Consider the following 67800-nt stretch of genomic DNA (forward strand, 5'->3'; position numbering starts at 1 on the left):
CCCTCTCTATCCCATTCCCGTGGTGGGATCTGAAGCCGGGGCTCTTTGAACTTTTCGACATTGCTACCAACTATTCCCCCACCCCCGTGCACACACCGGCGCACGCACTCATACACTACGGACAATTTGGAGTAATCGATTCCCCTAAATCGCATGTTTTTGTAGGTGGGCGGAAACAGGAGAACCCCGACGCAGACACGATTTGAACCCAGTACCATCTGGCTGTGAGGCCAGCATAAACTCAACCAGCTGATAACCAGCCATTAACAAATTCTCAACACCAATGATGACATCACAGACAATCTGAATGCAAATATACATGCTTTAATCTCATGTCCACAAATAATCAACAACAAACCTAACTGCAGACACAAATTGTATTGATCCAAATATAGACATCTTGCCAGCTGAAATATATTACATTTTAAAAAGGTCCAAATATTTTAGATCTCCAGTACTCATTCAGTACTGCCCCAGTACTAATAGAGTACTACAATAGAGTATTGATGTTAACAAACCTCTTGAAAATATAAGCTGCCCGTTATGGGCTTTTCTTCCGATCAGCAATACGAAGAAAATGTACATTTATATTTCTATCCATCTGGTTCACGTTTCACATCTAACACTGTAAAAAATAAAACAGCAAATACACTGCAAAGAAAACCCATGTGTTCATTTGGCCTTTGGTTTGCTGACGGGATGTGATGTCACAGATCACACATCCAAGCCTCGTATCAGAAAGTCTTCGAGAGCACTGAGTCGCTCCACCAGCATCACATCCACGTCCGACTCGTCTCCATGAGGGACGCTGCCATTGCACTGACGGAGAGATGCTTTCCGCTTCCTGGGGACCATGGTAACAGGAAGTCCCGCCCCTGAAGTCGACAAACATTTTGAAAAAAGAAGTGTGAAGAACAAGATGATGAAAAGAGAAGTGCTACCTCTACGTAGTAATAATGAATACAACTGCGTAGTTAGAAATAAAATACAAAATAACACGAAGGAGGGACATAAATAAGGAGACTACCGTCGCTTTATCATGCTCTCAATACATTTCCCAACCCACCTTGCAGTCCCTTCCTTTTCCGGGGCTGAGTGAAGTCAGGAAACTCCTGAAGGACAACAAAAAGGCAGCGAGTTCCCTCGCTCAGCTGGTCTGCGTGGAAACAGAAGTTCTCAAACGGACTTTCCATCCATCAAAACGAACCCGTTTCATCGTCAGCCGAAGGCCGAGCTGGATGCGGCGTCGCCGTCGCCGCCCCCAAGCCCTGCCGCCTGCCATCGCTGTCCTTCAGGGTCAGAGGTCGACTCAGCATTTTTGAGGACTGTGAGAGAGACAGAATAACATCTAATGACAAAAACAACAACAAAAAGAGTTCTGGGCCTCCAGCCGAGGAAGGTTGAAGTCACCTGAAAGTTGTTTGTGCCATTTGCTCCACGCACACACGCACACGCACACACACACACACACACGCACGCTTAAAGAGGAGTTAAAGAAGCCATTTCTGGAGAAACCATCTCTGAACAGAGGAGAAGGATTAAGACACCGTATATTATTATTGTAGAATCTTCCTAACACCAAATCTGTGTACGTAACAAGTGTAAAATCTTTTTAACCTGAATATTTGTCTCGTAATTGCACTTCCGGTTAGATGCTAAACTGCATCTCATTACCCCCCCCAGCCACACCTGGGTGCAGCTCAACAAAAGAGCTCACCTGAGGGTGTCTAATTTCTCTCGCGGCTCAGAATCCCATAAACATTCCTACAAGTTAATTCATCGTCATTTGACGAACAGGAGCTCCTTTTTTTTTTTGGGCCTTATTACTTTCTCACATCGGTCTTTTTTATGTGACATGAAACAAAGGGACACTCACAGAAAACGAGCGGTATTTAGGATCGGCGTGAGAACAAAACAGAAAAAAGGGACTTGGAGAAAATACAAAAGCTGCTCGAGCTAGCTGCGCCTAGCTACCGTTAGCATATTATATTGCGCGTGAATCGGTTAAAATATCATAAATCGGGAAATTCATTTTACCTTTTCAAAGCCTTCGGATTCGTTTGGTCTCCTTTAACTCCTCTTATCTCATTTTAAGCGCTTTCGACGCTAGAAAATGCCAAACCTGGCCGTGCGGTCCGGTGCAAGACACACTTCTGACGTCACTAATGCCCGGCGTTAAATAGCGGAAGTCACAATCACAATGATGGAACTTCCGCTGAAAGTTTCAAAATAAAAGTGTTAGTCTAGCGCAGTGTTTCCCAACCTTTTTTGAGCCGCGGCACATTTTTTACATTTCCAAAATCCTGCGGCACACCCCCAACCAAAATGACACAAAATTACACTCTAACAGTACATATTAGATTAGATGACCTTTATTATAATACATATAATTAATAATATAGTTTTTTTTATGTATTTATACTTAGTGGGAAACCTGGGGCTGTTTCGATGAACACAAAATGAAGACACACACGAAGCTCTTCCTCATCAGCTCTCAGTCTCTCTCTGCTTGTAGTTTTTATCGCCGTCGAGCTTGAGAAGCTCAGCTCACACAGATATGTGGTTGAAAATGGGAGCAATGTCAGAATAGCTTTGTTGGCTAGAACGGGGAACTCCTTGGCAACAGATAACCAGAAACTGTCCAAAGGAAGATCAGCAAAGTTTAGCTTTAAACCACCATCTTGTTTCAGTTCGGTGTAGTGATGGGAATTCCAGCTCTTTTAAGCGAGCCGGTTCTTTTGGCTCCCAAGTGGCTCCTCAGATTTTTTTGTTGTTGACAAAATTAATTTAATACCAAATCATGTGCAGTGTAAAATTAGCCACTAATGTAAAAACATGCAATATATCAAATGTTTATTAAATGTCTTTATTTAAATCCTCTTTGCACTGCTAGCTACAATAAACATATTATATAATATAAAATACAAAACCAAACCAAACACACAGCTCACAGAGAACAAGGTCAAAGCTCTGCATGTAAATCTCTAAAAACACAACAAGAAAACAAATAAATTAAAAAGTGCAAAAGATAAAGCAGCATCAGGCAACAGTTCTGCTGTTTTACTAAAGATTGGCATCAAAGGAAACCAAGTGGCTCAGCTTGGAGCATGTGCGTCACCCCCCCCCCCCCCCCCCCCCCCGGCTCTCCGTTCGTTGTGGACACACACACGCCCACACACACATCTTGACCAATCACGTTAAACTTTTAACAGAAAAATCTTTTTGGCTCCCAATCGGCTCCCAATGACGGGAACCGGCTCTTGTCCGTTTACTTCAAAGAGCCGGTTCTTAGAACCGGATCGGTCGCGACCGACACATCACTAGCCGACATTAAAATCCACTGTCGGCCTAACCCTCCACAACAGTTCTAAAAGTTCCTCACAAAATTGAGTTATCCCTCCACCCATCCATCCATGGAAGAAATAGACGACACATGCAAGTTATGAAATACTTCAAACTGGAATGTTCTTTTTTTTATTCATTATTAAAAAACAAGATACAGTCTACAAACATTGAAAATATGCTGCATTCAATTTATGGCTGTACTACAGACGGGTCTAAAAGGAATCGTGTGTATTAGACGAGTTAGTTGGTTTTATGTGTACAAGTTGATTTTCTAGCAGATATTTTAGTCAAGCGTGTACAGGTACACGTACTATATCAACAGTGTTCCTCTGCAGGGTGTGTCCCAGAAATAATTGAAACCTGCAGGACGCCTTGTTTTTTTCCAGGACGTCTTGGCAAATTACCGACAATCAGCAGGGGAATATTTCAGCCCATTAAGGGGTGCAGAATATTCTGATTCAAGATCTTTTTTTTTTTTAATCTGGGATTGTTCGGGGGCCGGGCCAAATATGGAGGTGGGCTGTATCTGGCCCGCGGGCCGTAGTTTGGGGACCACTTGTCAAGGGGGTTATATTTCGTGTTGCATGTTTGTTTGTTGTCTTGTCAGCAGGTCTAGTGGAAAAGTTAGAAAGGAAGAGAGAGAAGAGTGGAAATTTTTACGACAACATTTTTACCTGCAAGTAGGAGGAAGTGTTTGTCAGGCCAAAACTTGTAATTTTCCATCTGTAGTTTTTAAAGCCACCTCTTCTGTGTAAAAATCCTGAGGTGTGTGTGTGTGTGTGTGTGTGTGTGTGTGTGTGTCTGTGTGTAGCTGTATTGGGTGTGTGTTTGTTGTTGTATTTTAGTGTGAAGGGATTGACCATCAGAGACAGGTATAATTACAAAATTAGAATCAATGAGATTAAGACTATTAAAATTCAGAGATTAAGATTATATGTTACAATTACAATCTTTATTTGGAAGAGGAGGGATTTGATAAGAAGGAAAAAGTCACATTTTAAAATACAAATTAGGCAAGATTTAGATATAACGTATGTCATGATTGTCTCAGAGAGTAGAAATGCACGCTGTGCCGTAAAACACAAAGACACGATGACAGTTTGTCGTCATTAAATTCTAAAATCTGATGAGAGGACAATGAATGTTAGTTGCTATACCAACGAGTCCCAGGTGGTGGAGCAGCATTAAGCACCGCCTGTAAAACTGTATTATGCATAATCCAAGGGGGTGTGGCCTAAAAATAAATCTCATTTATCCAAACAGGAAGCAACTGATTCAGTTAGGTCGGATTTATTCCCACACCCGCTCCTGTTTGTTCCAAGAGAAGAATATTTTATTTAGTAATGAATTATTGCTTCATTTTCATCGCTAAACTTCTGGCACTTTCTTCTGTCGACGCAGGTATTGTGAAAGACTTTAAATGCATTGCTAAACAGGGGGAAACATAAATGAACTTAAATGACAGTCTTTTTTTACGTCAATCAAGGAGGCTATATTTCAATCCAAATTTGTTTTATGTGTTTTTTGATTGTTTGTTTCGGACTATTGGAAAAGTGAGAAAGCAAGGAAGCAAAAGTGGAAATTTTTATGAGTCATTTTTCGCTGCAAGTATGAGGAAATGTTTGCAATTATCGGGCTGCGTTCTTTGAAGCCACGCCTTCTAGTCTGGTCGTGAGGCAATGCGTTGAGTCATTCTGTGAGTGGAACTTAGTCTCGGTTGAGGCTTTCTTGGCTGTAAACACCAAAATCCGTTTTGTCTTAAATAATCCCTTTGTCTTTCGTCGGTGAAATGCATTTATATTACAGTAATGTATTATTAATAATGTTATTCATGCATGAATTGATGGTTTCTTCTGATAGCCAGACCGTGTTGGTCAAATATTTAAATAATATTCCACAATATCATTTCTAAACCAAGGTGTGGATACTAATACACACTCCCTATGATCTCAATACCTGTATATAATATCCATCTCCCAGGAAACAGCATACACCGTGAATATATGTATTTTTTATCCCAGACAATTCCTCGACGCAGCATCCATCTGAAACAGTCTTGGCCTTTGCCGGTGGGACCGTTATTCTTCCCTGCAGCTTCGACATCACTCCAGATGATGATTTCCCCACGGTGGAGTGGTCCAAAGAAGGTCTGGAGCCAAATGTCGTCTTCCTGTACCGCGACGGCTGTGAGACGCACGAGATGAAGCATCCATCGTACCGGTACAGGACAAGTTTTATCACCACTGAGCTGAAAAAAGGCAACATCTCACTGAGGATCAGCGACGTGCAGCTGTCTGACGCAGGGACGTACCGGTGCCTGAAGCTCCCACCCAACGGCCCCCGGAGCATCTCCATCGTGGAGCTTGTTGTGGGTCGGTGCTGTTTTCTTGCTTTATGGTGGAGGTGGTGCAGCACAATCGCCTAAAAGCTCTGGTTCTGTCACAGAGGTCACAGAAATGGCAAGTCATAATTTCACTGGGGGCTACCTTTCCCAAAATGAAAGAACATCTAGCTGACTTTATAGAATAAAAGAGTGCCGAGTATGAAAGATTTGCTGGCCTGGAAAACAGGTTGAATCGGGTGCTTATTGGCCTGTGTGGGTGGAACTTGTTTTTCCTCTTTCGCGTCTCTGAATGACGTTTTCATGGTTGCTTAACAGTTGCAGTTACAGAGCCGAGGCTGTCAGCGGTTTCAGAGGAGCGTGGAGCTACGACTGTGCTGTGTGAGGCTGTTTGCTGGCTGCCAGAGCCCGAAATCACGTTTCTGGATGAGCAAGGAAAGCAAATCTCCTCAGACGAGCCCCGAAATCAACGAGAAGCCAGCGGGTGTTACAGCGTGTCACGGACAGCGACTCCTCGGGATGGGGCGAGGAGGTTAAAAGTTTCACTCGTTATTCAGTCGACCTTGAATGAGGCCTGGTTTGGTTTTCATAGTTGAAACTAAAATGGCACAAATCCCATCTGATTACTTCTTATGTTTTATAAATCTCTGATGTCTTTTTGTCCAAGGGTGACCTGCATCGTTTACCAGCCAGAGACAAACGAGACCAGGGTGGCAGATATTATCTTACAAGGTATTCACCGGCACCGGCATGCTTACGTAAACCTGGAGTCACAAATCAAGTGCCTGACAGAAACAGAATACATTGTGACTGCAAAAAAAAAAAAAACACATTTCTTTCAAATATGTGTAAATGTTTTGAACGTTTTTTTGGGGTTTCCTCATTTTTTTGTTTTTTTTGGGGGGGTTTCCTCATGCTTTCAGTTTGAGTTGCTACTGTTGCTAGACTTGGTCCAGTATTGAGCGATAACCCACATAATTTACTCGCCTTTACGAGGTTCTGTTTTTTTTTGGGTGGGGGGGGGGGGGGGTTTGGGCGATTGGCTCTCAATCTTTGCTACAGATCTGGACAAAGGGATGAATACAGGAAGTTGCTGTAATTTACCTTCACATTTCTAAAGCGAACCCATTTCTATTGCTTGTTGGATAATGAAGACATTGTGAGCTCCGGTTGATCCATTCTAACCACAGACGGCCTCCATCACCCTCATCTACACCACCAAACTCCCTTTACACGGACTTGGTTGTTTTAAAGCACAACTCGTTTAATTATTATTTTATTTTTTTCTTATCATGGGCATTGATCACTGTTCGCCCTCCAGTATCATCACTGAATAATATTCTTTCAGCATCCTGCTACATGCAGTGAAAACCATATTGGTACGGTATTGGTACACTGTGTGTTTGTGGTGAGAGCCATGGTGTCTGGTTCTTGCTCTTTTGTTGAAGGTGAAGGCTGCAGCCGTGGCTTGTCGTCTTCCTTATTTGCCGAAACACAGAAAGGTGAGGGGGGGGGGTTCAAGCTGAAAAGTGCCCAATGCTGAAAGCTTTCATGTTTGAATATTAAAATGCTTTCTAAAGACATTTTATTTTAGTGACCTGATGCCACCGACGTCTGATCATGGATCATTTGTAATATAATCGCATCGTGTCCTTGTTGTTTCAGTCGACTCCACCATGTCCTACGCTATGAGCTTTGCCATCGTAGAGGGGATTGTCATACTTGTATTAGCCTGTGCATTGTGCATCCTGTTATGGAAGATGTGGTGTAAGAGAGCTGGTCAATCAGGTAAGCCCCCCCAACGCTGATCTGAAAACCCCTATTTGGCAGGGAACGTCAGATTATAAGAAAAAGCAATATGGGAGCGTTTAACCGGATTTTTTAAAAGCAACCAGGCGATTAGTACCACGTCAGCATTCTCTTCGGTGAAAGTCGAATGTGAAACTAAGGGTGCTTTCTTTGTTTTCACGCTGCAGAAGTTCAAATACGGTTGCAGAAGAATCCTTCCGGTTCCAGAGCCAGCGGCACGCGTGAAAATTGTTCACTTCTAGGCATTCTGTCTAACGTTGACCTCATTTCAAAGCTCAGTGAGAAAATGGAGCCCCGTTGATCAACTCCAGACCAAGCTCACGTCTCTGCTACGGCCTGCCAGCCTGACCGGCTGACTGTCCTCTGCGGCCCTGCCCACAACAGTCCTCCAAAATCTCACAACTTGTCCTTGAGTCAAGGTCAAAGTCCCGGTGTCTTCGACACACAGTCCATCAAGCGATAGGTGGGTCTGTAAACAGCACACAGCAACCCTAAACGATACGGTGATGATGATGATGATGATGATGCAGAAGACAGACATAAAAAGATAAGCTGTCTGCCACTGCGGTTACATGGGTTATTCTGTGATAATTCATTAAATGGGGGGGCACTCACAAAAACTCAAAACTCCCTTGTGAATCTTTTTTTGTCAATAAATAAATGTATTTATTAATGGGAATTATTTTTTTGCACATCAGGGTGAAAGTATTCAGAACTCTGCATCACCTCTTTATTAGAGGCAGAACCCGCTGGCAGAATGTGAATATGGAAAAGCAGTGCAATGCTGGATTTAAAAGGACTTCATACCTTTATTTTATTTTTTATTTGCACTGCTCATAAGATACTTATACATATATATATATATATATATATATATATGTGATGTGAGGACATTGGCTGTATTTATGTTCTGTATGGCATGTACATGTAATCTATCCTGTGTAAATAATGTCAGCAGGTTTTTATGTGGCACTGAAATAAAGCACTTCATTCACAGATACGCATCTTATCGCTTACAAGTAGAACATTACCCTGATTAATGAGGTTTGTTCCTGACGACACCAAAGACGCCGTACGTTGTGTTCCTTATTACAGCAACTGGTTTTCAATCCGTAGAACACACCTCGGCTCCAAACCCTGGAGGCTGAGCATTTGTCAGTGTTTTATTTCAGGCTCTAAACAAGTTCTTTGAAATCACCTCCTGCATGCTTAGAAATGATTTTATGCTGAGATAGCTGCCCCCCCCCCCCCCCCCCCCCCCCCAAAACCCAACGGCGAACGTTGAGGTTTGTCATGCAGGAAGTTCCAAAATCAGTCTGTTAGTTGTTGGTGGGACAGGATGCAGTTCTCACCTCTTTGCCTGATGCTGTGTGAGTACTAATATTTGGCTGCTTAGGAGAAGATTGTCTCACAGTTTAGCTGATGAATAATATTTCATGTCTTTTTGAGTGAATGTTTATTTTGTCTCTGGGTTTCATTGGTTTGTTGCTTTCTCTCGATGCTTTCCTCCTGTTCACTTTTTCACGCCGCTGCTTAAATCATGACTTTTTGTGTTATTTTCCATGTCCTTTCACAACTTGGTTTATATTTCATTAATCTGTCATCTTTTCCTGTCTTTCCACTTACTATTTTCATTTCATCCTTTCTTCTATCTATCATCTTTTTTATACATTCCTTTTTTTGTTTTTCCATTTCCATTCTTTTTCATCAATATCCTTTTACTTCTCATTGTCTGTCGCTTCCGTCTTTGCTTTTTCTTCTCTACAATTTCTTTCCTCATCTGTTCTGGCTGACTGTTCTGTCCTGAATCTGTGCCTCCCTTCTCTTTCCCACTTTCCTTCCGTTCTTCCGTCCTCCCCTCCCTTGCTGCAGCCTGTCTTCGGGTCAGCCCTGACCAGTCTCAGTTCTTCAGGTATGGCTCCATCTCTCTTAGCTGTGACAGTAAACTGAACTCCACCCATTGGAAAGTTAAGAGGAACACCACGGAGGGAGGGGTCCGACCCTGCTCCTTCGGCTGGGGCGTTGCCTCCTCTTACTCCACCTGCCAAATTGGACAGACCTACCCTACGGACACTGGGACATACTGGTGTCAGTCTGAAGATGGGGATACCAGCAACAGCATCACCATCACCATCACTGGTACTCTATCCTCTGTCCAGCATAGAATTCCTTGCGTGTCCGACTGGTGATGTCATTTTTATACTCAGTGCCAACATTGTTTAAGTTTTAACTGTGCTTAGAAATGCATCCCCGGGAGGACAAGATAAAAATGGTGTCCAGCATGTAGATAGGATAATTTATGCCCCTCTTATTTCTGCATCCACCCAGCTGGCTCTGATTTAGAGATTCCATCCTCATGGACATTTAGCTAAGTTAAAACAAGCCCTATGAATTAAGAGCCTAAACACAACGTCTTTATTTCCACCTTGCTCTGATTGTGCACTTTTTTAATTTATTCAAGAGCTCCAGATATTTAAAACAGGGTCCTTATAATTAACTAAAAGCTACACTTTAAAAATACAGTTTCTGAACCTCAAAGTACAATTAAGGGTAGAAATTAAGAATTTATTTGACAAAAAAAAAAAAAAAACTCGCACCTGTTTCTCTTTTAAAGATCGGGATGTGATCCTGCAGAGTCCTGTTCTCCCTGTACCGACGGGCGCTGCTGCAAGTTTACGCTGCAAAGCTGAAACCAGGTCCGCTGAACAAAGGTTTAACTTCTACAAAGATGGCCGCTCCATCATCAGCAACACCACTGGAGAGATGACCATTCACAGTGTTTCCAAGTCTGATGAAGGACTCTACATGTGCGGCATCTCTGGAGGCGGAGACTCGATCAGCAGCTGGCTGCTTGTTGAAGGTGAGACAGAAGGAAAGCCCACAAAATCTGTGCTTATATTCATCTAATTTTATTTGTCACGGACCCTGATTCCAGTGTGTTATGTTACTCTAATTCCACGCCAATTTATCTTTTGGACTTGTTGCAATAAACATTTACAGAAGTTCCAAACAATGAGCAAATTTTGTGCATATTTGTGTCTTTGGTTCATGGAGATTCTCAGCACATTGGAGTTCGTCTATCTCCACACAGCTTCACCTTCAGCTTCCGGGTCATGTTCTTTCACCAGTCTGCTCCATCTCTTGGTGGTTGGAACTCCTTACCTGCTGTCCACCATCATGCTCGGACTCATTTGCAGAGCCAGGAGGCGAGGTGGGTGAAGGGAACCGCTTCTACGAGTGAACGTTCACCAATCCGATAGCATCGCCCCCCCCCCCCCAAAAAAAACTGAGCCTCTGATCTCTGTGTCCGCAGCAGCTCGGATGGACAGGAGAGGCGTTAATGACGTCATCATGGAATTAGTCATCTAGTCAAGCAAACTGGCGAAAGGGGACAAAACATTCTGCATCACTGGACGTCCCGGAGATAGTTCAGTGGCATGAACCTCGGGGCTGGACTCAAAGCCGCGTGACCACGTAGACATACTGTTACATCATTTCTGCTGATCCAGGCTAAATGTATCCTGTTATGTTTAGAATTAAAATCTCTCATCAAACTCCGACTTTGAGCGTTTGCTTGTGTGTAAGAAAGACTGGATAAAGATGCCAATCAGCATCAGCTGCGTGTAACTCAACCTGAAAATCCTCAAAGTCCACTGAAGCAGAAGAGTCAGATCCAAAAATTAGAGGTGTTATTTTTATTATATTAAAGAAGTTGACGACCATTTTATGTCTGTAAAGTTAGATATGTGAATGTTACGGACATTTTTATTTATTGTTTACAATTTATTTTAAAAGACAAAGCACACCATTCCTGAACAGTCCACATGTTGTAATGTATTCTTTTGCATATGTGTTGACAAAGCTATCAAAACAGTAGCTCGGTGTAAAGTGTATGGAGTTCACAATAATCAGTGACCTATATGATATGATTTCCTCATCAGACATGAACAGGCAACGCTCAAACGTTCTAGTAGAGCGGCTGTTTCTGTGCGTGAGGGGTCGGAAAATGTTGAGGTTATCGGTGGTGAAACAGGACAAGACATTGTGCCACTTTAAGACCCCCCCACACACACAGTAAAGACTTAAAATGAAGCGATGGTTAACTCGCTGCCCTACTTTTTGCGTGAGTGGAAACTGTTGTGGTTAGTCTGCTGAGTGAAGCTGGGCTCTGTTTTCATGCTGTGGCTAAAGCACAAAAGATGGAATTCTATAATGTGCAAATGGAACACGATAGCAATGTGACCAGTTACAGGATCGAGATACACATGCTGAATAACAAACGCTCGTGAGTTTTTTTTTGTTTTTTTTTCTATCATTGCCAGTTGATCGTTTTCGTTTTGCAAACTGCAAATTAATTATTCTCTTAATTACCCAAAAATGTAATTGATAAAATTCTCCAGTGATAACAGGAGGTCTGCTCTGGGCTCCAGCTCATCACTTCAGTTTGACACACAGGTACAGCACAATGTCTCCTCCGTTATACCGTCAAGAATCATGAATGTTTGAACTTTTATCGTGCCATTTAATCCACTGGTTCTTGTGAACCTCATGGTTGAATCGGATAAAGCCGTGAATCATTACAGTTCATGAGAGTAAAAAAAAACCCAACCTGCTTAAATGAAATTATTTTTGCCCCTATTCCTATCCATCCGATCTACTCTCACAATAAAAGCAATAAAAAGTCTGTTTTGCTTTTCTTGAGGACAAGCAAAAAAACCCCAAAAAACAGGGAGATCATTCATATCTCCCTTTGGCTGAGGTCACTAGCCACTCACTACTACTCCACGTGTCTATAGCCTCAGGTACGTTCGGGGTTGCCAGGTGACAGGCGTAGTGAAATGAGGACGTACCTGTTCCTCCGGCTATAAATAGAACGCAGAAACTACTCGGATTTCCATTATGCCCAGTCAGCGTGACTCTGATTCTAGTAACAGTTTGGGATTATATTGATGGCCCCTAGATACTTATGACATTATGTAGCCACTTGACATTCTTTTATTTATTTGATGGTTTATTAGCAGGATTAAGCCCAACCAGACATGTGGGATTGTTCAATCTCAGTGGACAAACATCCGATAGATCCACTCTGGGCTGCATTTTCGCTGCTGTAGCCTGGATCTCTGGATGCTTTATGTCTTTCAACATCACCCCCCCCCCCCCCCAACCCCAATCAGTTGATCCAGGTTGATCAGAGCTAAGACCTGATATTAGAACTCAATCCTCAAAGTATTAAAATAGATGTCACAACACACACATCTTTCATAAAATTGTAAAATATACATTTCCACAATGTCGAACTGTTCCTTAGCAGGTGTCTCCAGGTTTGGCTGCGGAGTAGATGGTCTGTACAGCGTCCACATCTGTGGAGGAAGTACACAAACTGTTAACATCCGATGTCACTCCGGGCCCTTTTCCGAAACGCAGTTCCTCAGTTGTGCCACCGCACCGCTGCTCAGGTATCTTTTCACGATAGCTTAATGCATAGGGGTCATACATTTTATCCCACATATTTCTGAAGGTCAAACCCAAAGGAGCTTTCTGCTGCGAGAGCAAACACGACTAAAGTTCAGTGACGCTGCCGCCATAGAGAGATGCCCTTGAGTTCTCTGCAGCAGGAGAATGCAGACGTGTTATGGTGTGCAAAAGAAGGAGTGAAATATGACGCAAAAAAAGTGATTATAATTTAATGTATGAAGAGTAGTTGTTGCGTTGCATGTCTTCTCTGAGTTTGTTTCGTTTCAAACATAAAACACATAAATGTTTTATTTGTTTTTAACGTTCCTATTTTGTATGTTCATATCTGTAATGGACACATTCACGATTCAGCGCTGGAAGCTAAAGTATCGGGGTGAATCTGCTGCGTAATGCTCTACTTGCTTTATTTATTTATTATTGTAACCGTGGCGACGTGGCTGGACCAATGACAATGGGGTAGTAGGCTGTCGCACGTGGAGGAGAGAATGACTCAGAGTTTGGGATAGGCGCCTGCACCAATCAGACGAGCGTTTACCTTTCACCCTATTTGGCGGCACTTCCTGCATGATGGTGACATCAGTGTACAGGACATCAGGGTCCACATCACCTGCGGCACAACTGACCGTTACACAAATCTCACATTTTAAATCCAGCTTTCAAATTCTAATAAAATCCCGTCTTTTTTTTGTGTTAGATGTGTACGAAATCAAACATAGTAGTTTAAGGCTTTCCTGGACTCGTCTTTTGATCCCTGCAAAAATATTTTTGTGCATAGCATATTTCACAAGTTCTTCAATCTATTTTACACAAATTAAATCAAGGTAATTTGAATATTTTTCTAGAACTTATATCTGTTAAGATGCTAGCCCACACAGAATCAGGAAGTAAGTGACCAGAGACTTTCCCTCATATGGCAGGATAGTGACGAGTCAACAGTTTGTACAATGTCATGCTGTTGACGTGAAAACAGGCTGACCTTTGAGGCTTCTGCGGAGGCAGAGCGACGTCACGGAGGCCAGCAAGAGCAGCGAGGCCAGTGGGAGGCACACGGCCACCACAGGATGTGAAACGCGCGTGAAGCAAGAGTTTTGTGGAGCAGGATGCCCTGTTTAAAAAACAGAAATGCTGCACGCTAACCTCCATGCAATAATAATCAGCTCACGGCTAATTGTTCTCAAAGTCATAAGTCATTCTGATTTATATCAAATTCTTCTTATGTTAATCTGCTCTCAATTATAATTTCTCGTTTCACCCTAAAGCGTTCAAATAATAGATCAAAAGATTTCCTGATGTCACTCTCAGGACGGGACACTCTCGTGTCGTCAGCCGATGGTGCAAACGTGAATACATTAGCGACGGAGTAGTAAACAAAAACATGAGACCAGCGTTGATTGCACAAATGAGTTTTCTGAATAAACAGCATTTTTATTTCATTTTCCTGTTCGCAAAATCTCTCCTGTGAAATAATCAAAACTGTCTGAACGTTGGCAGAATGTTTGAGAGAAACTGATCATTCATAAGATGCTTTTTAAAAGTTTTTTTTTTCTTTAAGGCTACGCTCACCTGTGACTGCCAGATAACTGGGTGAAGATTTCTCACTTCCAGAGAAGTTGCACATATAGAGGCCTTCGTCGGATTTAGAAACACTGACGATGGTCATGCTGCCTGTGGAGCCGCTCCTGATGAGTAGCCCATCTTTGTAGAAATCTGCTGTGCGATTAGACAAGGTCTCCTTCGCTCTGCATGTCAGCGTTACATTATCCCCCTCCGTCACCGGACGAAAAGGACTCTCCAGGATCACGGGGCCACCTGAGGGACACGTCATCATGAATTTAAACCCAAGAGAGTTACGGAGTTTTCAACCCACCGGTCACTGTGATCCTGAAGGCATCGCTGCACTCTCCTGCTGCAGACTCGCACCAGTAGACCCCAGTGTCGAACGGGTAAAGGACATTAATGACGCAGTCGGATGTATTCTTATGATCGTCGCAGAAACCCTCCTGATTTTTGTGGTTGGATGTGTTCCTTTTGATGCTCCATTCAGACAAGTTTTCCTGCTGCCCACAGCTCAGAGTAGCAGAATCATACTGGAAGAATTGGGATTTGTTGGGACAGACGCTGAGCACCGCTGCAAGGAACAAACAGAAGTGAACTGGAGTGACGAGTATAACGCATACCTCTGAGGCAAAACAATACTACAAAAAACACCCCCCCAAAAAAAACACAAGGTTAACAAAACTTTTTGAAAGAATCCCATGATCCATCCCTCTATCCAGATCTGAATTAACGTTGGGTATTAGGTTAAAAAAAAATTTTTTTAAGGCTGTACAAAACATGTGTCAGATGCCTGCTATGACTAATTAGTAACTGGGTTTAAACTTTCAAATTAAATACATGAATTTGTACATTTCCTCTGAAATGTTTAGAAATATATCATATCACTGCATTTATTAAGGTTAAAGCAGTAAGTTGACATTTTCAAGTCATGCTCACCAACAACAGTGCAGAGTGTCGCCATCTCCATGCTGCTCAGCTGAAGGACCGACTGGTTGAATGGCTTGATTGCTGCAACTGTTTGTTTCTTTCAGGGGCTACAGCTTCCTGCGTCGTTTTTCAGTTTAGCATCTTCTTATGTTCATCTTAACATATTTCAAATCGGAATCTGAGCGCACACGCTAAAGAAGGGAAAGCGCATTTATCACATATTATTATTTGCTGTTATGTGATTTTTATTTTCAGCATTGTACTTTCAACCAAAGACGTTTGTCTGTCAGTCTAGTAGGAATATGCGTTACTGTACCGATGTCACAATTGTAATATAAAGTCACTAACCTAATGGTTAGTAATTATGAGCTAGATTTTGTAGACTTGATTAAAAAAAAAAAAAAAAAAAGAACTTTAGTAAGTTTTTTTCTCAAATACATTTTAATTATTATTCATCGTTATTCATAGTCTCTAAACAAAAATATTCAGTTTACCTAAACATGTTTGTTTTGGGTCAATTATGAACTTGTCACAAAAGAAATTCCGAACCTTGCCCTCGTTCCGACGCGTCATAAAACACGTCGTGGAAATTGCGCGTCACTGAGGCCAGGTGACACCTGACGTCTTACGTATAAAACGTGCTCGTAAGTCAGCAGCGTCAGGTCTTCTTGAGCGCGGTTGGTTGATGGTTACTTCCGGGATCTTCGTGGTTTCCACATTTTGGGTTTTGGCCCTTCGCGTTTGCGCGGAAGCCTTGACGTCCGATCTGGGTAAGTTATTACAATTCAAATTAAGCTACGATTCAAATTAGCCGGAGTTAATTAAGTGTGACGTCTCTGAACATGTCTGCCTATGCCGGAATTTATCGATACACTGACGTTTTAATCGATATAAATCCTTCACACGCATTCAGCTGTATTTTCTAGCTTTAAGAGGGGGTACTGAGAGTTAGGTCCGTGAAACGGAAGATAAAATATTTAATATTACAAGATGTTCAAGTCTGAAACGGCATTTAGTAGCCACCATAGTGGCAAATGTAGTGTGACCTGTTTTCGTCACGCTATTGTTTTATTGTGAAAGGTTAACCGGATGTTCCGGAACGCGACAGCAGCTTGGCGCCATCTGTATTGTATATTGCTCACTGTGATTGGCTAGTACTCGTCTTGCTTGCAGCCTAGTTACCATTGATTGTTTTGCGGCTTGGTTAACCTTACTATTACCTTCAAATATTACTAACACACATTTTATTATTAGAATTAATTTATCTTGAAAAGAAAAAGAAAAATCTAAGCTTATGATGTACCGGTAGAATCATGAAGGGAAACATGGCATAAAACAAGAGGTTGACCGACAGCGGAAGGCCTTGAGCCAATCAGGGGTAGGTGGGGGCGGGACTTGATGTTGTCATCCTGTTAAACCAGACGACTGAGTGATGGGGGAGAGCGACACCTAGTGGCGTTAGAATAGAATAGAAAGCCTTTATTGTCATTGCGTAGTGGATATACAACAGGATTAAGAACATTGATGGAGTAATATATTGAGTTATTCTATTTTTTTTATATTTCAATCTTTACATCATTGACGTCCGATCTGTAGAGATGTCCTATAACATTTAAAATATTAATGAACAACAATTTATTTCTACATTATTTATCGCAAAGATGAAATCAAGGTTTCATTGTTCTTAAAAACAATGTACATATTGGTGGTGTGTAGTTTTCTCGCTTTATTTCAAAATCCAATCAAACACATCATACTTTATAAACTAAACACGCATAAATATACATCAATTTTCTGGGCGGCGAGACGACCACAATTGTCTACAGTCGATCCGGCGAGTCAGACTCCACTCACACCTATGGACAACAGTTAAGCTAACTTGCATGCTGTCCATATACATAAATATAACTTATTTTATTTAAAGATTTTGAAATTATATTTCTGATTTTTTTTTTTTTTTTATCCTGAGGCAAACTAACACATTATTAATATATAATAGTCACATTAATTGGGTTCTTTAATTCATTAAAAATTTTAATTTTACACTCTATTTTAATCAATCCACAAACTAAGCTAACCATTGCACAAAATGTTCATAATTTTGTTCATAATTCCGGAGTATGGATGTGCGATTTCAGAATAATTTAGATTTGATGGATGGTGTTTTACTTGTTGATTTAAAAATAAATAAATATATATATATATATATATATCTTCATGTTCCAGGGCAAGTTCATGTGATTGGGTCATCTCTGCCGATCATCGCTGCCGTGGGCGACGACGTCATCCTTCCTTGCTGCCTGGAGCCTTCCATAAATGTGGAGGCGCTGACCATAGAGTGGTCCAACCCCGATCTGAAGCCCGACCCCTCGGATCCGCTGAGCAGAGTCGAGTATGTGCACCTGTACAGGGGCCGACGCGAAGTCACAGACGTGAAGATCCCGTCGTACGTCAGCAGGACGGCGCTGTTCACAAGCGAGCTGAAACGCGGAAACATTTCCCTGAAGATCACGAATGTTACGCGGTCTGATGAAGGCAGATATAAATGCTTCATCCCGAAGTTGAAGAGCAAAGTGTATTCAATTGTTCATCTTATCGTTGGTGAGTATTTACGCGAGCGTGTTCCAGTTTGCTTTAGTTCTGCCTTAATTCTTTATCAAAATCTTTTTTTTTTTCTTTTTTCAAGGACCAACCATTAAGATGACAGGGACTCCTCTGCATCCCACAAATCTCCAAACCCCAGATCCAAAGAACGACGGGACCATTAAAGGTGAGACGACGTTCCAACTTGAGATGACAAAAGGATTTGGATTTTAGAATTTCACTTGCTAACGTTTGTTGTTTGCTTTTATTCCATCAGGTTATCGGTCCCATCTGGTCTTACTGGTCCCACCCCTTATCTTTCTAATCCTCTGTGGTGGATTCTTGTTTCCAAAACCAAATAAGCGTCTGACTGGTCATTGACCCTTTGATCATCCCTTCACCTTCTGAAGAATTCCCCGCATAGCAATCCACTTCCAAACCTTGCTCACTAGCACACTGCTAGTTCATGCTAACGGAGAGGGTTGCTCCAGCTTCCATCTTTTGGATCTATCTCATCGTTTTTGATGACATCCGGAGCTCCAGTTGACCAACGGGGATGAGTAGGATTGAGATCGTCGCGGTGAATCCAGATCATCATGAAAGCGTGGAACCCAAGTCCAACTTTGATCCTGAGCCTCTGCTGACGAACCAGCTGAAGATATTTTACAGAATGCGACAGAAGAGATCCGGTATGAGAACGTAACCGATGCAGAGTATCCTAATGTGGATTCTGGAGCGGACAAAAGGAGAGGACTTCCTTGTGAACCAAAACAGACTTTTTAAGACTCCTCTTCAAATGTTGGACTGTTTTCTAGTGTACTACTGTCGTGGACCCTTCGAAAAGGCGAGGACGAAGGTGTTCAAAAAGGTGAGACTGTTCTCATTTAATCAATAGTAAGAAAAATTATCAAATAAACAGACGCGTCAAAACGAATCCAAATTCTACATGACAAAGATTTGGGCCCAACCCGACTGAGGTCAAAGTAACAAGAACTGAAGTGAAAACCAAACTCTGGTTCCTTCAGCTCCCTAGAAAGAAACCAGCGTACGTACGTGATCCAGTCAAATACGAACCAAAGTGTGCACCCTCTTCGAAAATATAAAAATAATAATCTGTATTGTAATAACCCTACCCTGCCGTGGGAATAGACCGAGCCACCACAACTACGTAATAGTAGTTTGAGCGCCGCTACTATGACAAACTTTTGCAGATATGCCAGCTGGGTTCTGGCAGAAAGGTGCTGATTTTTATCACAAGGGAAAATACGCAGGTATAGAGGAGAACAAGGTGAATGCATGTTATTTATTTATCTGATATTATTAGTTTTACATGACAAAATCTGTCTCAAACCACAAATCAATGAGCGTATGTGGTTGAGTTAGGTTTGAGTGCACAATGTGCATACGGGGAATGAATTTAACCCTCTATTTATATATATTGTTTCTATATAAGGAATATTTTAGGTCAAGTATTCTGTAATTTATAATTAGCATGCCACCATGTTGAATTGAGACGGCAACAAGGCGAGCAGCATTTTAGCGGCTGTCCTCTTCAGCGTCTTTGCTCAGTTCCACTTGAATACAGATTTATCGACTGCTGTGATGTCACTTCCTGCTGCGTGTTGTAGTGTGGGGCTTCCCCCCCCCCACCCCACGCAACACAAATAATATTTATTGTAAACGAATAAAAGATAATGTACAAAACGATTTGCTGGTGCGTGATCTTTTTCCCAGCAGCCTGAACGCACCGTTGTCCCCCTGCCCTCCCCACTCGTAGCTGTCCGTGGTGCTGAAAACGACAAAACCCTAAGGAGTGTCCATTTCTCCGCCATTACGTGTCCCCAGGGGGGTCTTCACCTCTGATGACGTCACCGTTTCGTTGTAGTTGCGTTATTGTATGCTGTAGGGACGATAGAAGCGTCGTGAAAGCGTAGTTCCGTAGTTCGTGAGGTTGACGTCGGACGTCATTGAACGTGACTCCCGCCCAGCCAGAGATCGTTTCTGCACCGCGAGCTGAGCCGCCGTTAATCGGAATCGTTTCCACCGCGACGCATCTGAAGCAGGAGAAGAGAGATATACATGCAGTTATGGGTTAACTTCAAACCGACCTTTTCCAAGTAACTTTTGTCGGAGAGACTTAAATATCTCGCCTGTTTTTAACGAATTAAAGTCGACTTCTAATCGAGGAGGAGCACAAAGAGGAGGTATCACTCTGAGTCGATTTTGGAACTACAACTGGTCTAGACAGGAGACTAATGTAAATATTTCTGTATGGATGTGTTCTGAAGAAAATTAAATGTTGGATCAATGTGATGCTGTTCTGTTGGCATTTATAGCTCGATATTACCAAACGTGGGAGCAATGCAGTTACTTAAATTCGTTTTTTAGTATTTTACAGTATTACCAAACCTGTTTGACATATTGCGTGAATAAAGGCAGCAAATCATCACATGACACATGTCATGGTGTTCTCTCATTATTAAAAAAAAAAAAAAAAAAAGGAAATGATACCCATTAAAAATAACATGGATTATAATGGAAAATGGAAACTCACTAAAAAACAAAGTTTTAGTTTTGATTTTAAGCAGCGTTCAAATAAATTCTACGTGTGAGGAAATAATTTTCCCCATTTATTTCGTCCCTACTTTATAAAGGCAGCATTAATTCTGGGCAATGCATTTTCTTGCCACGTGGGTGAGCCATCTCATCATTAGACGATCTTTCCCGTTGTTGTTTTTTTCTCTCCTCTGTCCTCTCTCTCTCTCTCTCTCTCTCTCCAGCTGGGGTTTGCTCCCAATAATCACCGCTACCGATAAACGCACATTAACCGGAGGATTTACCACCGTTTTTTCTCGGTGTCGTCTCCACATACACACACACGCATATATATTTTTTTTATTCTCACATTGTGCGTATTTGGCGCTTTCCTCCGCAGTGATGTCCGTCGCGGGGTTGAAGAAGCAGTTCCATAAAGCCACGCAGGTGAGCAGAGCGCCCCCCCCCCCCCAGTCTGTTTCCATCATCTCTCCTTTTTTACCATTAATTGAGGCCAAAAAAAAACAAACAATTTAATTAAATTTTCTGTCGATGAAACAAACGGGCCATTTGAGATCGTGAATATATCTTGAAAATGGCTTAAATTCTGCTTTTGTGCTTTTTAATAAAAAATCCCTCTGAAATCAAGGAGATGTTTTAAAAACGCGATTCATCACAGGCCGTTTCCTCGCGCTGCTTTTTTATGTGGGTATACCCCTCTCACGCGCGCACGCGCGCGCGCGCGTCGGAGATATTACGTAAGAGAACATGAATTGAAAGTGAGGCTGCTCCTGGGAATCCCCTCCATCGCGCTTTGGATACTGTATAATCTGAACGCCGGTGTGTCCGTGTCCCCCTTTCTGTTTCCTCTGTCCTCTCTGAAACTCCCATCCCTCCATTTCTGCCGTCAGTTATCCACCTTTTTATTCATCTCCTAATCACTCTCATCACCGGTTCCTCTTCTCCTTTTCCACCTGTAGTCATCCCTCCATCATCGAGCCCTTTCTCTAACTATCCTCCATCATCCCTTTATTACGTTTCTTTTCTTGTTTGAGTTATTCTCGCTCCCCAAGCCTTATCCATCCTTTTTCCGTATTCTCTCTGATAATCTCCTCTTCTGTTATTTCTCCATCCTCCCATCTCTAATTTGCTTCAGATCGGTAAATCTCTTGTGCCTGATTTTTATTTTCTATTCCTCCTTTCCTTTGAATATGCGTTTAATAATCCTTTTTTTTTTTACATCTTTTGATTCTTTCCATCACCCCTACACATCCGGTAAATCCTTCCATCGTGCAGCTTTCTCTTTCTGACTGTTTCAGGTTGACCGCTGCTTTGCATAAACGGACATTTACGCTGAAACGTGTCACGAATTCACATCAAACAGCCCAGCTACTCTTAAATTCCATAGAAACGTGCAAATTAGTCACTAAAACAGTTTGTAAGAGTTTGTGGTATTTCTGAAACCTGAGGATGAGACCGATATCTTCTTTTAACTATTACAGTATTAAAGTATTCAACCACTGTGGGGGTGATATCACCTGGAGGGATCGGGCTACTATGGGATGTGGCTGTTTATCCTCCTCTGCGTTAGAATCAATGCGATCTATTTTACGCTCCGGTACAGAAACTTGAGCCTCAGAGTCTCTGTTAAATCATAAACTGGAAACGACAGAGCCAGAGGAATCCAGCCCCCCCCCCAAATGTCTGCACATTTGTCCACCTATAACAAATGCTGGAGAGAACCCGCGCAGACACAGGGAGAAGAACAAATTTCATGAGGAGGTAATAAAATGTATGTTTAATCAAGTGTTGAAGGTGCATTGGTTTTAAATGGAATGTGATGTGTTTGTTTTAGGTGTGTGTGTGCGTGGGGGTGGGGGGGGTGTAATATCGGTGTCTATTTGTAGTGGAGAGGCTTTGACCTTAACAAGTGGTTCAACTCCCTGGAAAAATTGTGCGTCAGACAGGAGCTAAAAAAAAAAAAAAACAGTTATCATGTTTTCACTGAAGTGGCAACAGTGAGATGAAGAGGAGGCGGGAGACGGGCCCAAAATAGATCCGTGACTCAACGGCAGATGTTAATGGAGACAGAGGGAACGGGATGCATCAATGGGTGGGGGGGGGGGGGTCAGAGACTGGTAACATCAGGGGAGTCAGACACGGGTGACTCTGGACATCAGGAGAGGGAATCTGTTCCTTGAATTGAAATTTGAACCAGCCTGGTCATCCCTCTGGTGTTGGTAAACCACAGAGCCCTGAGATCCAGTTCATTAACATGCTTTATTCATGGCCATACAAAGCAAGCAGGGCTGCTGTAACCGGGGCGGCAGTGTGACGTTTGGCAAAAGAGATGAATAATTCCAGGCAAGAGCTCAAAAATGTACAGGTTGAAACCTCGGAAGTTGGTAAAAACAAATTCAGTGTATATCGTGATAAAATTCAGACTTTTCAGAATATCTTTTTGTGAAATGGGCTCATGCTGTCTGCCCTTCACTTGCTCAATCGTACTTTCCCTCCTTCAGCATCTCCACCCTCTCTTTCTTAATTCACATTTTGTAAAAGATAAATACTGAAGTATTCATATCAGAATTTACAGCCAATGGGATCCCTGGCCTCCGTTTGTTCAGTGTTATCCAATGCTTGAGCCCGTCTTACGCGTTGATGGGTCAAAGTTTATTATCAGTCCGACTCTCATTCCCAGCAGCTCTCGGGCTCTATCGGTGAACTGTCGTTGACCCCTGAAGTGTTTTTATTCCTGAAGGATGAAACCCGAGGGGAGCATTCCTGCGTTCCAGTCGGAGCCGTGTGTGTGTGTGTGTGTGTGTGTGTGCTTATTGGCCGGTGACACAGCCAATCAGATGTAAGGAGAGGACGGGACGCATCTCAGCACGTGTAGCATTTTACATGCGGCGTTTTTAAAAGCTGAGCCCACGACCAGCTGGGGCTGGAAATGGGACACCTCCGTCCAACGTGCTGAATAAAACATGAGAGAAATAAAGAAATGAGAAACGACAATAAGACAAAAGTGACTCAACAGTTCAAAACGGAGCACATGGTGTCGTCTGCGCAATCCTGGCTGAGGCAATATGTCTGCCACAGTCTCACTGATAAGGTGTCTGCATGAGCCCTGCAGCCAATCAGAGCTAAGCGTTCGCAAACGTTACGCCATTGTACTGTGAATTTGCTAAGTTCATGACCCTTCACTTCTTCTCCTGCGATTACATCATGATTTTGTCCGCGTGGACACGAGGCTGAGGCTCAGCACCGTCTTATTGTCGTGTTTATATTTTAAGGAACACACTGGGGATTAATAATTAAATTAGATGTGCGGAAGCACAACAGTGAATCACACAAGTTATCGGATTTAAGTTAGGCCCGCCCCTTTTTCACCTACAAGACTGTCTTTTACTGTCGATTTAGGACAAGAAACTCATAATTTTTATTTATTTATGCACAAAAAGTGTAGAATTTAACATTGACCATGTAGGAAATATGCTTCTTTCCACCTGTAGTCCCTATGAGGGGGCGCAAAGAGGGGAGGGTGCAAAGGAATCGGGGGGGAATTAAGAAACGTGAAGAAAAAGAGAGGAAGGTGAAGGGGATGGAAGCGGTGCAAAGGAATGGGGAATGAAAAGAGACTGACGTGCAAGAAATACAAATTGTGTGGAAAGGCCCGTTCTTCTTTTTCTATGTTGCTTCCTGATCTAGCACACCCCTCTCCTTTTCAGGAGATTGTTGTCGTGACAACCACACACACACACACGCGTGCGAAGGGAAAGCGCAGTCGCAAAAAGTCAGAGCTCTGGTTGGCGCACTAAATAATTGATCGACCTTGAGGGCATCGTGTGTGATAGAGAGGCAGGGAAAGGCACATTCCTCTTCTGCACGGGAGTGCGGGTGTGTTTCTCTCCTCCTCTTCCTCCTGTTGACCTTTGACCTCGTCACTGTCAGCTGCTACCATCAGCCGGTTCGGGGATTCTCACCCCTCCTTTAAGCTCAGCGAAAGAAGGGAAAAGTTAACGACGGTGGAAACCCCCCCCCCCCCCCCCATTCATTATAAAACACCTCATTTAAATAATCAATAACAACCAGCAGTGGAGTTTATGCTTCTAACACGTCGTGATAATTTATGTACATGGTGATGAGTAAACACAATGCACATACACACACACCAGTACATAGACTGCAGTTGCTACAAATGATGTTTTCTGGTAGTTTCCATGGAAACGTGTTTCTTTAGGTGAGTCTGAAGGGTGGTTGGTTCGTCCAGAGCAACGCTCCAAAACTTTACATCCTTACCTTCATATACGTTCATTAGCCGGGATAAGAATCCGCGCCTTTCGATGGTCGGATTTTTCTGCCAGTCCTTTTTTTATTTTGACCTTTGCATGTAAAGATCATTTTAATGCAACCTCAATCGTCTCGTCTTTCGGTGTCTCGGAGCCTGTCCCAGCTGTGCGTGAGACCAGAGTACACCCCGGACGCGTCGCCAGTGCATCTTGGGGCCGCACACAGACAGACTGTACATCACGCTTTCATGTTTTACTTCCTTTCCTTGCTCCATCCTTCCTCTTCACATATAGGCTGGTGTATGAAGACGTAGTCGACATATTGCTCCCATGCACGCATGTTCTCTGTCCTCCCACATCCTCTCTGACTGTCTCTAACGGATGATTGCAGTTTCCCGTTTGAGTTATTGCGGTATTTATCAGAGCTTTTGACTCTCGGCTGCAGCAGCTCATGAATCTCTTGGTGGCCTCGGGGAGCCGGAACATTGTTCTGTTTTCTAATATCTTATATCTGAGGACAGAATGTCTCAATCGCTCTCTTTTAATTTTGTTTTTTATCAAGGCTCGGATGTTTCCCTGCTCTTCATCCGAGCAGCTCATCTCCAGGTTTCCTGCCAGTGCCTCTTTAGTTTGACACATTTTATTGCACATTTTCTCCACCATTGCGTTTCTGCCAGTGACGTGACCTCGTCTTTATATAGCAGCGTTCCGGCCCAACGAAGCCTTGTTATATAACCAACTGTTTCACACATGAGGGGGGAAAAGCTACTGGAGCTGGCGAGTATGAGCAAGCTGGGCTCAGACTACAGCAGTTTTACATTTTGAGGAGTTTAATGTTCAAATCCAGAGACGGATGGGCAGGAACGGGATCTGGCAGAAGCATGTTTAATACAGATTCACAACGTTGTGTTGTTGCTTTTGATCCTCCATGTTGGACTTGTGTATGGTCCACTCCATCGTGAGCGGTTATGGAAGCGCGTAGACCAACTCTTTGCTGCACATCTGATTTCATCTTTCAGATGTTACATATTATGGTCTTGCAGATGAGCATCGTGCTGTAGATCAGTCTTCTTCTGCTGTCGTTAATAATTCAGGACTGTTTGTGAGCTGCTGCGCCGTCACCGGTCCTCTTTGCTGCAATCGAACCTCCAGAGGATTAGAGCGCATCGTCAGATCACCGAGGAGAGCTCCACACTCGTCGTCCTGTTGTTTTCTTCTCCTCCTCGTCTCTTTATCTTCTTTTTATAATTTCCTGTCGACCATCAACCCTCAGACCACAACATCCTTTTTTCTTTTTCTTCATCCCCTTTCTTCCTCACATGAATTTTTCTGCACTCATCTGCTTCTACTTTTATATTTTTGTCGTTTATTTCCATCATCTGTCTTCTCATTATTCTTCTCACTGTCAAAACTCCCGATGTCGTCTTTCCTGCCCCGGAGTGAAGCACATATTTAACACAAGATATCTGGCAAAATTCAAAAGGAAAGATTAGCCTACACTTGCTATTGTGCTAAGTTCATCTATTATAGGTGCTGGGGAGTTTCATGTTAAAACTTGATCAAGATGTGCCACAGTTGTCTCGATGACCTCATCTGTGGGTTCGATGCGAGTGGATCAAAGTTGATACTCTGACTCGGTTTGAAAATGTCTTTTTAAAATGCAGGAAAATCACTGGGGATGTCTGGCTAATTAAGAAGCGAATATTGATAGAATTTGGAATATTGGTCACACATTCCTTGTCCATGATGGCGTCTGGGTGTTTTGGCAGCAGTTCAGACCGACAGATGAAGCGACTTCCAGAGTCTCCTACCTGGTTCGCGTTTCTGATTCTCCTCCATACGATGCAGCAAAAGCAGGAGGATGGAAAACGAGTGATCACGAGATGAAAACATGTCTGGAGAGAGAGATGTAGAGCAGATGGGGGGGGGTTGTTAATGCCTCGGTGGTTTAAATGGTTGTTAGTTCCACTTAATGATCTTTTGTGGGTGTGAACCATTTACCGCAACCACGGTCCCATTGTGAGAGTTTTTCTCTGTGATTAATTTTATTATTAATTTTCTGTGGCTTTCAATTGGAAAAAGAAGCCAATACAGGAAACGGGATATGTCTCCGCAGTGCCCTCTGCAGGACAGTGTTGGAATGTTGAATTTATTGCATGCAGGTATAATAATGAGAGAATAGTCACTGAACACAGCAATATCTGCACCTCTTCTGTATGGTGGATGCATAAAAAATTACAGTCCCTAAAGTAACTTTTAAAAATGGCAGCATATGTTTGTGCTTTGCGGGATATTCTATCACTAATCAGTGGTCTACAGTGTTTCCCCATCTCCTGTTACTACCCGTTGCAAGGTACCAGGTGATACCGAAACACTAGGTACCAATTATAGTAACCTGATAAATTTTCCCAAATGTTTATGATAACAGAAAACCTCATTATCCATCATTTCAAGATGGAGGTGAGGCACTACGTTTAAAACTCTACACGGGCAGGACATCAGACAGATGGCTCAGTAAGCATTTACAATAGAAGATTATCAGATTTAAGAGTGTTTAGTGTGTGGAAGGTCATTTCCGTAGCGTGTTTGTGGATGATACGTCATGTAGGAGGTAAGTAGCGCTACAGAGAGACAAAGTTATGTGTGTGGGACCAGTCAGATCCCTGTCTCCATGACGACTGCATCTTCTTCCTAATCTGTTTGTCCGTCTCACTCTCGTCCTGCTGTGGTTTTGTATCTTTAACTTACTAGTGCATCTTTTTTTTTTATTTCCATTCTAACCACATGTCGACATGCGACCTTTGCAACTAGCGACTGTTCGACTTTGCCGCCGCAATCGTCTGTTGTTGTTTTTTTGTCTGTTTACGAGGTGTTTTTATGAAATATCGGAAAGCAAGCGGGAGGCAGAGTTACACCCCGGATGAGACGCCAGGTCATTGTGGGCCACAAACAACACACACACACACACACACCTCTGTTGCATGTTTTTGGTGGTGGGAGGGAAAAGGAGAATCCTGAGAGAATCCAGACGGACACGGGGACAACATGCAAACTCTGCACACGAAGAGCTGTAACCCGTGAACCTTCTTGCTGTGAGGCAGCAGCTCTACACACTGCGCCACCGTGCCGCCCTCACTGGGCATTATATCATAATTATATTAGACAGATATTACATTATTAGACATCTCTGTGAACTCTTCCTCCTCTGCAGTCCTCTGCTGCTGCTGCCGTTTGTAGCCTAGATGAATACATTCCTATATGGGTAGCGGTACAGCATGCCTAAACGTGTGTAGCATACTAATGCGTGGGTGGCTGATGTGAGTCACGACTGTGGAAATCCCACTCTCCTCCTGAGACAAACGGAAAGCGAGGTGTCACTCTGTGGCATTTCCTGCTGTACACCATCAGAAAGATGCATTTTGGCTCGAAACACAGGATTCTGCAGGTTTTAGTTTTCCCCAATTGTCTAGTTCATAGAGGAAAAAGGACATTGCTATGAAACATCGGGGTTTCTATGTAACCAAAGTTAGAGTTGTTCCACAAAGTCAAACTCTTTGCAGGCCATGTGTGATGCATTCATTATAAGAGTCTAATCCAACATACTTCCTCCGTATTTCAAATAAATTCCAGCCAGTAGTTTTCAAGTAATTCTGCTGACAAATGAACAGACATTAGGAAGAAAGCCAAAATCTGCAACAAACAACAACAAAAGCCGAGTCCAAACTGGTATTGGGTTGATCTCTGTTATTGTCTTTCCTGCTACAGAAAGTCAGTGAGAAAGTTGGAGGTGCAGAAGGAACCAAACTTGACGATGATTTCAAAGAAATGGAAAAGGTAAAAATCTATTTCCCATGTTAATGTTGGATTTTTAAAACAGGCGTGGTCATTGCTATCTTAACATTAGCTCCTGTCAGAGATTTATATCATTAATGAAGTTCAAATGTCTCAGGAGTTAACAGATATGAAAGGATCTGTTGTTTATGTTGCTGCAGGTCATGGCACCAGTTAATTAATCCCCATTAATAATGATTGTTTAATCACTTGTATCCATCAGCTTTGTCAGAATGGTATTTTTTTCTGCTGGATCTGCATTCTTCCTCCCCCTCACTGTGGATAGCTAACTTTTTTTTTCTTCATCATCACTATTTTGAGACTGTAGTAGTCGTTGAAACCACCGGTTGTGGATAAAAAAAAGGTTGTGTTGATCCATTTAAACCGTTCTTTGTGATTTGATTGACTGTGAACACCTAATCAATAGTAGATTTTGCCGTGATTTGATTTCCAGCTGTTCTCATGTGCATCCACATTCAGATAAGTAAGATTTAGCTCTCAAAGTCTTCCTGGTGTTGTTATCTGTAGAAGGTGGACATCACCAGCAGAGCAGTGTTGGACATCATGACCAAAACTACAGAATACCTCCAACCGAATCCAGGTAGGACTCACGGCAACAAGAGCAATGAAACCACCTCAACCTGAAGCCTCAAACGCAACCATTAACCCTGCAGCATCCCGAGCCAAGCTGAGTATGATCAACACTATGTCAAAGATCCGTGGCCAGGAAAAGGGACCCGGCTACCCGCAGGCTGAGTCTGTCCTGGGCGACGCCATGTCGAAGTTTGGAAGGGAGTTGGGGGAGGAGTCTAGTTTTGGTGAGTGGGAAAGCATATCTGACCTGCAAGGTTTACTGCCACCGTCCAAAGAAACGCCGCCCCGGGCTTTTAACAACAATGAAGAATTTGTATTCTGTATTGTATTCATGGTTTAAAATAAATATGTTGTGAATTTGATATGCTTTATTTAGGCTTTAAATATTATAGTCCAATATATTGTTGCCTGCAATAACAGTGTGTGCAAATAAATAATCATCCACTTTTTAAATTGGTAAAAAAAAAAGAAAAAATATAGCTATAGAGAAATGAATGAAACACAATCTGGAAAAAGTTATACAACAAAAAAATGTATGTCCAATTCTGATCAACAGCCTGACCTGTTTGGAATTCAGTTATATTTAGTGGGTTGAACACATCGATGATGGACTCTGCAGTCACTCCTACTCAGTATAAAGGATGTTAAAACTGGTGTGGGCTGCAGGCAAAGAGCCCACTGAGTGTTCTCTACTGCACGTGTGTTTCTTGTAAAACAGTTTAAACAATGAAATAGCCCTTTTATCTACCAGTATAGGAAAATGTCACCATTTACCGCCCTATTTTGCCTTCATCTCACCCGTCTAGGCTTGGCACTGATTGATGCCAGTGAATCAATGAAGGAGCTCGGTGAGGTAAAGGATGCTCTGGACATGGAGGTGAAACAGAATTTCATCGACCCGCTGCAGAACCTCCACGACAAAGACCTCAAAGAGATACAGGTGAGTAAACGTCAGTCATGGGTTGCATTGCTGTGGAATAACTGCTGTGCAGGAACTCATAAATGTCTCCCTCCAACTTGCAGCACCATCTGAAGAAGATGGAGGGCCGACGTCTGGACTTTGACTACAAAAAAAAGCGTCAGGGTAAAGTCCAGGATGAGGAGATAAAACAGGCACTGGAGAAGTTTGACGAGAGCAAAGAGATCGCAGAGCAGAGCATGTTTAACCTGCTGGAGAGTGATGTAAGGACTGCTGGGATGCAACTATCACTTATTTGCACGATCGTTTCAGGTCTGGTAGCCTGATATACTCGAGTAAAAGTACCGATCAAAAGACTTCAGTACAACTGATTCCTGCTTCTCCTTTAATCAATAAAGGCTACATTTCAGTACCAAGTACTGAAAAGAACCCTACCAAGAGGATATACCTTAGTGTTCATATTTTAATTACATTTTACACGGACTTGAAATGAGGTCGATTTGATTTTGGATTGAATTTGTCAGTTCCTCCATGATATTTTTTGCGGCCTTTGCAAAACACGACACGCTCAAAGTGCATTTCTAGTCGATAACATTAATATGAAAAAGCAGTGGAAAAACAAAGTAATCCAGTACTAGACCAGACATGGATACTCATGTATCGTACTATAGAACAAAGGTGTCTGTGTGTGTGGGGTTTTTTTTTTTTGCAGATAGAGCAGGTGAGCCAGCTGGCAGCGTTGGTTCAAGCTCAGTTGGAATACCACAGCCGCTCTGCTGAAATCCTCCAACAGCTCACCAGCAAGATGGAGGACAGGTATCGATCGCTCAGCTCGGCTGCGTATCGAAATAAACCGAGTAAAAAAAAAAAAAGAAAGATGGATGAATAAAATCTGATCTGTGTCCAGGATAAAAGAAGTGTCAAGTAAACCGAGGAAGGAGTACAGTCCTAAACCCCGAATGACCCTGGAGCTTCTGCCTCCCAGCGAGAGCCACAACGGAGGGATACACTCTGCCAAATCGCCCGGAAGATCACCAGGTGGGGAACTCGTCAGCACTTCTCTTCTGTACTAAACACTGTAAAAAATTCATTCATTCAAAATGTGTCCCGAAATTCACATTTTTTTTCTAGGAGAGCAGGCCAGATTGAGGGAAACACCTGAATGTATCTAAAAAATGAAGGGTAGACGTGTTTGCTTGCGTGAAAGATTATAGTTCCCCCCCCCCCCCCCTGCAAGCTGCAGCTACTGTTAGCACATCTAAAGCAAGCGCTGCTCTCGTTCTTGAGGGATTTAATCATCCATGAAAACTTGATGTGAGGCACTGACAAGTTCATGATGTCATCATTTCATTAATTAGCTAGTTGGATCAGCTTTCGTTCGGAGATATCATTGCTTTTTTTTCACAAATGGCATAATCTTAGTAACATGCTATTTAGTAGTCAAAAGAAAGATGAGACCACGAATTGTGTCCTATAGTATCCGATCACTGTGGTTCAAACAGGTGATGGTGCCGTTTCTTCTTCTTCGGAAAAGGCAGAGTCGATGCTGCAGCGGCGAATTGCTGCCCTCTGCTGGCTGTCATCAGTGGTCCTTCTGAGATGTTTATTTTTTTTTTACTTTGTCTCGTGCTGCACCGTGTCTTCGTTCTAGTCCATTTATCAGGTTGACTTCAGTGTTCAGACTGACAACAGTTTCTGCAGCATCTCCCGATCTATGAGCAGCTGCTGGTTCAGCAGATTTGGTGACCGACTCGAATGGAAGTTCTCGACAGACGGACCCTAGAGATTTAGTGCTTTATTTATGTCTTTATTTTTTTGTTAGATTTTTGACTTGGCCCGTCTTTCCATTCTCTCACAGCTCCCATCGATCAGCCCTGTTGCAGAGCCCTGTATGACTTTGAACCGGAGAACGAAGGTGAGCTGGGCTTCAAAGAAGGTGACGTCATCACCCTGACCAACCAGATCGACGACAACTGGTACGAGGGCATGATCAACGGCCAGTCAGGCTTCTTCCCCATCAACTATGTGGATATCCTGGTGCCACTCCCTCATTAGGTCCCGCCAATGACCTGAGCCCCACCTTGACCGATCCTGACACCCCCCCAGAATATAGCCTGTGTTTTGACACATTCTTCTTCTTCTGTGCTTCTGTGCAATTCTGCTTTCATGAAACGGACTGGGATGTAGGTGTGGAGAATCGGGCGAGGCAGTAAGGACAGTGATTCTGGGAGACGAGGATTTTTTTTAGCAAAGACAGGAACTGAGGAGAAGACGAAGAGATGTTAAGCTTTTTCCGGCACAGTCGTGTCCCGCTCAGCCGGGCAGCCTGGATACCGATGAGATTTGGAAACTTCCTAATAAGGCTCGGTGTATATGTGTGTGCATGTTTGTGTCTTTAAGTGCGTTTAGATCTGTTCTTACTTATAAATCAGCCAGCATCAATTTCTGCTTGTTAGTCAAAGACAGTTTTTATTTTTTGTGTGTGTGCGTGCGATACTGTCTTTCTCTCTTCTTGCCATCTTTCTCTCAAAGTACTTTTGTCTTCTCTACCTTGACTTGTGCTTTTCTTCAGTCCTGCTTTTCTGACCGCCTTCCCATTATTGGCTAGTACTACCTTTTAGCATGGCTCCATAGTGGTATACAAACCTTTACCACACGATCCAGAGCTGCAGGAGGTCATCAGACCCTCCTGTTTTTTGTTTGACTGTACCGCGTACATCCTCTGCATCAAATCTCAGTGCCGTGGCTGCATGCATGAACCAAAAGTTCAAGTGTTGAGATCCATTCATTTTCAGGAGAGAGTCCTTGTTCCAGAATAAAGAAGAACTCAATTTTTCTAATAATGGCAATTTTAGAGGGTCTTACAGGTTTTAGGACCATGAAACAAATTCAACACACAAAGGAAATGCTATCTGACGTGATTTTGCAGAGAACCGCGATATGAATGACGCAGGGCAGGCCAGGTTGGCACACAGACATGACAGACAAAGAGGAAAAGCTGCTTTTTGTGTGTGTGTTAGTGAACCGTATGGTGTAGATACGTCTTGATTTGTTCTATTTGTGGCTTTTGCATGTTGGAAACAGTGGTAGCTTTTTATTTAATTCCCGTTTTAATGTGAACGATGCTCAGTGTGTCCTCAGTACAACATCCTACATTTATGAAAGCCTCAGATTACAGGGAAAATGTCAACTGTAATGTTCAGACCAGATTGCCTGAGTTAATTTACATATCCAGTCTTAAACCTCCTGATCTGCTCACAGTCGTCATGGCCACCTCAATAACATAAAACGTGCTTCTTATTTTTGGATTTAAAATCGCCACGGTATCTTGGAGCTGCTAAGGAATAGCAGACATTCCCGCCATGGACGCTAGCATCAGCCAGCACGCTTATGCTCACCCTGTCTCGTCAAAGGGATAGGAAAGTTGAATTAGGAAAGGGAAGTTATGTGAAGCGAGGAAATCGTGTGTGTGCGATGCAACACTTGATTTTAAAATTGGTTAGGATTTTAAAACTCATCTCGCTGCATCCATCACATACTATACACTGCTTTTCCTTGGTCGTATCATAATGAAGGAATCTTTCCCTCATTCTAAGAGCCTCTCTCTTTATTGGATCCATACAGCCAGAACTTGAAATCACTGCAGGTCTCGGAACTCGGGTTTTAAAAACTTCTCACTGGTCAATTGGACATTGATTTTGTTGTGCACATGAGCCGATGCAATGTAAAAAAAAAATTAAAAACAAGTGATGTGAAACTGCACAAACAGCTTTTAATATTAGCCTTAGCCTTTTTTTTTGGCCGGGGGGGGGGGGTCACTCTAAATTCCGTTGTGATCGAGATTTTCAGGCTTACAAAACTGCTGCCTCTGTTCCTGGATCTCATCCTTCAGTGTAACATGTTCACTGAGAATCGAACATTCCAGAAGACATCAGTATCTGTGGAAGCTGTTAGCCGTGCTCGTTCCTTGGAGTAGCGGGACCTGTCCGTGGCTGCAACTGTTACTCCACCAAAGTGCTACCTATACCTGTGTGCTCATGTATCAGCAGTATTCTTCAGAAAGTATTAATAATGAATCTACTCTGACAAAGACCTTATGAAAACGGTTGATGTTATTTATTGTTAAATAATCACACTCTTTATGGCTCTCGTTAGATTATTCACAGTCCTTAATATCCACTGACAATTATCAGTTTGCGATATGCTAAATTGAGCCAGACCATTATCGAATCAAATCCGAAGGCGGACGTTCTGCCGTCCATTCTTGACTTGTTAGTTGACATAATTAATCATTTGATGGGATCACAGCAGTGGAACAAATACTTGAGTGTTAGGATCTGAAGGTTATAAACACAAATGATAATTTTGTGAGATAAAAAAAATTAAAGTTTGACCCAGAGGTTCAATAAACAAATAAACAATAAAGATTGGGGAGGCAAATAAGTGACGCAACAGTAATATCTATCAGTATGAGTTCACTATCTACGTCTCCATCTGTCTACTTTAGAAGCTTCTTCCCATAACTGTTGTCAGCTTTTTGTAAAAGTTGTTGGTTTGGAGCACAAATATGAGATTTGTTTTATATTTTATTCCATCTGTTGTGAGTCTGCCAGAGAAATGCAGCTCAACTCAATGTTAGGACGGATCCTGCCAGCAGCGCCTCACGCTACATTTAGCCTCATTCGTTTTGTGTTTTTTTTATCTCTTGACTTGATGCTATATCTTTGTATAGCACCCTTTGTCAAAAAATTATGAAGTGCTTTAAAACTTCTTTGATATGTTTACGGTATTTTGTTACTCAGCTGTTATTTGTCGTTATCTTTTGCTCTGGTTTGCCCTCTATGGCGAGATGTATTCTAACCTCAGTGAGGGACTTGTACAGTGTTGGCTCCATTACCCTTTGTCACCGGACCTGAACTTTGTTACCTGTTTTGATATTAATTTCACTATCTCTCTTGACCTGGGTCAAGCAAAGTACTCCAAACCAAACACTGCCATCTGTCCTTGGAGACACAGCAGCTCTGAAAGCCGATCAATTCTCTTTGGTTTGGCTGAACTTGAGAAGTATCAGTTTCTCTGACTGGCTTTATTTATTTTTTTGGACCCAACCACTGAGGTAGAAAGTGAGCCAATCAGATGAACTGTGCTCTCAGGGCTGCTTTGCCTTAATGAAACACGCTGACCTGTGGCTGTGCTGTGTTCTGTCTGCCTTGTGGCTGTGTAAAATGGCCCTTTATGAAACCTTGGAGAGCGAAATGTGTGCACCTTGTTGATGATTTATGTATTGTACTTATTCATTTGATTATTTATTTGTTCCTGTGTCCTATTTATTAATTTGGCACCCGTAAAAAATGAGTGTGTAGTGGGGCGGGGGTGTTGAATGTGGTCAACGGACAAACATAGCTGTGATACTAACTCTTTACTGTTGCTCTCCTCGTATTGGATGATGATATAATCTAAGACCACCGTATGTATAACTGCTTGTCGTGAAGATGAACTACAATGTAATGACAATAAAGAATTAACGCTGACACACTACAGAAAACAAGGCTCTGGTCTGTTCCCCTTATAGATGGAGGAAGGAGATCCTCCTATTTTCCGTAATGCTGCTTACGTCATTAAGATAACAGTCGTATCAGGTGTAGCGCCACGCCAAACAACTTTGAACTTGAACATCTAACGCTGAATTAGCAGCGAACTGCTTTCGAGATCTCCCATTTGTTGGTATTTGTCTTGTGATGTGCGGACTAATTTGTATCACTGGAAAGCGCTTCTTGGTGAACGGCGCAGGAGGCTTGGACGAGTGGCTGCCCCACGGACGTTCAGGTTTGGGCTGGGCGGAGAAACCGTGAGATAAGCGCCATTTCAGTTTGTTTGAGTTTTGTTTTTGATGCCGCAGAGACGAACTTTGTGGATGGCCCTTAAGAACATATAAAGGAACACTGACTTTCACGTTTTGTCTCCTGCCCCGTTCTTCTTGCGTTCTTCTCTGTGGCTTGATCCGTAAGTCTCTACCTCCATAACTTTAAAATAGAACGGCGAGGCGTAATAAAGTTGCAGTAGTTGTCTGAATGGGGACTATTATGCTAAAAATAAATAAAAATTGTGCGATAAAAATCGAGATCAACCTGATTGTTTTTTTCCACAGGGAGTTGTCTGCCCTGTGAAAAATGAAAATGGTTAGAGAGACAAGAATTTGATTTTGGATAATGCTTGACTGAATTAAAAGATGCTGTTTGTTGGGTATTGGCAGATATATGTGCCATTCTAGCTTTAAATGTTAACATCTTACATCCTTTTGGCACCACCTTATCTTTGACTTGAATTTACTGGAAGTTATAACTGGGTAGTTGGACGAAAATGACCCTGGCGTTGACTCAGAATCTGCTGGAAAAGGATGGGAGCCCTGTCTGTGTGGATGAATGAAAGTGTGCGTATTGTATTATAAGTTATGTACTGGAATATTAGCCAGGTTAATTTGAATGAATTGAATTGAAATTGCTGAGATGATTTTGTCACCTTTATTTTATTTTCCAAAAAAACAATTTAAGCTATACTTGTGCTTTTCTCATTGTAAACTAGGAACAAAAAATACTGCATGTTTGGATGATTTCAAGGTACTATGGTAAGTTTGATGAAAGGCCAGTAAGAGAGAACAAGCATATGAAATCAGTTTTACAATTACATTAACGGATTTTAAAGGAACAAGAAAAAATCCTCTGTATTTCATGATTAATCCTCAATACATTTATTACATCTAACCTGCTAAATTCATGTGATTAAATTCATATTCCCTTTTCCCCCCTACATGTCCAGGCACCGTGGAAGGTGTGATGACTATAATGCTTGTTCCTCTAGTCTAGTGATCTATTAAAGCACCTCTGATGGATCCCAGCAGCATCTCTCACCCCTGTCTAAAGCCGACAGTCTGTCCATGTCAGAATCACTCAGGGAGAAATCAAAAATCTTGGCATTGTCCTTTACTCTGTCTGGATTTGACGATTTGGGGATGACTGGAACGCCCTGCTGCACAGCCCAGCGCAACAGGACCTGGAGAGAAACAAAAGACCTCATTTTACAGCCTGAGCCAAAAAGGTTATTAATAAGTTGGTATGCTTTGTGTGTATGTTTACCTGTGAAGTTGTACGGTCATACTTCTTTGCCACCTCCATGACCACATGATCTGTGACCAGCTTTCCTTTCTCTAAGGAGGAGTAGGCTTGAAAACACACTCCATACTCCTCACACACACTCCTTAGCTCTTTTTGGCACAGCCTGGGGTGAAACTCGACCTGGAAAAATAAATAAATAACTATATCTATATGGACTCTGTCACCAAACAAGTGTCTAAAGCTTGTTTCCTGATTGCAGGAGAACAGTGGCATAATGATTAGCGCTGTTGCCTCACAGCAAGGAGGTCCATGGGTTCAAACTCTAGTACTCCCAATATGGCCTTTCTGTGGAGAGTTTGCATGTTCTCGCCCCGTCTGAAAGGGTTTTCTCTGGCTCATAGTAGCAGCGGCTCAGGACCGACTCCCACACCGACCATGTTATGTTGTTCTAAGCTTCTTCTCCATATCCTACTAAATACGGTCTATCCATGCATTATACCTGCAGCACTGCAGGACGGACTTTGCAGCTTTGCATCAGTTCTCTCAGGTGTGCTTCGGTGTAGTTGGACACTCCGATGGCCTTAAGCTTCCCCTGAGCATGCAGCTCCTCCAGCGTGGCCCAACTCTGAGCTCGGTTGCCTGGAATTTAATGTGTTTATTAATGATGACGTCATCGTCAGCGTTAAATGTCAGAAGATTCATCTCTAAATTAGGAGATCATTCATTCATAAATCACTTTAGACATCTGCCCAAAGAATGATTTTGTTATAGTTGCTGCTACAGCAAAGAAAACTAAGACACCTTTACCTGGGTTGCGTTGGTCAGACTCTGGCAGACCCTGTGTGCCAGGCCAGTGGATCAGGTAGAGATCAATGTAGCCCAAATCCAGCTGAGAGAGGCTGTGCAGAGCCGCTTCCATCGCTCTCTCGCCCTGATTGTTGGAAAATAACTTACTGCAGAGAGAAACAATCAAGAAAAGGGTAAAGTTTTCATCCAGTCAAACTGGATTTAGCTTCAGTGCCTTGATATGGTCGAGGGAAAAAAATAATATTTTGAATGCTGTTTATATGGGTGGCACGGGGGCGTAGTGGGTAGCGCTGTCGCCTCACAGCAAGAAGTTTCTCCGGCTTCCTCCCAAATCCAAAAAACATGCATTTTAGGTGAAGTGATCAATCCAAATCGTCCGTAGGTGTGAGCGATTGTGTGTGTGGCCCCAAGAAGCGTCTGGTGGGTACCACACCTCTCGCCTGTAGTTTGCTGGGATAGGCTCTAGCAACACCCGTGACCCGCAAGGCGGACAAAGCGGCTGGAGACAAGACGACTGAGGTCGTCTAATCCAGTGGTCCCCAACCACCAGGCCGTGAGGCATTTGTTACCGGACCACACAGAAAGTTTTTTTTTTTATTGATTATCAGTCTGAAGACGTTTTATTTTGCAATTTTGCAACTACAGACTGGACATACGGAACACACTTCGGATGTCTTTGTCTCGCATTACCCCTCGACGGGACCGGCTCGTTGTAGAGAAACAAGCTCAGGGCTCCCACTAATTTGATTGACTTGTTCACCTTGATATATAAATGATCGGGTATTTCTCCTACGTTGAATGCGCTGATTGTGAGTCGCAATATTTCAAAATATACATCGTCAGCGGAGTCACTTGAATCTAGTTTTTTGAAACATTTATTCTAAAATAAATACTTTTGTTTACAGAGATGTTGGTTAATAATTTATGAAAAAAAAATTGTTTATTGTCTGTTGATGTTTGCATTTGACATGAGACCACTGCGGATGATTTATTATTAGACTACGCCAGGACAGCTGCGTCATTAACCATTATCGAGCAAATGTAGGCCGGTCTGTGAAAATATTGTCTTAGATAAAACCGGTCCGTGGCGCAAAAAAAGGTTGGGGACCGCTGGTCTAATCGACAAGAAAATAGATGGATGGTGTTTATATTCCAGCCAGTTTATATTTCACCTGGTTATGAACACATCCTCTCTGGTTAAGCCATGTTTAGGTAGGAGTTCTTTCAGAGCTCGACCCAATTGAGCTTCATTCTCGTACAGAGCGGCACTGTCAAAGGCCCGATAACCAGAATCCAGCGCTGCGTCCACAGCCCGATAAACCTCTTCAGGATCCTCCAGCTTGTAGGTCCCCAAACCCACGATGGGCATGGATGCTCCAGTGTTTAGGAGGACAGGGGAAGCAGGAGAGGAGGACATCTTCATTGGAACCTGTTTGGACAATTCGACCTGTTAAAAAGGTAGAGAGAGGAGAGAGACATGTTAACTAAGGAGAGTGAGAACGTCACACAAACGTCGCGAGAAATAATGATGGTCAACTTGTCAAATGGCAGTTTAAAACAATAGCAGCAAAGTTAGTTGAAATAAATACAACGGCGCTGCTTTGTATTGACATCATTGATAATATTTGCATCAACGTGGATAAGCCATTACAGTGTGTAACAATTACATCTATTTTCTCCATATCCAGAAATACAACTTTCAGTGTCAGTTCCTGTTTCATCTCAGGTCTCTGGGGTGCAGTAACTGGACAATAACCCCTATTTCTGATATCTTAATGCCTGAGCAGAACAACACAATCACTCAAGTCTAGCAAGTATAATGTGATAAAGATATTTGATCTCACCTTTTTGGGTACAGCGTGTTGTCTATACACAAAGTAAAAACACAGAGTTGATGAAAATAAATGATATGTGGATAGAAAACACAAAGAACAACAACTTATGAGTTATAAGGGGTTCCCGCTAACTGTTGTCAGCTGCAGCGCAAACCATGTGACCGGGCAGGTTCATCTTTTTATACTTCCTCTGCCTCTTCTTCTTCTTCTGGTGTTTAATGGCAGCTGGTCACCTTTGCTAAGGGGCGTTTCTGCCTCCTACTGATCCGGGGTGTGGATCAGGCTCCTTTCCTCAACTTACCAGACTGTAGTGCCTAAATAAATAAAGGAAGGGAATATTATCTTTATATGTAATAGTAAATTGCGCCCATAGACATCCCATAATACAATGATGTTGTTTGTCTCGGAAGGAATCTGTTTATGGATTTGCTTTGATCGCCATAAACTTTGTCTTATGCAGAGTAAAGAATCCATTGTTTCTGCATTTCGGTCGCTGGGATAGGCTCCAACAACACTGTTAAACAAATCTGTGCATGTGTTTATCATTAATTCACCAATCAGTAGCATTAGTGTTATGTCATGGTTCTTTCAATGCCATTTATAATCATTTCCTTCATAATCATACTCAATATTCTCATAAAATGTGTGGCAATCGTATATCTGTTACATGCTGTCTAGACTGAACACTCTTGTATCTGGGTGAATTACGCATGTACACATTCTTATCTGCAAATAAAACCAGCTGGGGGAGAGATGTCTCTCTGAGAATCCAGGACGCGGCTGGAGAGCAGCGTCCATTCTCCCTTGCTGAAAGAAAGAATGCTAGTTTCGTTTCTTACCGCAAGTCAAGTAAATGTTATTGGTGTTGAATCTTTGGGCTTGGTTCTGATTTTCTCTCTGTTACAGTGTCACAAACCGGACATTAATTGGTCCTACGAATCGGCAAGTGTGCCGGTGGGCTGGCGGGGGAGAATTGGATAGAGCGTGCACGCCAGAAACAAGATCCTATTCACCGGGGCGATCCTCCAGTGCAAGTCCCCGGACACAGGTTGACGGGAACCGGACCAGAGAGCAAACCAGCCTGAAGGTAAGAAAACACCTGTGTTTTTTCTCAAGAGGCGGGTAGGGATAAACAGAAGTCCTATCGCGCAGGCTCCAAAGTCAGTTGGAGGCCTAAACGCGACACCATTAAAGTAAAGGCCTAAAAATAAAAATACTAATAAGATAAAAAATAAAGTACAGATCTGATCATTGGTAAAGTATAGACTTAAAACTGTGCGCATGTGTCTGTGAGTAAATGTTTCATGTGGATGAACGGAATGAGTCAACGTCGTAACAGTAAAACAGCCTGAGACCTCATGGGATCACTGCACGGCTGGACGGTCTGAAACCTCACGGTGTCAACGTAAAAAAGAGGCCGAGGTCGGGGTGGCGCGGAGGAAGGGGGTGGAAGGAAGGCTGAACAGCCGGCAGGCAACGAGTGTTGCAACTGTGGCGAATAAAAGGTGTTTTGTTAAGACAGAGGTCGAGAGGGTACTTTACGCGTTACTGCAGGGCGTCAAGATAAGAAAAACACACAATTCGGCATGACTAGATATGAAGGAACAAGCAGATAATCATGGGGTGAAGGACAGAAATGCAAGCGCTGATAGGAAAAAAAATCTCTAAAAATTTTAAAAGGTACATAAACGAACAGATCATTGATGGCAATGACACCGTCTTCGTTTGATGTTTATTATTTCCTGTTTGTTCATCCTGTCTCAATTTCACAAGTGCATTTGTTTGTTTACACCTTACCTTGCTCATCTACCTCAGAGATCAGCATCTGATGACGGACTTGGCGCAACGCTCACCTTGCTTTTGGATTTGGTTCGAAGCACAAAGAAACAAAAAGTGCTTCAGCGATGGAGAAAATTGATTCTCTCTGACAATGGTTCAACAACGATTCATGTGTTGCTAACAAAATGCTTTCAGAACTTAGTGACAGACTCCAGGTCGACCTGAAGACAAACTGCAGTTACCAGCCACAACTCTGGCGGGGCTGTAAAACGAAACACCCGTGACCCGCAAGGCTGTAAACAAGACGACTTAGGTCGTCTAATGATGAGACAACCTCAATCGTCTTGTCTACAAGATAGATTAGACTCTAATCTTCAAGAAAATACAGTCTTTCTACTGATCTAGGTTATTGATAAGGTCTGGTCTACTTGCAAGTTCACTGTTACAATCACAAGTAGGGGGAATGTTGAGGGCGACAGTTAATGGTTAAGTTCGCCTTTGTAGTTTACTCTTAAGGGGAGGAGGGATGTGGTGTATTGAATTACATGCTTCACCGCACCCCACACCACCAGGGGGCGCGGTGGACCTAGAGGAGCAGTGAGACAATGCAGAGAGAAGAAGACATGACGTTGTCTGTGACTGGTATGTGAAGAACGGAGATGGAATAAAGCTAACAGACCTAAATGTCTGTCATTTAAGACGTTATTACATAACGGCTTCCCGCTATCCGTGGTCAGCCGCAGTGTAAACGACGTGACTGGGCAGGTTCTTCTTCTTCGTTTGCTTCATCTTCTTCTGGTGTTTAATGGCGGCTGGCCACCTTTGCTAAGGCGCGTTATCGCCTCCTACTGATCCGGGTTAATTAATATATTTGACGAGGAATACTGGATTGTATTTCTCATTGCTGCAGAATTTATTTATTTTTTGCATTTTGCAATAAAAATTAACTTAATGTGGCTTCTGGTGAATTTTTACAACTTATGTATTTGGATATTAGCCAGGCTAATTTGAAAGAATTGAACAAGTGCTGCTGAGATGTTTTTGTCACCTTTATTTTATTTTCCAAAGAACAATTTAAGCTATAATTGTACTTTTGACATTGTAAACTAAGAACACAAAGTACAATTGTATGATTTGATTTCAAAGTAATATGGTAAGTTTAATGAAAGGCCAGTAAGAGAAAACAAGCATATGAAATCAGTTTTAAAATGATAGACATTGATTTCAAAAGGAACAAGCAAATAGGAAACGGTTATTTACAAAAGAAAATTCTCTCCATTTCATGATTAATCATCAATACATTTATTACATCAAACCTGCTGTCTAAATTTACTAAGATGTCTGTGATTAAATTCATATTCTGCATGTCCATCAAATCTATAACAGCATGATTGCCAAGGCACCGTGGAAGGTGTGATGACTATAATGCTTGTTCCTCTAGTGATCTATTAAAGCACCTCTGATGGATCCCAGCAGCATCTCTCACCCCTGTCTAAAGCCGACAGTCTGTCCATGTCAGAATCACTCAAGGAGAAATCAAAAATCTTGGCATTTTCCTTTATTCTGTCTGGATTTGACGATTTGGGGATGACTGGAACGCCCTGCTGCACAGCCCAGCGCAACAGGACCTGGAGAGAAACAAAAGACCTCATTTTACAGCCTGAGCCAAAAAGGTTATTAATAAGTTGGTATGCTTTGTGTGTATGTTTACCTGTGCAGGTGTACGGTCATACTTCTTTGCCACCTCCATGACCACAGGATCTGTGACCAGCGTTCCTTTCTTTAAGGAGGAGTGGGCTTGGAAACACACTCCATACTCCTCACACACACTCCTCAGCTCTTTTTGGCACATCCTCGGGTGAAATTCTTCCTGGAGCAAAGAAATGTATGCATGTTCTTTCCCCGTCTGAAAGGGTTTTTCTCTGGGTATCGTTGGCTCATAGTAGCAGCGGCTCAGGACCGACTCCCAACCATGTTATTTTGTTGTACAATTGTATAATGAACGCTTCTTCTCCATATCCTACTAAATACGGTCTATCCATGCATTATACCTGCAGCACTGCAGGACGGACTTTGCAGCTTTGCATCAGTTCTCTCATGTGTGCTTCGGTGTAGTTGGACACTCCGATGGCCTTAAGCTTCCCCTGAGCATGCAGCTCCTCCAGTGCGGCCCAACTCTGAGCTCGGTTGCCTGGAATTTAATGTGTTTATTAATGATGACGTCATCGTCAGCGTTAAATGTCAGAAGTTCCATCTCTAAATTAGGAGAGCATTCATTCATAAATCACTTTACACATCTGCCCAAAGAATGATTTTGTTATATTTGCTGCTACAGCAAAGAAAACTAAGACACCTTTACCTGGGTTGCGTTGGTCAGAAACTGGCAGACCCTGTGTGCCAGGCCAGTGGATCAGGTAGAGATCAATGTAGCCCAAATCCAGCTGAGAGAGGCTGTGCAGAGCCGCTTCCATCGCTCTCTCGCCCTGATTGTTGGAAAATAACTTACTGCAGAGAGAAACAATCAAGAAAAGGGTAAAGTTTTCATCCAGTCAAACTGGATTTAGCTTCAGTGCCTTGATATGGTCGAGGGAAAAATGGTGTTTATATTTCACCTGGTTATGAACACATCCTCTCTGGTTAAGCCATGTTTAGGTAGGAGTTCTTTCAGAGCTCGACCCAATTGAGCTTCATTCTCGTACAGAGCGGCACTGTCAAAGGCCCGATAACCAGAATCCAGCGCTGCGTCCACAGCCCGATAAACCTCTTCAGGATCCTTCAGCTTGTACGTCCCCAAACCCACGATGGGCATGGACACTCCATTGTTTAGGAGGACAGGGGAAGCAGGAGAGGAGGACATCTTCTTTGGAACCTGTTTGGACAATTTGACCTGTTAAAAAAGTAGAGAGAGGAGAGAGAGAACTAAATATTTTCAGCAGTGAATATGGTTGAAATGGTGCCAGGACAGCACTACTGTAGGAAAATCTAAGAGTTTGTTTTTTGAGGGATACATTCTGAGAACCGGGAAGCAATGATGCAACAATAAATCTGTGTGTTCCACCATTGAAAGATCAGTAGCTTTTAGGGTTAAACAAAACGTGATGAGAAAAGATAATGGTGAACTGGTCTAATGTCAGTTCTAAACAATATCAGCATAAAGTTGAGAACGAGTTCCTTCCTGAACTGTTCCCATCTGAGAGCAGCCACTCTTTGCTGTTCAACAACAGAATCACTCAAGTCTAGCAAGTATAATGCGATGAAGATATTTGATCTCACCTTTTCGGGTACAGCGTGTTGTCTATACACAAAGTAAAAATACAGAGTTACTGAAAATACATGACATGCGGATAGAAAACACAAAGAACAACTTAAAAGTTTCAGGGTAACGCCCGTGGTCAGCTGGAGAGAAACTATGTGACAGGCTCTTCTTCTTCTTCTTCTTCTTCTTCTTTTTCCTTCGTCTTCTTCTTCTGGTGTTTAATGGCGGCTGGCCACCTTTGCTAAGGGGCGTTTCTGCCTCCTACTGATCCGGGGTGTGAATCAGGCTCCTTTCCTCAACTCCCTTACCAGACTGTAGTGCCTAAATAAATAATGGAAGGGAATATTATCTTTATATATATATATAAATATATATATTTGACTGGGGTAGGTTGCGCCCATAGACATCCCATAATATAATGATGTTGTTTCTCTCAGAAGGAATGTTTATAGATTTGCGTTGATCTCCATAAACTTCGTCTTATCCAGAGTAAAGAATCCATTGTTTCTGTATTTATGTCACACATATGACAGATGTTTTAAATGTTTAATTAATTCATTTGATGAGGAGTACTGGATTGTACTTCTCATTGCTGCAGAAAGTTGTTTTTGTTGAACTTTGCAATAAAAATGAACTTAATGTGGTTTCTGGTGATGTTTTATAATTTATGTATTGTAATATTAGCCAGGTTGATTTGAATGAATTGAACAAGTGCTGCTGAGATGTTTTTGTCACCTTTATTTTATTTTCCAACGAACAATTGAAGCTATACTTTGTGTTCTTAGTTTACAATGTGAAAAGTACAACAAGTACAATTTGATTTCAAAGTATGATGGTAAATTTAATGAAAGGCCAGTAAGAGAACAAGCATATGAAATCAGTTTTAAAATTATATATGCACCGGTATATTGACGGTTTCAAAGGAACAAGAAAATAGGAAACAGCTATTTATAAAAGAAAATCCTCTGTATTTCATGATTAACCCTCTATACATTTATTACATCAAACCTGCTGTCTAAATTTAAGAAGATGTCTGTGATTAAATTCATATTCTGCATGTCCATCAAATCTATAACAGCATGATTGCCAAGGCACCGTGGAAGGTGTGATGATTATAATGCTTGTTCCTCTAGTGATCTATTAAAGCACCTCTGATGGATCCCAGCAGCATCTCTCACCCCTGTCTAAAGCCGACAGTCTGTCCATGTCAGAATCACTCAGAGTGAAATCAAAAATCTTGGCATTGTCCTTTACTCTGTCTGGATTTGACGATTTGGGGATGACTGGAACGCCCTGCTGCACAGCCCAGCGCAACAGGACCTGGAGAGAAACAAAAGACCTCATTTTACAGCCTGAGCCAAAAAGGTTATTAATAAGTTGGTATGCTTTGTGTGTATGTTTACCTGTGAAGTTGTACGGTCATACTTCTTTGCCACCTCCATGACCACAGGATCTGTGACCAGCGTTCCTTTCTTTAAGGAGGAGTGGGCTTGGAAACACACTCCATACTCCTCACACACACTCCTCAGCTCTTTTTGGCACATCCTCGGGTGAAATTCTTCCTGGAGCAAAAAAATGTATGCATGTTCTCTCCCCGTCTGAAAGGGTTTTTCTCTGGGTACCCTTGGCTCATAGTAGCAGCGGCTCAGGACCGACTCCCAACCATGTTATTTTGTTGTACAATTGTATAATGAACGCTTCTTCTCCATATCCTATTAAATACGGTCTATCCATGCATTATACCTGCAGCACTGCAGGACGGACTTTGCAGCTTTGCATCAGTTCTCTCATGTGTGCTTCGGTGTAGTTGGACACTCCGATGGCCTTAAGCTTCCCCTGAGCATGCAGCTCCTCCAGTGCGGCCCAACTCTGAGCTCGGTTGCCTGGAATTTAACGTGTTTATTAATGATGACGTCATCATCAGTGTTAAATGTCAGAAGATTCATCTCTAAATTAGGAGAGCATTCATTCATAAATCACTTCACACATCTGCCCAAAGAATGATTTTGTTATATTTGCTGCTACAGCAAAGAAAACTAAGACACCTTTACCTGGGTTGCGTTGGTCAGACTCTCGCAGACCCTGTGTGCCAGGCCAGTGGATCAGGTAGAGATCAATGTAGCCCAAATCCAGCTGAGAGAGGCTGTGCAGAGCCGCTTCCATCGCTCTCTCGCCCTGATTGTTGGAAAATAACTTACTGCAGAGAGAAACAATCAAGAAAAGGGTAAAGTTTTCATCCAGTCAAACTGGATTTAGCTTCAGTGCCTTGATATGGTCGAGGGAAAAATTGTGTTTATATTTCACCTGGTTATGAACACATCCTCTCTGGTTAAGCCATGTTTAGGTAGGAGTTCCTTCAGAGCTCGACCCAATTGAGCTTCATTCTCGTACAGAGCGGCACTGTCAAAGGCCCGATAACCAGAATCCAGCGCTGCGTCCACAGCCCGATAAACCTCTTCAGGATCCTCCAGCTTGTACGTCCCCAAACCCACGATGGGCATGGACACTCCATTGTTTAGGAGGACAGGGGAAGCAGGAGAGGAGGACATCTTCATTGGAACCTGTTTGGACAATTTGACCTGATAACTAAGGAGAGAGAGGAGAGAGAGAACTAAATATTTTCAGCAGTGAATATGGTTGAAATGGTGCCAGGACAGCACTACTGTAGGAAAATCTAAGAGTTTGTTTTTTGAGGGATACATTCTGAGAACCGGGAAGCAATGATGCAACAATAAATCTGTGTGTTCCACCATTGAAAGATCAGTAGCTTTTAGGGTTAAACAAAACGTGATGAGAAAAGATAATGGTGAACTGGTCTAATGTCAGTTCTAAACAATATCAGCATAAAGTTGAGAACGAGTTCCTTCCTGAACTGTTCCCATCTGAGAGCAGCCACTCTTTGCTGTTCAACAACAGAATCACTCAAGTCTAGCACGTATAATGTGATAAAGATATTTGATCTCACCTTTTCGGGTACAGCGTGTTGTCTATACACAAAGTAAAAATACAGAGTTACTGAAAATACATGACATGCGGATAGAAAACACAAAGAACAACCTAAAAGTTTCAGGGTAACGCCCGTGGTCAGCTGGAGAGAAACTATGTGACAGGCTCTTCTTCTTCTTTTTCCTTCGTCTTCTTCTTCTGGTTTTTAATGGCGGCTGGCCACCTTTGCTAAGGGGCGTTTCTGCCTCCTACTGATCCGGGGTGTGGATCAGGCTCCTTTCCTCAACTCCCTTACCAGACTGTAGTGCCTAAATAAATAATGGAAGGGAATATTATCTTAATATATATATATATATGACTGGGGTAGGTTGCGCCCATAGACATCCCATAATATAATGATGTTGTTTGTCTCAGAAGGAATGTTTATAGATTTGCGTTGATCTCCATAAACTTCGTCTTATCCAGAGTAAAGAATCCATTGTTTCTGTTTTTTTGTCACACATATGACAGATGTTTTAAATGTTTAATTAATTCATTTGATGAGGAGTACTGGATTGTACTTCTCAATGCTGCAGAAAGTTGTTTTTGTTGAACTTTGCAATAAAAATGAACTTAATGTGGTTTCTGGTGATATTTTATAATTTATGTATTGTAATATTAGCCAAGTTGATTTGAATGAATTGAACAAATGCTGCTGAGATGTTTTTGTCACCTTTATTTTATTTTCCAACGAACAATTGAAGCTATACTTTGTGTTCTTAGTTTACAATGTGAAAAGTACAACAAGTACAATTTGATTTCAAAGTATGATGGTAAATTTAATGAAAGGCCAGTAAGAGAACAAGCATATGAAATCAGTTTTAAAATTATATATACACCGGTATATTGACGGTTTCAAAGGAACAAGAAAATAGGAAACAGCTATTTATAAAAGAAAATCCTCTGTATTTCATGATTAACCCTCTATACATTTATTACATCAAACCTGCTGTCTAAATTTAAGAAGATGTCTGTGATTAAATTCATATTCTGCATGTCCATCAAATCTATAACAGCATGATTGCCAAGGCACCGTGGAAGGTGTGATGATTATAATGCTTGTTCCTCTAGTCTAGTGATCTATTAAAGCACCTCTGATGGATCCCAGCAGCATCTCTCACCCCTGTCTAAAGCCGACAGTCTGTCCATGTCAGAATCACTCAGAGTGAAATCAAAGATCTTGGCATTTTCCTTTATTCTGTCTGGATTCAACGATTTGGGGATGACTGGAACGCCCTGCTGCACAGCCCAGCGCAACAGGACCTGGAGAGAAACAAAAGACCTCATTTTACAGCCTGAGCCAAAAAGGTTATTAATAAGTTGGTATGCTTTGTGTGTATGTTTACCTGTGAAGTTGTACGGTCATACTTCTTTGCCACCTCCATGACCACAGGATCTGTGAACAGCTTTCCTCTCTCTAAGGAGGCGTAGGCTTGAAAACACACTCCATACTCCTCACACACACTCCTTAGCTCTTTTTGGCACAGCCTGGGGTGAAACTCGACCTGGAGAAATAAATAAATAACTATATCTATATGGACTCTGTCACCAAACAAGTGTCTAAAGCTTGTTTCCCGATTGCAGGAGAACAGTGGCATAATGATTAGCGCTGTTGCCTCACAGCAAGGAGGTCCATGGGTTCAAACTCTAGTACTCCCAGTATGGCCTTTCTGTGGAGAGTTTGCATGTTCTCGCCCCATCTGAAAGGGTTTTCTCTGGCTCATAGTAGCAGCGGCTCAGGACCGACTCCCACACCAACCGTGTTATTTTGTTGTATAATTGTATAATGAACGCTTCTTCTCCTTAATTTATTGTTATTTGGCATCAATTGAGTAATTTATTTTTATTGTATTGGTATTGTTACATGTCGATGATTTATGTACTCAGGACTTTCAACGGAAACAAGACCGCAAGGGCTTTTTTGAAATGCTCCTCTTTGACAGGATGTTTGACTGTACTTGTACTCTAACATTCTATCTCATAAATATATTCATCATCATCATCATATCCTACTAAATACGGTCTATCCATGCATTATACCTGCAGCACTGCAGGACGGACTTTGCAGCTTTGCATCAGTTCTCTCAGGTGTGCTTCGGTGTAGTTGGACACTCCGATGGCCTTAAGCTTCCCCTGAGCATGCAGCTCCTCCAGTGTGGCCCAACTCTGAGCTCGGTTGCCTGGAATTTAACGTGTATATTAATGATGACGTCATCGTCAGTGTTAAATGTCAGAAGTTCCATCTCTAAATTAGGAGAACATTCATTCATAAATCACTTTACACATCTGCCCAAAGAATGATTTTGTTATATTTGCTGCTACAGCAAAGAAAACCAAGACACCTTTACCTGGGTTGCGTTGGTCAGAAACTGGCAGACCCTGTGTGCCAGGCCAGTGGATCAGGTAGAGATCGATGTAGCCCAAATCCAGCTGAGAGAGGCTGTGCAGAGCCGCTTCCATCGCTCCCTCGCCCTGATTCTTGGGAGATAACTTACTGCAGAGAGAAACAATCAAGAAAAGGGTAAAGTTTTCATCCAGTCAAACTGGATTTAGCTTCAGTGCCTTGATATGGTCGAGGGAAAAATGGTGTTTATATTTCACCTGGTTATGAACACATCCTCTCTGGTTAAGCCATGTTTGGGTAGGAGTTCCCTCAGAGATCGACCCAATTGAGCTTCATTCTCGTACGCATCGGCACTGTCAAAGGCCCGATAACCAGAGGTCAGCGCTGCGTCCACAGCCCGATAAACCTCTTCAGGATCCTCCAGCTTGCAGGTCCCGAAACCCACGATGGGCATGGACGCTCCATTGTTTAGGAGGACAGGAGCAGGAGAGGAGGACATCTTCTTTGGAACCTGTTTGGACAATTTGACCTGTTAAGTAAGGAGAGAGAGGAGAGTGAGAACGGCACGCAAACGTCACAAGAAATAATAATGGTCAACTTGTCAAATGGCAGTTTAAAACAATAGCAGTAAAGTTTGTTGAAATAAATACAGAGATCAATCACCCACTCGCCCTGTTTTCTAATCTAACGGACTCCCTCTCGAAGCTGTTCAACAACACAATCACTCATAAAGATATTTGATCTCACCTTTTCGGCAACAGCGTGTTGTCTATACACAAAGTAAAAAATACAGCGTTACTGAAAACGTATTATATATGCGTATAATAGACACGAATAACAACAAATCACGAGTTACGACGCTTTCAATTCTGTGCTTCCGGGGTAGGTTGGGTTTATATGACGACGTCATTAGCTTATGTCGTTGATTGGCAGAAGATCTATCCACTCAACGGATCGGAATCTCGGGTCGGGGGCAACTTCCTTTCTGGAACGTGATGACGTTGGACGTTTTAAGTATTTATTTATTGGTCGACGTTTTCCCTTTTAAGTAGGCCAGGTTGGCGCGCGCTCGATGACGACGGCCAGTCGCCATTACGTTAATTTTGTTTTCGCGTGTCCGTGGTGACAGAGAGAGAGAGTTTTCGTTTGAAGCAACAGTTAATCGATTATTATAATTAAGCTAACTATTACTTTAGCTCCACCATGCCCCTCCAGGCCTTCTCCTTTCCTGTCCCTGAAACTCGGTTCTTCAAAGCTGGTAGTTTCATCTACAAGTTCCAGCTCCGAGGAGGCAGCAGCTTCAGGCAGGACACATTTTAACTGTGTTTTAGAAGAAAAATAAGTCTTTATTTTCATATTTATGAAATTCCTTTTACACCCCACAATGGTCCGTTTAGACCGGAACCCGCTCTCCATCCACCAGTCCGAATTTTCGCCGGGGACGGGATTTGAACCGGTGACCCTTAAGTTCCCAACCCAAGCCCCAAAGCAAACCACTGAGCCCCAACCTCATGTTTGATTTTAAGAGTCACACTCTAAAATGTTTACTTTTTGCTCAAAAGTGACTTTGCATAAAAAAAAATTCCATTCAGATTCTTGCTGCTTATTAATGTGGAGCGAAACCAGATTCATGTCTGCTGATTTGACCCCGGTGTAAACAGTCTAGACTCAGAGTGCACTCAAAATGTTCTTTATTCACATACGCAGTTTTTTCCCATTTGAACTCTTTTATTTTTAACCCTTATGCTATCGCTAAGCGTTCTGGTTTTTGTTTCATCTGCACATGATAAGACCGCACCGTTGTAAGAAGCTTTTCATGTCTGTTCCCGACACAAAATGAACAAACATGACCCGCTCATACTCTGTATAGCCATCTTTAGAATACTCTGTGACCGCGAGATAATGCGTATGATTTACACGTCACCAGTGGAGAGGAGGTTCTGAGAGGGAACCGCCTCAATCAGGAACTGGAGGTAACTATTGATGCTCTCATAGTAAATGGAGCAATTCTAAACCCCAATTATTGCTGATTTTATTCTTATTTTTAAAATTTGTTAATTCTGTGTTTGTCTCTTCTACTTCAAGGACATTATTCGAACTGTTCTCGGTAACCTGGACAACCTCCAACCCTTCACCAGCGCCCGCTTCAATGTCTTCCCTTGTATCCTTATTCATCAGTTCATCCAGTCGGCGTGTTTGATACGAATCAAAGAGCTTGAATGTTTTATTTTGATAACTACGAGTAGCAGATAAGAAGCGGTGGGAAGGCATGTCAAAGGTGATGTGCAAGCACCATAAAAGGGTTTTAAGCGCCTACCCCTTTATTCTTATCCTCTACCTGGAGGACAATGGTGAGAATCAACGCACACACAGGATGCGATTTCATCCACAGCATACGTTAACACACATTTTAACATCATCATAAATAGTTGATAATGCAATTGTGACATCCAAGTCAATTTACTAGAGTTCGCGAAGAACTGTGTGAAGAAGCAGGAGAGACTTCGGAAAGTACCTGGAACCAAAAAAAAAATGATGGTTCAAAGGATGCATGGATTATTGAACTGATTGTCTTCATCAAAGAGAAAGATGTACGGTCCAAAAACAATATCAGCAACGAAACATTAATGCACGCGAGGGACTTAAACATTAAGTTGTTTAAAGTGCAGGAGCAGCAGATCCTTTTCTCACAAACATTTATCTTGTTTAAGGAAAACATGAGGAGGAGGAGGAGGAGGAGACGAAGCTGGTGAGTTGCTGTGCCGTTATTCAGTGAGAAGAAAGTGTTCAAGTGTCTTAAAGTTCATTTTGTTCTTGTGTAAATCAGAGTTGGTGTATTTTCTTTGCCAACCATGATCATTTGTGTTTACAAAGGTGCAGTTTTTTTGCCTGCATGTTTGCATTCAAGTAATATAATGTCTACTGTGTGTATCATCCTGTACGTCACTGCGTTTTAGGAGAAAGAAGGCCCACTCTCTGTTTCTGAGCCACCAACAAAGCGCAATAGAACCTATTTACCACTAGAGGGGGCAGTAATAAAGGATTTAATGAAATATTTGGACGCTGGCAGCGACGCTCCTCTGGTCAGGTGGGTGCCCCCCCCCCCCACACAGACATCTGTAACCAGCTGTCCGTCACATGTAAGCTCATTTAAGCTCCACGCCGAACGCAAAACGCTCAAACGCATAAATATCTTGACGGCAACCAGCTCTTCCCTCATGAGGGTTGAATGCAGTTTTTTGTAACCCAGCTTAAAAACAAAGGCTGAGCCCACCGGGTCCAAAGATTCATGCAAAATACGCCTTTGGTAACAATCGCCCCACTGGTTAACAAGAAGCATCACGTTGTCTCTGTCGCCTGCAAAAAATGTTTGTCGACATGTTTCTGGTTTCGTTGCTATGAAAGCTTGAAACCAACTGAATCGGCATTTTTTTTCAGGTGCGGGTGGAGTGGAGCTAGCACAGGCATGGGCAAACCAAGGCCCGGGGGCCAAATACGGCCCGCTGGGCTATTTAATCCGGCCCGCCGAACTTGTCCAAATTATATCATTAAATTATTTGTATTATAATTAAACCTCATTCATTAGACCTTGTCCCTGTGATGCTACCTGTAAACGGCCAAATCCTTTCATGTAATGGCTTTTACATGTCATTTATATTAGTTCACAGGAACACTCCATCCATCTGTTCCTGGCCCCGCCCCTCTGTCAAATTTTAGAACCCATTGTGGCCCGCGAGTCAAAAAGTTTGCCCACCCCTGAGCTAGCATCATGTAGCATCATTGGCGCTTTACAGATAGCAACAGTCAATTGTTCTGCTTGGTGGCCCAACTGTCAGCAGGCCGGACAGTCCACAGGCGAGGGAAGAGGTGGTGGAAGATCCGGGATGTCCCGACGAGGTGATTGCTCACTTTAGCATGCTCGTCTTTGGTGCAGCTTCAGGCTAACATTAGCACATGCGTTGAAATGCTTTGCTTCAAAAGCGCGGCTGCGTTGTTGCTCGTTACGGCGGAGCGTTCATAGATTATTTCCTCGTGTTAGAGCCGATTCAAAACATTCTCTCCTCCGCGCTCTTTTCGTACGACCTGCTTCTCGTGCGTCTCGCGTGCGCCACTTCAAGCAATGTGAAACAATGGCGCCTATCGAGCTGCTGGTTTCGGCGGCGTTTGAATCTTTCTCCACTCATTCCCTCAGGGAGGGACTGAGGAGTCTGATGACCCCCAGCAGACATCAGGACTCGGCACGGCGACTTCATTTGAGGTGCATCCCGGGACACTTCAGGACTTGAGCAAGCAGGACGGCGATGAGGAGGGGGGGGATGCAGATTCGGCGTCTGAGTCGCCCGCGGCGTCGGGGATATTGGCTCAAATTGCCAGGTTTGTTGATGCCCCGGTGAGCCGTTCACCCTGAGGTCGGCGTCAGAGCAGCCACAGCGGCCACGAGCCGATACCCTCCTACCGTGCTGTAGCCACCGTTCTACGCGCGAGGAGTTTCTTCACAAGGATAAACTAAACGTCTCCTTCTCTGTCCGCAGAAACATCTTTCCCTTTTCCCTGTTCGTCCGAAAGACCGGCGAGCCGCCGCAGGCAGAGGAGAGGCTTCCCGGAAAGTCCGCTCAATGAACAAGAACTGTTTGCTCGAGATCATTGTTTTGTTGAAGTGTGTTCATATGTATTTTTTCCACTTAATTTCACTATCATTGTCTAATCTTATAAATAGATTTGACATAATTCCATAGGATCAGAGGGATTATCTTCCATCATCTTACTGTTAAATAAATATTGTTGTTTCTATGTTTCTCAAAACATTCAATGTTGTTTTAAGCTTATTATGGTTTGTTTACATCTGTGAAGGAGGTTTGTTTTCAATCTCAGAATTAAAACCTTAAATCTCTGGAGTGAATTCGGATAAAGGACAGATTGAGGAGATTTTCATCTGTCACACTGCGCAACGCTGTGGAACGGACTACTTGCCCCGGCAAGTTTTCAAATGTAGGGAGTGTTGAACCTTTAATCGCTGAATCACCCTGCCTTTAGTCATTCTGCCATCTGCTTCCGCTGAACCTGTTTACCGGTTGAACAGACCAAACGGTCTGCTTTGAGCATTTAGCAACTTGCCCAGTCTTTTGCTCTCCCTCTCTCATATCTGTTTGACATGTGGCGTTGTCATAAAATGCATAATAAACCTATATTGTTATGATGAGGCACAACAACAGATATATTGTCTATATACTGTTGGTAACGACTCTTAGAATATGTGTTGTTTTGTGTTAATACTCCTGTCATTTTTTTTATAAATAACATGTTTTTTTTTAAATAAGCCCCTAAATGAAGTTGCCATGTAAATAACAAAATGTATCAGTCAATTGTAAAATATATATATTATATTCTCTTATTCGTTAACAGTTTTGAAAACATGTTTTACTCTTAGGGAATGAACGCTCCTTATAAATTTTGACCAATCAGGTGTGTCCAGTGGGGGGACACGTGACGCGCTCGTGTTCCCGAAACTCCCCCTCTAAGCCTTATTCCAGCTCGCAACATTTCAAGTCTTCCGTGAGTGAGTGGGTGAAAGTGAAACGTTTTCCAACCTGGCGGGGGAAAAAAAAAAAAAAAAACAGGGTTAGAAAACAGAAAACTGCGTCCGGTAATGGAAACAGCGTATTTACCTGAACGACTGCAGTGAAAGAGTGTCGAGGAAAAAGACAAACGGGATGTTCCAAAGTCCGGATCTCTTGGTTTTAAGCTGCCTCGTCTTAACCGTTGAAATCCACACAGGTAAGTTTTCACCAATTTATTCAACTTTCTACTATTGTAGTTTTGACATAAGAGCCAAGCTGTAATTTAGTTTTTCCTGCGTAAACATATCGGTGTTTCCCTTTCCCGGTGTTGACGTCACGAATGGCTGTCATCCCTTATGACCTGGTATTAGAGTCTGTAGAAACAGTAGCAGGAAACATCTGTTTTATTCTAAGAAAAGCAATACGCTCTTTATTTAGAAAAGAATGCATATCTCTGTTCCACACGTTGTTTCCGACTACGAATTCTTCTGTAAATGATCAACTGGAAGAAAAGGACGGACAATTCCCAATACGGGTTTTTTATGTGACAAATAAGGTGAAATAAATTTATTTTAAAAGTATTCAGAAATATTACCCTGCCAATTGTTCTTTCTGAGAAAACCACCCTGAGCCCGTTCAGCGCCTCTTCTGGATCTGGATCTGTATCATTCTGGAAAGACTTCAGCAGCTTCTCCTTAAAATGGGAAAATGTTGTATTTTGTTCTTTCAGAAGGCAAAGAAAAGGAATCGAAGATATATATTTTTTATTATCAACCTCTTCATTTTATTAGCGAAGTTCTATATGCACAGATGTAAATATAATAAGCAAAGACCAGCATTAAAATTATTTTATAATGATAGTTTGGCATATATATAAAATTAATTTGGGGTTCATTGAACAAAAACACTTCTTTTTTTTAAAATATTTGTATCACATACAAATTATTTTAATGTATGTAATGTTTTTGCATAATACCCCCTGGCAATTGTTATGTAATCATTATACACTATTTGTATACTTATAAAAAAACAACCTCTGGCATTAGAGTGAGACTTGAGTATCAGAGGGTCAAATCATATCAGTATTCTCATTGAGATTGGGCAAAAAGTTCAGTCACAACATGAGGAGATGGAAAATAACAGCATAAATATTTAACATAAACATAAACAATGAATTAGTCAAGATTCAAGTCATTTATTATCATATACACGATAACCCTAAGCGTATTTGACTTCTGTTGTAAATCTGGCAGAACACGTCTTACTTTGCAATATAAATGTCCCGTTTTTGTCTCTGTCTATATATAATAAATGAACATCTCATTCATACCTTTCTCTTTATTTATCTAAGGCCACATTTTACCACCACGAAACCTGTCCCTGCGGTGGATTACGGATTTTGAACCGGAGCTGTCCTGGACTCCGCCCAAACACTCGATAAATAACTGCACGTACCTCGTAGCAGTACGAACAAACGACAATGAGAATGACAGCGAGGTTACAGAAGTGAGTATGGATTAGCTTCTGTTTTATAGGATGAGCGGTTATTGATTTAACATGTATTTTATTATCGGTTGGAGGATTGCAGGCCGACTCCTCCGTGAAAGTCAGATTGGAGATCCTTCCAGAACCTGAATTAAAAGCATACCTTGTCTGTAGCAAATAACAGCCAGCCAACGCTTTACAAGAATCCTCATTTACACACTGCAGGCCTCCATTCTGGCTTTTTATATACGTTCATATTTTATGTAATTGTCTAATCACCCAATTGCATGTGTATAGGGGTGATTCTGACATTAATACAAGATTCACTAATAATTGATACTATTAGCAATGATGAATTATAAATCATCGTGGAGTGTTTCAGCTTTAAATTGAACTCCTATCTTTAATATCTATAATATATATAACGTATAACATTTCTTTGTTTAGCAAAACCAAATGTGACGTTTCAGGAATTCAAGAAAGCCATTCACCAACTTCGTGATGTAAAGTCGTCTCAAAAGCTGTTCCTGACAAACATGACGACGGCTCCAAAGGAGAGTTTAATCTGTTAACAAGGCATGCTGGGAAATCTGCAAACACGCCGATCATTTTTCTTCACAAAGATAGCAAGAGTTCCTTGAACTCTGCAGAGCACATTCATCCAACTCGTCTCTCAAGTAAAAAAAAAAAAAAAAGAATAAAGTAATAAATATAGAGACGTTGCAGCGTAAACATATATTCTAGTCAACGGTCAGAGATTTACTTAAACTATCAAAGATAAAGAGTGATGGAAATGAAAGAAAGATAAAAGTTGATGCTGCTGAATGGTCCTTTTCGCAGCTGTAGAGTCATTGATGCTCTTTTTACTTGTTTGCTTGCATTCTCCTCCGTCTTCCTGCTCAGACATCTCCTCCCTGGACAGAGTACAAGCTGATGCACGGAGGATTTCTGCACTTCTCTGTTCAAACCGTTTGCGACGAAAAGGAAAGCGATCCGGAGCGCTTCGTCGTCACATATCCAGGTAGCACGAAGTCAGTCTAGGATCTTTCTCGGCCATATATGGACCTGCATCGATGTCTGTTTCTGCGCATGCTTGTTTAAATCTAAGTATGTGCCTCTGCTCTTTCCAGAGCTGGTTAGAGATTTGCAGTGCTACATCCATTCCTCCACACAAACTCACTGTTCCTGGACTCCGGCTATTCCTGCACCAGATCTTTGTTTTTTCTACAGGTACTGCATGTGTGAGGTTTTGGGGGGGTTTCTGCTGTGCATTGTGTGGGATTTATACCAAACTAATATGTGAAAAAAGATATTACGCAATATATTTGAGCAAGCTGTATTGCATTACTTCCGGATACAAAGTTCGCTTTTGTTTCTTTGCGATTGAGCATTAGCAAATACCTGATTACCCTGTAGTTCACGTGATCCAGAGCGTCCTCAGCTGGAGGACGTATCCGGATGCTTTCAGCTTCCAGAAATTCCAGAAACACTTTTTAAAAATATGTACCATCTTTTTTTTTTTTTTTATCAAATGCAATGAATTTCCATGTAACTTTTAGGAAGTTACATCAGAGTACATCCTCTTCCAGCACAAGAGGAACCACAGTGTGGCATAATGTGGGCGGGTGTTGATGGCTCCGAGTACGATTGTGTAAAGAGAAGAAGAAGAAGGCGCTTTATTTGTCATTACACAAATTGTACAACGAAATTACGAGGCTAGAGTTAGTCCTGAGCCGCTGCCGCTATGAGCCAACATAACCTAATGCATGTGGGGTTGCCTGGAGAAAACCCCATTGAGACGTGGAGAGTACATGCTATCGCTACACAGAAAGGCCTTGTTGGTAATGCTGGGATTTGAACCCATGACCTTCTTGCTGTGAGGCCAAAAGCATTAATCACTGAGCCACTGTGTATGTTTAACCATTGTCTGAAAACATTTTTGATTTTTGTTTACATTAAATGTATATTTTACAGATCTGTTGCTATGCCGACCACCAGACGGTTTACGATACCGTCGCTGCCAATTCCCAGAAATGCGGAAAAAAAGAAAGATATTTTGCTCTTGCAGGAAATTCCCAAGCGAGCAGTTTCTCTCAGTCCCAAGTACTGTTTTGGTCTTTAATAACATCATGGTCATGGCAGATTGTCTGTAAAAACACATTTACACTTTCACATGAACGCTCCAAAACACTGATAGGGTCAAAGAGAAGACGTATTATCATTACAGAGTGCAAGGGGTTAACAAAGGGGATTCATTAATACTGCAGTTAGCTTCTTAGAATAGTCCCATAACGAAGCTCATCCTTTCAGCAGGCTGTCATCACTTATTGACGAAACATCATCCAATGGGATGGAGACACAGGCCTGAGTTGTTGCGTTTACGACATTCTTCAGAAACTGCAGTAATACCATAAATGGCAAAAACAACAACAAGCAAAGGCATGCGGCCTGCTCTGATACCGTCTGTATAACTATAAATATATATATATATATATTTCTACTTAGAAGTACTGTATTGCTGCTGATAGATGGTCGCTCTGCTCTGCTTTGCTTTCATTGTCTCCATAATCTTGTGCAGCTTAGAAGTAAAAAAAGAATAAAAAGAATCTTCTCTGTCTTCTGAAGGTTAGTGAACGAGGACCGGACGGTGTCCATCGACAGCCAGTCCGGCTTCCCTGTCCAAGCGTGTTCGTCCTACACTCACACTGATGGTGTCAGGACAGGATGCGATTTGCAGGCAAAAGTCACCCAGGATGTCCACATTGTGTTTAATGGGACAGTGAACAACGAGCCTGTCAAGAACACCTTCAAAAGGGAGCTCCAAAGCAACGGTGCGCGGCGACCCGGTGCTGATTTAGTACATGTTGCACCTCCCCCCATTCAGTTTCAGTTGGGACTCGTCTTGAAACCCCTGCTGTGCTGCAGATGCGTGTGCATATTGAGTTGATTCAAGTCTTTTTTTTTTCCTCTACAGTGAGACCTCCTGCTTTAGAGTGGGAAGTTCAGAAAACTGGGACAAAGTTCCTGATAAGCTGGACTCCTCCTGACATTTCAAACCCGCCTAATTGGAAGTTTATGATTAAGTACACTGAGTGCGGCAAAACTTTGGTAAGGTCACTATTTGATCTTTTTTTTTTTTTTACATTTTACATTTTACATTTTAATTGAGGTTACTTGTATTGACGATCAAATCTGGCATTGATCCACGTTTGATAGCCTTGCTTTTTATCAGGCGCTCAATCTAAAAATTAAAGTAAAAAAAAAAAAAGAACTTTTTTTTTACAGCCAGAACTTGTATTGGAAGGAAAAGAAGCCGAGCTTCCTGTGGTCTCCCACTGTCCGTATCACATGTCTATAAGAGCAGTAGCGAGGGGAGCAGCGACGCCTTGGAGCCAGGAGAAGTATTTCAGTGCGTTCATCTTCTCTTTCTATATAAAGATTCACTACAAAGACTTTCTCGGTTATAAATGTACCTTGTATGTATTTTGTGCAGATGCAGATAGCGACCCTAATGCCTTGCTGTATGCTGCCATCCTCATCCCGTTGATAGCTGCCACCCTCGGAGCCCTGACTTTTATATGCTTGATGAAGTATGTTAAGCTTCCGTACCTTTTTCCGCCCCGCTCTGCTCCTGTTAGGTGTCTTATTTTTGTTTTGTCTCTGATATGTAACTTTCTCTACACAGACACAAGAATATAATTTTCCCCAAAGTGCCACAACCTCGGGACCTACTCGGTGATTCAGACAACAACAATAAGGTGACTTTTTTTTTTCTTCTTTTTTTAAAATGAGGAGTTAAGTTCCTGGTTGTCTTCCTAGATTATTGAAGCAGTTCATTTACATATATATAAACACTTGCATGCCACTAAATGCCCAGCACAATATTCTATTGTTTTATGATCCATTGATCAATTCGGCTCTTCTCTTAATTAAATGGAAATAAAATGGATCGACTAGAAAAGCACTCGGAGAGCGCAGACCTCCGCCGAGCAGCTCAATCCCATCGTAATTAGATTTACACCGTCCACTTTCGAACACATACTAGCATGTTGTCTATTTCTTTTTCCTCAGGCTGCGCTTCCCAGTCTTTACAACCAGGCGGAGGAAGAACACTGTGAAATCACTCTCGTGGTTGATCCTTAAATCATCAAACTTTGCTTACCTGCCGTTGCCTCCCAAATTCTTGTCGCCATGGCTCAACAAAATTGGGAGACTTTGCTGATCAACCTTTGACTGGACAGTTCATCGTAGTGGGCCTTGTAGTTGTGGGATGTGTTTGAGTAGCCACGTGCATGAAGGTGGATTTCAAATCAAACTTCAGTCTAAAAAAAACTCTGCATCCTAATGCATTCCTGGGCATATCTGCTGCTCTATTAAATGAAGAAGACCCTCATTGCACTGCAGATCTTCAGATACCTCATCAGTGGAAAAGTGCAGTCAGAGCTCGAGAGCTGTGTTATCTGTAAAATACTAAAGCAATGACTCAGAAAAAGAGTTTGAATCTTTATTTTATTTTATTTAAAATAAAATCAAATCAAATGTTTATATTTTTAACATGGACATCTGTCTTCTGCAGTCCTGATGATATTACTGCCAATGACATGCAGGGTTTTTTATATATATATATATATATATATATATATAAAAGATGATTTATTTCTTCATTTGCTTTTTAAAGGGAACAATTCAGCATTCTGCAATGACACGTTGTTTCTGTTTGCTTTTGCTGTTAATCCGAGAGTTCAGTCCCGATCATATGTATTAATGATTAAAGAAACAGGTGAACAGAATTTAACTCCATTGATAGCCGATCGGTTAAGTCCAGTTTCATGAATGCGTCTCTCAGGAAAACGCCGCCCACAGGAAGCAGGTTTTGTCTTTAGACTTTTTGCAAAGATATTTGCACTCAAGGTTCTGTTTCTGGACCAGCCGTGGGCTGTTGCTGAGCTGAATCCAGTCCGGAGCCGCAGCGCCGTTGCATGAAAGACTTTTATCAGGCACCCAGACTTGCTGATGCTGAGCAACACTTGAGAATTGTTTCTAAGTCATTTCACGTCATTTGATAACTTCAACAGTATGAAATGTTTACCTTACAGGAAAGTGTTATTTCACAGCAATCTATATAATAAATACATTAACGCACCATCCTGTTGTGATCCTGTTCTGTCCTGTATCAATGTGTTTTCGTTTTAATTCCTCTTCTGTCTTTTCCAACGCACAAGATGACACCGCAAAACCCGTTTGGACCGGTTTCTCACTCAAGTATTCTCATGAAGAGCGTAATAAGGGTTGGATGGAGGAAAACAAGGTTGCAGCACATTATTTAATTTCTCCATCACTCTGGGACATGGTCGATCTGGACTCATCAGGTCACGACTTCTGCAATGCTAACCTGAAATTATTGTGTCAAAGTTTGACAAAATCTACTTCTGCAAATTACAACAGTAATAACTTCCATCTTTGCGTGGCAATGGAAAAATAATAGAAAGTAGATGCACGTTTTTTTTCTTCCTCTGGAGAGTAAAGGTAATCCTGATGCAGATACATCAATCATGTTGCAGACGCTTTTGCCCCGATGAATGAACCTATATTATTTCTAAAGTCAAGTTGCATTTCTCATCGGTTGAGCAAATGGAGTGAGTTTGGAAGGGAGTGGATCCCTTTTTTTTTTTTTTTTAGTAACGCAAGCCAAATCAGGAAGTTTGAAGATGTTGGCGGCATCGTGACTCTTTTCATGAATGGTTGAACAATTGCATTTCTGCAACTGATTTAGCTGTTGTTGGCGCCGAGTCAATAATAACCGTTGCATAATAATAAACAGCAGTAGATCTAAGATATTAAAGTAGTTTTAGCCTCTATTGTCTGAAATCCATTTAGAGTCTCATCATCATTTTAAGCGTAATGATCCGATTTAAATTTATGGTGTTTGAAGTTGTGGATTATTGCAGTCCAAAATAAGAATACAGCTGCATTGTCTTCATTCACAGGATGAATGGAATGCTCGCAAATGGTACGAGACAGGAAATTAATTGAGGTGTCATACTGGTATGTGTGGGGGTGGGGGGGGGCACATGGACGAGAAGCATGGCTGATGCAATGTTGGTGTAATCGCTGTTTATTCCACATGGTGGGAGTTTTGCGTGCACAAAAAAAAAATCCACAGAATGTCTATTTTACAATTATGCTAAATAACATCTGTCATGTTTCCACTGCATTAAGGCTGTTATCAACCATCCGTAGCTATTTTAATACGACGTATTAAAATTCCAAATGGCTGCAGGCCTTCTTGGTTGACGCTGGGAATCCTCTCGCTTGTTTTGTTTTTAAAATATTTGACACATGAGGTACGAAAAGAGAGAACACATCGCCCTGTTGCGGCAACATTTCGGCTCAGTCGCGGCGAATCGAGCGAGCTTGTGAAGTGTAATATAATATACAACACATTTTGTGTTGAAGTACTTTCAAAATCAAATCCTAGTTGGAAACACGCTTGAAGCGCCAATGTGTAGTTTAGAAACCTTTTATTTTGTTATACGAAGAACTTGCTTAACTTCCTGTTTGCGACAGCCGATGTCAGTCTGCGGCTGACAACACCGCCGCCTGGTGGCCACATATGGGAACAGCCAATATGTCGGCTCAGACTGGTCCTGATGCTGCAGGGATGCACATAGCAAGCGGATACGGCAGGATAGCAAGTGTGTAAACCGTGTAGAACGCGGGCAACCCTGGCGCAGTCTCTGTGGCGCAATGGAATAGCGCGCTGGACTTCTAATCCAGAGGCTCCGGGTTCGAGTCCCGGCAGAGATGAGCCGCTCTGCGTGATGCGTGGCAGACCTGCATTTTTATTGAAATGGCACAATAGTGGATTTTTGGAGCGTCCTATTATTTCATTTGATTCTCCTGGCCTTGTCTGCATAAATATTTTGGTTCTACTGAGAAAGGACTTCTCCTTTACAGTTTTACATAAACGGAATATAATCTCATCTGGTAAAAATCCATACAATTTGTATTGTACAATTATTTACATTTTATTCTGACTTTGCCTCTCTCGGTTTTATGTATTTTTTCCATGTACTTTTTGAGCTACATCTCTTTTGGAAAGTGGAAAGTAGACATTGCAGAGTATTGATATTAATATTCTGCCCATTTATTTGAATTGGAAAGAGTCTCTGAAAACCACTGAATGTTACATAAATAATGAAATGTATTAATGAGAGTACTAGCTGGAATGTCCTGAGGAATATTGATGATATATATACATAAAGTTGAAATGAAGTCTTACAGTAAAGGTAATAAATATGATACAGACCATATATGCTGTCCATTAAAGGGTGCGTATAATCAGTTTAAAATGATTAACGTCTCTCATCGGGATTACAGCTGAATCTCGCCAACAACAGTGCCAGTAAAGAGTGTGCGTGCGCGCGTGCACGGTTATTTGGGAGCCCAGTGGGGCGGTCGGCGCTCATCGTGGGGTCGAGCCGGTGTCATGAACGCAAGGGGGCGCTCCAGCATCAGAGTAAGACCGAGTCACTGTGTGTGTGTGTGTGTGTGGAGACCGACTGGGCTGTGACGTCATCAATGTCACGGGAGAAAATCTGGAACCCGCATTATCTGACGGGAGCGAGAGATTCATCATTGTGACGCTTTGTCGAACTATAGTCTGTGCTAATCAATATTAATAGAATATAAATATATTATATATTATAAATCAAAAAAATAAATACCGCATTAGTGTACTGTAGCTACTTCATGAACTATACAACTGAACTCGTCTACCTACCGCTATTTGACATGAATCTGATGTGTTTATATCTGCATCATTCTGAACCATCCTGTTATCCTCGGGGTCCATTTACTGCTGTTTTAACTGTGTAAGGTAAATGTGCTATTTACTGAGAGAGAGAGAGAGAGAGAGAGAGAGAGAGAGGGGGGTATGAGGTTAAAATACCATAGTTAAAATACCACAGCAAGACCGGAAGTAGATCATTCTAACTAGATTTTGTTTGATAGTGTGAAAACACAATTTATTAGATTGATTAATTATTTTTATTTGAATACACATACCGAAATATTCATGTGCGGTTCCCGAAGACGTTTTTAAAAAAACACAAATATTCTTGGATTTGTGTGGTAATGTTTTTGGGTGATGAAAACGCATTCAGTCACGACAGAAGTCCTTTTGCTTTTCCAAACATACTAACGGGAACCCCTCTGGAAACCTTATGGTGACGGAGATGCAAATTTTAAACACCACAGCATATACTTATTTCTGACCATTTCTTCTGAGTGCATTTTATTTTGAAGGAGTGACCGGGCACATTAACCGTGTCGTTGCTGCCAGCTGACACACGCACACACACACACGCACAAACACGCACACACACACAGCCAGAGTAGAAAACGGAGTGTCGCTGGAGAACGAAGAGGAGAAATGTTCTAAAAGCTGCCGGAGATCATCCCGAGCCAGGGCCGGAGCGAGGAGCGGCGGGGCCGGAGGATTAGTCTGTTTCTCCGCGCTATCCCGGAACGAGCGCCTTTTTGATGCTGTCCTCACGGAGGTCGGAGCCAATAACGGACTTATTGGTCGGCTGAACCATGCCGAGGCTGCTGCTGCTCAGTTTGCTGCTGAGTTCCCAAACTGGTAGGACTCTGGGCTTCCCTCGTTTCACAGCGCGCAACGCGCACGTTTAGCAATGTGTCTGAATATAATATTGTGTCGGAGAATAACGGGATGCGAAAACAGACGCCGAGGCATTTCTTCAGTGCGTGTGTGCGTGCGTGCGTGTGGGGGAGAGAGAGAGAGAGAGAGAAAAGGAGAATGGCATGCAACGTGATTTCATAGCATTCCCTTATGAACCGCAGTAATGGATCACCTTAGGCGTGTGCGCGTGTGTGTACGCGCGCCGCGTCTGTGACAGCGCGTCTACCACCGAATACGAGCGTGCGCCCCAATTCGGACATGACTGGCACATAGGCGCGCGCGCACCGGCCGAAATGACCTTTTTTTTTGACTACCCTCGATGCGCCGGTCCCGGTCCCAGTCCCGGTACCAGTCCCGGTGCCGGTGCCGGTATTCAGACGGGCCGTGGTGAGGCGCTGACGACGTGACGGGAATGACAGTGATTGACCAGCTGCTCCACAAGACAGCAGCACCTGCGCTGTCGTCACCCCTGGAGCGCGATCTCTCCCACGCACGCACGCACGCACGCACGCGCGCGCGCACTCGCCTCCCCTCTGCTGCTCCTGTCCTACCTGTGCGCCTGACAAAGAGCCCGTTTTCACCCTCCCCGGTGCCTCAGCGGTGCATTTGAGCAGCACAAAGAGGCATGTGCCGCTGCAGCTCGGCCGTGTACCTGGGGGGGGGGGGGGGGGGGGGGGGGATATGGTCTGCGCGACCACAGACCATATCTGTGGTCGCGCGCCAAAACCCATTCTCTCCCTATTGTCTACCTTGACTGACCGGCAGTGTGTGTATGGCCGGCTGCTGACCACTTCATCATAGGTGTGTGTGTGTGTGTGCGTGCATGTAGTGTGCGTGTGTGGAGGGGGGCGGGCGTGTTCAGGGAAGGTATGGAAAAGGGATGATGTCACCATGTCTGCCGTGGCTTTGTGTCACTCATCCACGCTTGCCGTTCTCAGCATCCGCCCATTGTGTGTCGCTGAAGGTTCAGGCAAGAACAGAAGACACACAAACACACAAACACACAAACACACAAACAAACACACACACAAACAAACACACACACAAACACACGGTCCTCCATCGAGACCCCATGTTACCGCGTCCACTCATAAACCATTCAGCCCATATGTCTAGCTCTGTAGCACATGCACTTACAGATGTGCGCACACACACACACACACACACACGCAAAGCACCTATTTGCATGTGTGAAGCCATGTGTCCTATTGTCTGCCGTTGCTCATAATCCACCGACACAAACACGTTTGCTCTCAAAGGCTTTCCCGAAGACGAGATGAGCAGGCTGCGCACGCGGGATGCTTTGTGTTCAGCAAGATTTAAAAAAAAATAAAAATGATGTCATAAATGTAAAGGGCTCAAATGTGGCTCTGTGGGGTTTTTGATTTGAAAACACAGGAGGAGAAAACCTAATCCGGAGGGTGCTGAGATGGACGTCGCCTGCGTTAGCTTTCTGAGACGCTCATCTCGTCATTAAACCAGCATAAAAACAGTATTTCACGGCCGGTAGGTTTCACGCATCTAATTTGCCTACAAGTGCTAATGATGGGTTGGTTATTAGTGGGGAAACTAATTGATGCTTCGCAGGATGCTTTAAAGTGATCTCGCTTCAATGATATGGCTGCAACTGGGACGAATTACATCATGAACAACCTCCCCTACAATAATGCCACCGGAGGGGCTGCTTTAAGTACCCTGGCTTTTTTTTTTTTTTTTTAATCTACATACCA

At 42.5% G+C, this 67800-nt stretch overlaps 10 protein-coding genes, 1 long non-coding RNA gene and 1 other non-coding gene across 13 annotated transcripts; 6 read left to right on the forward strand and 6 right to left on the reverse strand.

The window, feature by feature from the left end:
* Positions 1–328: 328 nt before the first annotated feature.
* LOC137911439 (uncharacterized) lies at positions 329–2165 on the reverse strand. Its single transcript, XR_011106113.1, has 3 exons — positions 2038–2165; positions 1067–1325; positions 329–875 (listed from the first exon to the last, which is right to left on the reverse strand). It is a non-coding gene; the product is annotated as an uncharacterized lncRNA (long non-coding RNA).
* A 2448-nt stretch (positions 2166–4613) lies between these two features.
* On the forward strand, positions 4614–8491 carry LOC137911438 (butyrophilin subfamily 1 member A1-like). 2 transcript variants are annotated; one of them, XM_068755810.1, is made up of 7 exons: positions 4614–4746; positions 5367–5717; positions 6005–6218; positions 6354–6418; positions 7135–7188; positions 7352–7474; positions 7663–8491. In XM_068755810.1, the coding sequence occupies exons 1-7, from the start codon at positions 4689–4691 to the stop codon at positions 7794–7796; spliced, it is 999 nt and encodes a 332-aa protein (XP_068611911.1). In that variant the 5' UTR covers positions 4614–4688; the 3' UTR covers positions 7797–8491. The 2 variants fall into 2 exon arrangements, with proteins under 2 accessions (XP_068611911.1, XP_068611912.1); XM_068755811.1 differs by lacking the exon at positions 7135–7188.
* An 806-nt stretch (positions 8492–9297) lies between these two features.
* Positions 9298–11044, forward strand: LOC137911751 (Fc receptor-like protein 5; the record flags this gene model as incomplete). Its single annotated transcript, XM_068756131.1, has 4 exons — positions 9298–9634; positions 10110–10355; positions 10550–10706; positions 10809–11044. Coding segments are annotated over 4 exons (768 nt in total), but the record flags the coding sequence as incomplete, so codon positions are not given.
* A 1755-nt stretch (positions 11045–12799) lies between these two features.
* Positions 12800–15494, reverse strand: LOC137911753 (low affinity immunoglobulin gamma Fc region receptor III-A-like). Its single transcript, XM_068756132.1, has 6 exons — positions 15464–15494; positions 14838–15098; positions 14534–14779; positions 13947–14075; positions 13506–13577; positions 12800–12855 (listed from the first exon to the last, which is right to left on the reverse strand). Exons 1-6 carry the CDS (start codon positions 15492–15494, stop codon positions 12800–12802), a joined length of 795 nt encoding a protein of 264 aa, XP_068612233.1.
* Positions 15495–20974: 5480 nt separating this feature from the next.
* LOC137911330 (endophilin-A1-like) lies at positions 20975–32260 on the forward strand. Its single transcript, XM_068755689.1, has 9 exons — positions 20975–21019; positions 28627–28695; positions 29221–29293; positions 29367–29510; positions 30093–30226; positions 30310–30468; positions 30918–31021; positions 31113–31243; positions 32064–32260. The coding sequence occupies exons 1-9, from the start codon at positions 20975–20977 to the stop codon at positions 32258–32260; spliced, it is 1056 nt and encodes a 351-aa protein (XP_068611790.1).
* A 4815-nt stretch (positions 32261–37075) lies between these two features.
* LOC137911381 (glyoxal reductase-like) lies at positions 37076–39541 on the reverse strand. Its single transcript, XM_068755746.1, has 5 exons — positions 39297–39541; positions 38125–38270; positions 37817–37956; positions 37339–37497; positions 37076–37255 (listed from the first exon to the last, which is right to left on the reverse strand). The coding sequence occupies exons 1-5, from the start codon at positions 39539–39541 to the stop codon at positions 37076–37078; spliced, it is 870 nt and encodes a 289-aa protein (XP_068611847.1).
* Positions 39542–43157: 3616 nt separating this feature from the next.
* On the reverse strand, positions 43158–45108 carry LOC137911380 (glyoxal reductase-like). Its single transcript, XM_068755745.1, has 6 exons — positions 45012–45108; positions 44351–44625; positions 44098–44243; positions 43790–43929; positions 43450–43608; positions 43158–43366 (listed from the first exon to the last, which is right to left on the reverse strand). Exons 2-6 carry the CDS (start codon positions 44593–44595, stop codon positions 43187–43189), a joined length of 870 nt encoding a protein of 289 aa, XP_068611846.1. The 5' UTR covers positions 44596–44625; positions 45012–45108; the 3' UTR covers positions 43158–43186.
* A 622-nt stretch (positions 45109–45730) lies between these two features.
* LOC137911503 (glyoxal reductase-like) lies at positions 45731–47543 on the reverse strand. Its single transcript, XM_068755881.1, has 5 exons — positions 47299–47543; positions 47046–47191; positions 46738–46877; positions 46398–46556; positions 45731–46314 (listed from the first exon to the last, which is right to left on the reverse strand). Exons 1-5 carry the CDS (start codon positions 47541–47543, stop codon positions 46135–46137), a joined length of 870 nt encoding a protein of 289 aa, XP_068611982.1. The 3' UTR covers positions 45731–46134.
* A 1110-nt stretch (positions 47544–48653) lies between these two features.
* On the reverse strand, positions 48654–51206 carry LOC137911458 (glyoxal reductase-like). The gene is made up of 6 exons (XM_068755831.1): positions 51071–51206; positions 50581–50852; positions 50328–50473; positions 50020–50159; positions 49326–49484; positions 48654–49242 (listed from the first exon to the last, which is right to left on the reverse strand). Exons 2-6 carry the CDS (start codon positions 50820–50822, stop codon positions 49063–49065), a joined length of 867 nt encoding a protein of 288 aa, XP_068611932.1. The 5' UTR covers positions 50823–50852; positions 51071–51206; the 3' UTR covers positions 48654–49062.
* Positions 51207–51526: 320 nt separating this feature from the next.
* On the forward strand, positions 51527–52576 carry LOC137911754 (membrane-anchored junction protein). The gene is made up of 3 exons (XM_068756133.1): positions 51527–51614; positions 52223–52296; positions 52409–52576. The coding sequence occupies exons 1-3, from the start codon at positions 51527–51529 to the stop codon at positions 52574–52576; spliced, it is 330 nt and encodes a 109-aa protein (XP_068612234.1).
* A 3316-nt stretch (positions 52577–55892) lies between these two features.
* LOC137911526 (uncharacterized) lies at positions 55893–62503 on the forward strand. The gene is made up of 10 exons (XM_068755906.1): positions 55893–56098; positions 57233–57387; positions 58270–58387; positions 58497–58596; positions 59992–60197; positions 60341–60474; positions 60652–60775; positions 60860–60956; positions 61052–61124; positions 61438–62503. The coding sequence occupies exons 1-10, from the start codon at positions 56035–56037 to the stop codon at positions 61507–61509; spliced, it is 1143 nt and encodes a 380-aa protein (XP_068612007.1). The 5' UTR covers positions 55893–56034; the 3' UTR covers positions 61510–62503.
* A 1596-nt stretch (positions 62504–64099) lies between these two features.
* trnar-ucu (transfer RNA arginine (anticodon UCU)) lies at positions 64100–64173 on the forward strand. The gene has a single exon. It is a non-coding gene; the product is annotated as a tRNA-Arg (tRNA).
* The last annotated feature ends 3627 nt before the right edge of the window (positions 64174–67800 follow it).

This window comes from Brachionichthys hirsutus, chromosome 23 (genome assembly GCF_040956055.1).
Source record: "Brachionichthys hirsutus isolate HB-005 chromosome 23, CSIRO-AGI_Bhir_v1, whole genome shotgun sequence".
Classification (NCBI taxonomy): Eukaryota; Metazoa; Chordata; class Actinopteri; order Lophiiformes; family Brachionichthyidae; genus Brachionichthys; species Brachionichthys hirsutus.

Bases quoted from the DNA above. Each gene is read 5' to 3' on its own strand.
- LOC137911753 (XM_068756132.1), bottom strand. From the start codon at position 15,494: ATGGAGATGGCGACACTCTGCACTGTTGTTG. The intron at 15,099-15,463 runs GTGAGCATGACT...TGTTCCTTGCAG, and splicing joins GACACTCTGCACTGTTGTTG to CGGTGCTCAGCGTCTGTCCC. The intron at 13,578-13,946 runs GTCAGCCTGTTT...GTTGTGCCGCAG, and splicing joins CCTCCGCAGAAGCCTCAAAG to GTGATGTGGACCCTGATGTC.
- LOC137911754 (XM_068756133.1), top strand. From the start codon at position 51,527: ATGCCCCTCCAGGCCTTCTCCTTTCCTGTCCCTGAAACTCGGTTCTTC. The intron at 51,615-52,222 runs GCAGCAGCTTCA...TGTGACCGCGAG, and splicing joins CAAGTTCCAGCTCCGAGGAG to ATAATGCGTATGATTTACAC. The intron at 52,297-52,408 runs GTAACTATTGAT...TTCTACTTCAAG, and splicing joins GCCTCAATCAGGAACTGGAG to GACATTATTCGAACTGTTCT.
- LOC137911526 (XM_068755906.1), top strand. From the start codon at position 56,035: ATGTTCCAAAGTCCGGATCTCTTGGTTTTAAGCTGCCTCGTCTTAACC. The intron at 60,198-60,340 runs GTGCGCGGCGAC...TTTCCTCTACAG, and splicing joins AAGGGAGCTCCAAAGCAACG to TGAGACCTCCTGCTTTAGAG. The intron at 60,776-60,859 runs GTGCGTTCATCT...TATTTTGTGCAG, and splicing joins GAGCCAGGAGAAGTATTTCA to ATGCAGATAGCGACCCTAAT.
- LOC137911380 (XM_068755745.1), bottom strand. From the start codon at position 44,595: ATGTCCTCCTCTCCTGCTTCCCCTGTCCTCCTAAACAATGGAGTGTCC. The intron at 43,930-44,097 runs GTAAAGGTGTCT...ATTAAATTCCAG, and splicing joins TTCTGACCAACGCAACCCAG to GCAACCGAGCTCAGAGTTGG. The intron at 43,609-43,789 runs GTATAATGCATG...TCTTTGCTCCAG, and splicing joins TCCGTCCTGCAGTGCTGCAG to GAAGAATTTCACCCGAGGAT.
- LOC137911438 (XM_068755810.1), top strand. From the start codon at position 4,689: ATGAATTATTGCTTCATTTTCATCGCTAAACTTCTGGCACTTTCTTCT. The intron at 6,419-7,134 runs GTATTCACCGGC...CTTTTGTTGAAG, and splicing joins GGCAGATATTATCTTACAAG to GTGAAGGCTGCAGCCGTGGC. The intron at 7,475-7,662 runs GTAAGCCCCCCC...TTCACGCTGCAG, and splicing joins TAAGAGAGCTGGTCAATCAG to AAGTTCAAATACGGTTGCAG.
- LOC137911458 (XM_068755831.1), bottom strand. From the start codon at position 50,822: ATGTCCTCCTCTCCTGCTCCTGTCCTCCTAAACAATGGAGCGTCCATG. The intron at 50,160-50,327 runs GTAAAGGTGTCT...GTTAAATTCCAG, and splicing joins TTCTGACCAACGCAACCCAG to GCAACCGAGCTCAGAGTTGG. The intron at 49,485-50,019 runs GTATAATGCATG...TTATTTCTCCAG, and splicing joins TCCGTCCTGCAGTGCTGCAG to GTCGAGTTTCACCCCAGGCT.
- LOC137911381 (XM_068755746.1), bottom strand. From the start codon at position 39,541: ATGTCCTCCTCTCCTGCTTCCCCTGTCCTCCTAAACACTGGAGCATCC. The intron at 37,957-38,124 runs GTAAAGGTGTCT...ATTAAATTCCAG, and splicing joins GTCTGACCAACGCAACCCAG to GCAACCGAGCTCAGAGTTGG. The intron at 37,498-37,816 runs GTATAATGCATG...TTATTTTTCCAG, and splicing joins TCCGTCCTGCAGTGCTGCAG to GTCGAGTTTCACCCCAGGCT.
- LOC137911503 (XM_068755881.1), bottom strand. From the start codon at position 47,543: ATGTCCTCCTCTCCTGCTTCCCCTGTCCTCCTAAACAATGGAGTGTCC. The intron at 46,878-47,045 runs GTAAAGGTGTCT...GTTAAATTCCAG, and splicing joins GTCTGACCAACGCAACCCAG to GCAACCGAGCTCAGAGTTGG. The intron at 46,557-46,737 runs GTATAATGCATG...TTTTTGCTCCAG, and splicing joins TCCGTCCTGCAGTGCTGCAG to GAAGAATTTCACCCGAGGAT.
- LOC137911330 (XM_068755689.1), top strand. From the start codon at position 20,975: ATGTCCGTCGCGGGGTTGAAGAAGCAGTTCCATAAAGCCACGCAG. The intron at 29,511-30,092 runs GTGAGTGGGAAA...TCACCCGTCTAG, and splicing joins GGGGGAGGAGTCTAGTTTTG to GCTTGGCACTGATTGATGCC. The intron at 31,022-31,112 runs GTATCGATCGCT...ATCTGTGTCCAG, and splicing joins ACCAGCAAGATGGAGGACAG to GATAAAAGAAGTGTCAAGTA.